Source organism: Megascapheus bottae, unplaced genomic scaffold (assembly GCF_031878675.1).
Source record: "Megascapheus bottae isolate mThoBot1 unplaced genomic scaffold, mThoBot2.hap1 HAP1_SCAFFOLD_43, whole genome shotgun sequence".
NCBI lineage: Eukaryota > Metazoa > Chordata > Mammalia > Rodentia > Geomyidae > Megascapheus > Megascapheus bottae.
In genome coordinates this window covers 501,671-573,759 of record NW_028327392.1, presented here as the reverse complement: position 1 = coordinate 573,759, position 72,089 = coordinate 501,671, and the positions used below count along the sequence as shown (strand labels likewise).

Sequence of the window (72,089 nt, the reverse complement as noted above, 5' to 3'; positions counted from 1 at the left end):
CACCTCTAATGTAAAATGTAAACATAAATGATTATATAAAATCATGTTATTCCAAAGTTTTATCAAAGCAAGATGATAAAGGATGAAAAGTATACTTGTTCATGCCACTACTTATTTTATAAAGATCAAACAATTAAACAAAGTAGAGAAATGTTTCATTTTTTGTAATTCGAGTTATAGTTATCACAATTTGAAGTCAAATTCAGATTGTACACATTAATTCTTTATCTCAAGAGCAAAATTTTTCATTTAATGAGAAATAAAAGTATAAATATACCTATCAAGCCTAGGAAAAGCAAGTACAAAATGTGTCACTTAAAGTCTGCTTCATTATCTTTAACCTAATTTGATTTCCTTTTTTTGTAGGGCTAAGAAGAACAAGGTGAAGCCTATAATCAGAATAAGCAAGAAGTCTGAGTCTCTTTTAGAAATACAAATAGTATCTGTCAGTGCCCTCACCCACCCAGCCACCAAGGGGTATCCCTCGATGCTCCCAAGAAACCCGACGGTGGAAGGGGAAGAGCACAGGACATTTTTAACCACAACACTTGCAAACCTGCAAGCCACCAGCCTTCAAAATCATAGAGAGTGCGTGCATCTATGTCATTCTCAATACTCAGGGCAGCCCTTTTACATCACCCACCTAACACCTAAAGATAAGTTACACAGAATGCATTCCCAATGATGAGGAGTTAGGAAATCATTCCTTCACTAGTCTGTATGAAATTGATATTAATTATCATCATTCAATTATAATAAACACTGCAGTGAAGTAAACTCTAGACGTCGTCGTAGATACTTACCAATAGTTGCTTAATTTCATCCCCCACCATCCTCTCCAAATGGGTACAAGAGAAGAATTTCATTATGCTGTGAAAGAGAAATGTAAATCAAATAAACACACACATGAAGAAAATTAAACTGTCCTTAGAAATTTTGTTTCAAGGAAGTATTCATCTCTTTTTCTTTGGAATTTTAAAAATATTTTATTTGAAAATTTTATGCAAATTGAATATTATCTTTTCACTTGGCAATCTTCTTATAATTATATAATATAAAGAAACATGATGATTACTTTCACCACAACCCATATAAAGTGTATCCCTAAGCACCTCAGAATTTATCCCAGTGTGCCATGTGAAGATGATCATCTTCTGTAGGTGACTCCCAGCACATCTGAGAACCCCTGTGCATAGCCAAGTGTCAAATAGGAATTATCAAGAATATTTGTAAAGCATTTAATGAGGTATGAAAATACTTTTATCCAAAAATAGAATCATAAAAACTTACACAACATGAATTGTTATGAAAAATAAGTTTTACCAAGTCTTTTAAGTTAAAGGAACTGGAGCCATGGCTTAGTGGTAGAACATCTGCCTGGGAAGTATGAGGCCTCAAGTTCGAACCTCAGATCACACACACACACACACACACACACACACTCACTCTCATACACTCACTCACACATACACACCCACACAAGTTAAATGTACAACTGAAGAACATCTAAACAAATTTGATTAAATTTCTATCCAGGGCCATAATTATACTTCTAAATCATTCATTTGAGAAACTATTAGAAATTCAAAGCCTAGTGATTACTTCATATACTATCTGAATTATTTCCTTCAAATCAATTGGAATTGGTCAATTTCTCCTCTTGGCTTAGCATTTTCCTCCTAAATATCTTCTGAGTAGGAGCAACGCTATCATTTTCCATTGTATCCTCTAAGAGTCTGCCACATGAGTTCTCCCCAGAGCCCCCAAGCCATGCATGCACTTGTCCTAGGAAACCCTAGAAGGTCCCGTCCCTGACCAGGCCACTCGAGTGACACAATACCTCGAAACTCATGTGCAAGAATCATGGAAAGACATGATGAAGCACCAGGACAACTACCATGACTAATTCCTCATAATATCTCTGATTACATTAATACCTGGTAATGCATAATCTGCAGTATAAAGGTGACACAGATTCACAATGATAATGTCTAGCAGCAATAATAATGTCTTTGGGGGTAGGAAGGGCAGGAAGATAAAAGAAACATGTACTTCCTATAGATGCTGCCAAAGTAATCAATGCCCAAAGTAAGAAACAAAACATATTAGATTTACATTCAAAAGCATGTGAAACTTTCTCAAGTAACTATAACTAAGATTGCTTGGAATAGAAGAGATTGTCTTTAAATAGTGGTAGCAATAATAATCGCTGCCATTGTTATGAATCCCTACCACTGAATTGTATTATAGTAAGAGATGTCACAGACATCATTTCTGATATCTGAAAACCTGGGTAAATAATTTATAGAAAATATAACCCCATAAGAATGTCTTTATATTCAAAGGTTTAAAATTTTTCCATCCCAGCCTAGCTAGCAGCTTTTAAGACATCAAAACTACTGAATATCTATCTCCTCTACCATCTTTGGTTATTCTTCTTTCTTCCAATTCCAAACATACAAATGAATTTAGGACATTCATACGAGATACATTGTCTCTGATCTCTGTAAATATTTTTAAAAGTTCAGCAATATACAGGAACTCTTAACTGCTAATAATATTTCAAGTTTTACAAACCAAACATTTAGGAAAGGCATTAAAGGCATCAGGTTTACTTTATACTCAAACAGGAGATATTACAGGTGAGGCGGGCGCCTTACCTGGTACCCGAGCGGGCTTGGGCGCTCGCGGATCTCGGGGTGCAGGTGGCGGCGGGTCCGGGTCACCATGATACATTTCATCTTGCTGTTCAGTCGACAAGGGAAATTACGGCTACAGAAGTGGTACACCACTCTCCCTGACAAAGAGAGGAAAAAAATAACCCGGGAAATTGTTCAGATTATTCTCTCTTGAGGTCATCGAACAAGCAGTTTCATTGACTGGAAGGAGCTCAAACTTGTTTATAAAAGGTCTGCGAGCTGGGTATCATCTTTAATTTTGAAAAGGCATATTTTATCCTTGATGAGTTTATAATAGGTGGAGAAATTCAGGAAACATCCAAGAAAATAGCTGTCAAAGCCATTGAAGAGTCTGACGTGTTACAGGAGGAGAGAGAGAGAGAAAGAGGAGAGAGAGGGAAGACAGTGTAGAGGATGCAATTCCTAGTGTCTCCACTAGCGACAGCAGCTGGTTGAGAAGAGAAGCTCAAATGACAATGGAAGAATCCATGAACAAACCTACAGTTTAACCGACTTGAAGACTCCGAGTGCTGCAAGTGCTGAATTTTAAATTCTCATTGTTTTGTATCCAGTGCAGAGCCATGCCACAAGTAACTTAAAGAAAGGGATTCTTACTTAACTAGCAAATGTTCACGTTGGCTAATATAGTATATTTGAAATGTCTATGTCTATAGTATACTGTACATGATGACTTAATCTGCCTCTGTGTTGGAGATAACTGCTGTATAACTTGGCAGACTGAATAGTGTGTAAAATTTTAAAACTCCATGAGATTATTTGTAAGAAATAATTGCAATATATATTTTTGGAATTTGATTTTCTGAGGGATGAAAAACCATACATACTGTAATAGCTCCTGCTTATGAATACATTGTAAGTATTCATCTCTTAAAGAAAAATAAATACACGTGGTAAAAGAGCACAATGTCTTAGATGTGGGAGGCCAACATGATTCTGAGCTTTACATCCTATTCAACCATGGACATAGTTATCAAGGGTGTGGTTTCAGTTAATGTTCCACACATCCACGTGCAAAGTGGAGGTTTGGGGCCAGTCCTGGTGCCACGAAGAGGTCGTGGAATGTTCAGAGGGGAAACCCAGTGGGAGGTTAGGTGACTAGGTCGGCGGAGGAGGATGGAGGGGACAGGCAGGAGGGTTGGGGAGGACGGGACAGGGCTCACCTCCCCTCCAGTCTATTCCCCATCCTAGCCCAGGAGGACCCGCGTTGATGGCACCAGAGGGAGGAAGGGGAGTCCAGGGCGGTGAGGACCCGCGCTGTCAGCCATTGAGTCACTGGACCTGCGGAGCCATTATTTCTGGGTCCTCAGCGGAAGGGGCGGGGAGATCCGGGAGGAGCAGAGTGGACTTCTGGGGTGGGTCCTCCAGGGTCCAGGCCAATCAATTCTCTACCTAACGACGGGGATTCCCTTCCCCATTCAGATCAAGGTCCAAACGTGGGTCATCTACCGGTGTACAATGTCTCTGAGCAGTGGAGGAAGAATGAGGACCCTCTGGGTTCTTCTCTGTGTCCATTCAGCTTCATGTGGATTCAGACTTTTCCATAACAGCTAATCCTGAAAGAACCTTCCAGAGCTGAGGGTGGCTCAGGAAACAAGGCCCAACTGACCCTGGGGAAGAAGTCCCACAACAATGAGGCCCTGCAAGCCTTTCTTCCATAGGCCTGGCTTCTCTCAGGTACTTGCTGTAGTGCTGGAATGCTGCCAATGAACAACAATGACCACATGCCTCTTGTGTGTGCACTGGTGCTCTGTGCATCAGGGCTGGTTCTGTGTCCTGCTCCCTCCTTTAGCTCTCTCTTAGACTCCTTGTCTCCCTGTACTTAAGTCTCCATTTCCATAAAAACTTCTTGGCCTACCCTCAACCTATGCACTCATCCATTGAACCCTTATCCTTCTGGGCTATGTGTTTAAAGAAGTCCTGAGTGATTGTGTTGGAGCAGGTCTTTCCACCCAGAGCCAGCAGCTGGTTGCCTGCCCTCACCCAGTGCTTCCATAGGGTCCCACATCTTATGACAGCACAATCTGGTCTCAGTGTGTCACCAGTGCCAAGTGGGCTTTTCAGGGACCTCTCCCCAACAGGAACTTACCAAATGCTGACATTCCTACTATCTCCCTGAGTTCACCAGTCAGGAGATTTGTATCACTCTATTGTGTGTGTTGCTCTGGATGGACTTGGAGGGCTTTTTGGTAAAAAGCATTACAGATATGGCACTTTAGTTCCTGGAACACCGTTCATCATTGGGGTCATCATTCCACCTCAAGTCTGTTTATTTCTGATGTTTTTTTCTGCCTGCTCCTCAGTTTCTCACTTCATCCTTACCTAATCTCCTGGACGATTCTCCCTCTTCTGGACTTCCCTGACCTCCCAGCACGGAGGCACCCTCCTCCTTTCTTGTCTCTGTTGGGTATGGAAGGCTCTCCTGTGCCCCTCATTGCCCATCCCACTTTGCCCCTTGACAAAGACAGGTGTCTTCAGAAAAAGAAATTTGTAAACATAATGAAATGACTCTGTTTTTTTCCTGAAATATTCCAATGTGGTAAAAGACCCTCCCAAGATCTTCTATTGGCATAAGCCATATATGTATTCTCACAACTGCAGAGCATCCACAAATTTACCTACAGATTCAAGTTCCTCACAAATGTCAACCATCTTACTATTTGCTTTTTCTTTTCTTTTATTATATTTATTTATTTATTTGTATTTTTTATTGTAATTAATAGAAGGGTTACATGGTATTTGCCAGATAAATGGTGCCTTATTTCCCACACATTGATACCCTTTCACATGTCGTGGTCCCCATTTCCCTTCCCCCCTCCCCCTCTCCCACCCCTCATCTTGTTTTCCCCCGTTCCCTATTTTATATTTATTTTTTATTGTAATTAATAAAAGGGTTACATGATGTTTGCCAGATAGAAGTTGGATTAATTCACATATATTGTTACCCTTTCACATGTCTTGGTCACCATGACCCTCCCCTCCACCGCCCACCCCCCGTCTTGGTTTTCCCCCCTTCCCTATCCAATTTCAAATAACCCAATACAAATAAATCCAATATATCAGATAACAAAGTGAGATACTGTAACAATATGAGATATCCAAGGGACAGCAAAGGAGATGAGAGATAACATAGTACATTAAGGAGAACAGTCATTCATTGTATGGCTTTTGTTTCAATATCCTGGAGGTCTTTTCAATTAGCTTCCTACTATATAGCCTTATTTCTTTTCTTAACAGGGCTTTTCCACTCAGGGCTGAATCCCAAGGTAACAGATACAATGAAGCACTACACAATCCACCAAATTTTGTTTGTATTTGCTACCATATATAAGAAGGAGACCAAAATGCTCTTGTCATCTGTATTTTGTGGAATAAGGAAGTGGTTTTTATATAAATTGCTAAGATACAGGGAGGGGTGATGGCATTTTTTTCATTACAGATCCAACTAATTCTGTCCATCCAGTTGTATTGCCATTTCTTCTGGGTGAAGGGATTGCAAAGGTGTCGCTCTTTGAAGGGAACATTACCGTCTCATCATTTTCATTATTCTTCTATCCTTACCAAAGTTCTGTGTGTGTGCGTGCATGCTTGTGTGTGTGTGTGTGTGTGTGTGTGTGTGTGTGTCTATGAGTGTACCAGTGAATGGATTCATGTGGATACCTGATATCTGTCTTAGAGTTCCATTTCTGTTTGTCACTTCTACCTAGAGTCACCTTCATCTGCCTTGCACAAGAAGTGATGCAGACATCACAGATACATGCCATCACAGGTAACCTTCTATACAGTTCCATTTATCACTCGGGTTCTAATGTATTTGCCAAACACATGAATATTTAAACATCTAAAACTATGGCATCAACAGAAAATGTGACAGATTTACAGTCAGAGTTTTTCCTTTGGGTTTCTCATCACTGTGTACCTGGGTTACACAATACAAAGAAAATCTCACTTCACCTGGAGAGTCAGCTGTCTGTTACAAAATAGTTGAGACAATCCACTGAAAAGAAGAAAAGGTTTACATTGCCTCATCCAAACATATCTCTTGGCTATATTGTTTTGAGCAATGTATATCAACTGGAACATGTGATAGAAGAGGAGGCCTGTGTAACTCAGTGGCTGGGGGTTGGGGAGAGAGAGAGAGAGACAGAGAGAGGGGGGAGAGAGGGAGAGAGGGCACACAGAGACTATCATCCCCACTATGCCATTTAAGGGCATGCTCACAGTGACCTAATTTCCTCCCTTCCTCCTAAAATACCCCAGTACTGAGGATTGGAAGAAGAACATGCCCAAGGTCCTGAGTTCAGTACCTGGAAGGTGAAGAAAGCAAAGGAAAAACTTAGTTGCAAGTGTGATTGTACAGGTCTGTTATACCAGCACTTGGGAGGCAGAGCTTACAAGATCTAGGACCTAGCTACATGTTTAGAATGTTTGATTTCATCTCATCTCTCAGATCATCTCTATAATGTATGAGATATGATTAGCTTCGTTTTATAGAGGAAACTTGAGGTTCGCAAATAATTAAATGTCTTCTCTGAGTCCCAGGGGAAGGATCATGGATCTGGCCTTTCAGGAAAATCAAACCTATGCTGTGAGCTCCAGGAGTTGTGGTCAGAGACAGATGAGCAGTGTACTTGGAGATCACATGGTGCTTTCTGAGAGGGCTAAGCAGGTGATCCCAGCATGGAGAAGGCAAGATGGCATCATGGGATACCAGTCATCTCCAGTGCTTCATCCCCAGAGAAAGCTGACCAGAATGTCTACAGGCCTCTCACAGAGGAGTCCACCCACACCAGACCTTTCCTTCTTCCCTCTTTTGTTTGCGTGAGTGAGTGAGTGTGTGTGTGTGTGTGTGTGTGTGTGTGTGAGAGAGAGAGAGAGAGAGAGAGAGAGAGAGAGAGAGAGAGAGAGAGAGAGAGAGAGAGAGAGAGAGAGAGTTCTGTGCTCACAGCAGGTACTCTCCCACTTAAGTTATGACTCCAGTCCAGCATTTTGCTGATGAATTGGAGATGGACCCTCAAACTTTCCTGTCTAAATTGACATTCAGGTTCCGTTCACACCATCATCAGTGGCTAGGGTTATGAATGATTCCTTTTAATAGGAGAGCAATATCATACCTCGGTGGGATTGGGGTTTGGGAAACTACAGAAATTAGTGCTCAAGCAGATGACCCGACAACCATTCAGTGCAATGATGAAGAACAGCACAGGACACCTCTAGGCCAGCTTGCCACACCGTCAATCTCAGCCACAGTAACCCAACCTAAGAGGAGAATTGGACTTTCTCACATGGTCCAAGTGAGCTCACAGGAAGGCAGAGAAAGCACAAAGTGAAATTGGAGGTGAGGAGGGCTGGTGAAAGTACATACCACTGTCAGGCCCTCACACTGGTATCAACAATCGCTGGAGGCTTACAAGGGAAATCCTAGCTACTGAGGAGGCTGATACCTCAGGATCATGGCTCAAGACAGCCCAGGCAGGAAAGTCTAAATGTAACCACCAACAACTCGGAAGTAGAGACACAACTCAAGTGAGAAGGGCCAACTCTGAGATAAGTAAGAGCCAGTAGCTGTGAGTTCAAGTCCCAGTACTGACAGCAAAAGAGAAAGGGAGGAGTCAGAGAGTAAGAGCGAGAAAAAAAGAAGAGGGAGAGAAGAGAGAGGGAGGGAGGGAAGTAGGGCAGAAGGAAGGAAGGAAGGAAGGAAGGAAGGAAGGAAGGAAGGAAGGAAGGAAGGAAGGGAGGGAGGGAGGGAGGGAGGAATGGAGGAAGCAACAGGAACTATTTTGTAAGTTTTAAAAAGTGGAAAAAATTAATATTTCAAAGTCAAAACTGGAGGGCAGGAGATTCATTCCATTTCCTCCTATGAGGAGCAGTTTGGGATTCGGAACGGTTCCTGAGAAATCAACAACATGTCTCTTCCAACAACGTAATGTTGGAGCTTCCCAAATGAGAGAGGTATGGTGCACCTGTTCAAATTTCCTACCTAATTAATGAAACACGTCACAGACAGTATGAATTCAGTATTGTTGAGAACTGGACACTCATGTTTACTGTGGCACTATTATAACAGTAAACATTTATGTGGCCACTCAAGTTTCTGTCAACAGATGAACGGAGGGAGGAAAAAATACACACACACACACACACACACACACACACACACAATGGAGTATTGTTCAGTCATCTATGAGAATAAAAGTGTGTTAGTTCCAAGAAAATGAGAGGAAGTGGACATCAGAAAAGCCAAGGAAAATATGTCAGACTTGTGACCACCACATGTTTTCTCTTACATTTGGAGTCTAGACCCATATGTACAAGTAATCAAACATCTAAATAAAAAAGGCCTAAGCAGAGGGAAGGATAGGAAGGTGTATAGGAACCAGGATGAGAATGTGAATAAGCACACATTTCTCTTGTGCGTGGGTGGAAATATCATAATAAAATCCATTATTTGGTGAGTTAGAATTGTGGCCTAGTGGGGGAGTGCTTGCCTAGCATGCACGAAGACCCAGGAGTAGAGCTAGAGAGTGGTAGAGCTCTAGCCTGGGTGCCTCCTTGGACACATTTTGCTCAAGGCTAGTGATCTGCCACTTGAGCCACAGGGGCACTTCACACATGGACATCTCTCCCTACTCCATCACTGAGCCAAGACATATAGAGTTCCCATTCTCTCTTGGATGCTGCCTAATTTACATTCCTTTTTTTTGCCAGTCCTGGGCTTGAACTCAGGGCCTGGGCACTATCCTTGGGCTTTCTCAAGGCCTACCCTTGAGCCACAATACCACTTCCAGCTTTTTCTGTGTATGTGGTGTTAAGGAATAGAACACATGAGTTTGTGCATGGGAGGCAAGCACTCTACCATTAGGCCATGCTCCAGGTCCCTTACATTCAGTTTTATTGAGCAATTCAAATGCATGCCCCTCTTGAAGTTGAATGTCAGCCAGGGGCTTTGGGCAGCCTCCACAGCCCCTCCCTCTTTTCCTTTGTAGCAGGAAGGATCCTTTGCCTTCTGACACATCCCATTTCATCTATTTCCTCATTTTATTGAAATCTGTTCTTCCCTATGCTAATCACACTCCTGTTTATCTATGGGTTTTCCAATGCATGAATTTTTTCACATCCAAAAGTCCGAATGTAAGCAAGCTGCTAGGAAATTTTCACTCAGAATCCAACGGTTGGTCTTGAAAATGAACAAGTATGGAATTTATCTCTAAGAGGCAGTCAGTGGTTGGTGGGGCCCACAGCTGGACATAGGCAAGATGAAAGGCAGGTGTTAGATTTCATCCTCATCCTACTCAGAGTAGTGAGTAACTAAAAATTTGTGGGAGAGCTGGGAATTGGGCCTAGTGGTAGAGTGCTTGCCTAGCATGAAGGAAGACCGGTGTTTGATTCCTCAGTACCACACACATAGAAAAAAGCTGGAAGAGGTGCTGAGGCTCAAGTGGTAGAGCTCTAGCCTTGAGAAAAGTCCAAGGTCAGGGCTCAAGTCCTAACCTCCAGGACTGCCAAAAAATAGAAAAAAAATATGGGAGCTTTAACTTATGGATAACTCAGCATGAGAGCATTCACCTTGCATCTACAGGCTCCACAATTGATCCTCAGCACCATACAAAAAGAAATAATTAAATAAAATTTATGAATTTTCTGGAGTTTTTATTACTATTTTTAGACTATAGTTGACTTTGAACAACTCAAAAAGACAGCCCACAAATACAGTAAGAATTATGATATTTTCTCTCCCCCATCTCCTCCCTCTCTCTCTATATCTCACTTGCTGGCTCAGTTGTGTGTATGTGCATGTATTTTACACTCTGGCTGTGTTGTCCAGACTGTTTGAAACAGCTAGGCTCAACTGATATTCCCATCTCAGGTTTCCAAGGTTTCTGGGACAACTAAAATGTACCACCATACCCCGCTCAGAACTAGACTATTAAAAATCACTCTCTCTTGTATAACTACAGGGGAATTTTATGAGAATAGGCAAATTCATTGTCACAATTTAAAACACGATCTGTAAAACCACCATTTTTTCTTCTTCTAAAGTGTTGCTCTTCTTTATAAGAAAGTTCTGGCTAAACTTTGTCTCTCTCTCTGAATCTTAAGTTTGAAGGAGAAGCAAATCTATCATCATATTGAAATTAATATAGGGAATACGTCACCAGCCATCAATTTCTCCTGAGGCTGAGATCTGAGGATCATGGTTCAAAGCCAACCCACATGAGAAAGTCCATAAGACCCTTATCTCCAATTAACCACTAGAAAACTGGAGTTGGAACTGTGGTTCAAAGTGATAGAGCACAAGCCTTGAGCAAAAGAGCTCAGGACAGTGCCCAGACCCTAAGTTCAAGTCCCACAACGAGATCCAAAACACAGACACAGACACAGACACAGACACACACAGGAAAACTTGCTTGTAGGGTAGGTTGAGGGAGGCTCTACCTGTAAGGTAGAGGTCTAAACTGTATACCACATGCAGCTGAAGGAGCATGGACTCTGCCCACAGGAAGGGCTCACTGACCTGTCCTTAATGATTCAAAGCCTCCCTGAATCCCCCCAATTGAATTCCTTGTATAGTTGTACCACATTTGGAAGGGACTGGGTGTCCTATAAGCTCAGTAATTGTCTTAATTGTGCTCTGTTCATCTGGAAAGGTGGGATGAGAAAGACAGATGCAACACTTCTGTTCTAATCATTGAAGCTACCCAGTGATATTTTATCCTTCAAAACAGATCTTCCTCTACCAGATCAGTGAATTCCTTGTATAGTTGTACCACATTTGGAAGGGACTGGGTGTCCTATAAGCTCAGTAATTGTCTTAATTGTGCTCTGTTCATCTGGAAAGGTGGGATGAGAAAGACAGATGCAACACTTCTGTTCTAATCATTGAAGCTACCCAGTGATATTTTATCCTTCAAAACAGATCTTCCTCTACCAGATCACTGAAGAGTCTTTCCACGTCATTAGATTGCTATTTTTGGTTGAGAAGAAATACTGTGGTGTGTGGATGTAGAAACTGCAGATGGGCTAACCAGGAAGCATGAAGCAGATGGGGCTAAGATCCAGCAGAGGCCCCTTGATCTCTACAAGCTGGGTTGTGATGCATTGTGACAGGAAATCAGGCCCAGGTGCTCTTACCCGTAGGTAATAGTGGTGGCATTACTTGAGGTGGCGGGGGCCGTCTGTCTGTGGATGGTTTGGGTGGCATATTTGGACAAGTAGCAAAGTGGGAGCTTGGATGATGAGAAGTAGATTGTTGATGAAATGAAGCTTTCATTTGGGAACCCAAAACCTTAATTTCTTTTTTTTCTTGTAATTAGTAAAAGGGTTACATGATATTTGCCAGATAGAAGGTGCATTAATTCACATACATTGATACCCTTTCACATGTCTTGGTACCCATTTCCCTCCCCCCCACACCCCCCACCCGTCTTGGTTTTCCCCCTTCCCTATCAAATTTCAAATATCCAAATACAAATAAATTCAATATATCAGATAACAAAGTGAGATACTATACCAATATGAGATAACCAAGGGACAGCAAAGGAGATTAGAGGCAACATACTACATTAAGGACAACAATCATTCATTATATGGCTTTTGCAAAACCTTAATTTCTTAAACCTTGAGCCACATACTCTGCTTGAACTGTATGCCTTTTCTGGTTGATTTTTACTGAAGCTTATGGTACTGAAAAGTGAACTTAGTCACATGGCCTACTGTGCTAGACACCTGAAAATCTACAGCTGACTTGAATTCTTTTTTCTATCATGTAGAAGACTTTTTCTTTTTTTTTTGCCAGGCCTGGGGCTTGAACTGAGATCTGAGGATTGCAGTTTGAAATTAGTCTCTGCAAGCAAGTAAATGAGACTTGTTTTTAGTTTTTGTGCTAGTCCAGGGGCTTGAACTCATGGCCTACTCTCTGTATCTGAGCTTCTTTTGCTCAAAGCTAACACTCTACCATTTGAACCACAGCACCACTTCTGGCTTCTTTTGAATATTGTATTGGAGGGAAGAGTGGCATAGACTTTTCTGCCCTAACTGGCTTTGAACTGTGAGCCTCAGATCTCAGCATCCTGAGTAGCTAGAATGACAGGCCATGAGCCAGTAGCACCTGGCAGTCCATGAAACGCTTATCTGCAATTAAATACCAAAAAGCCAGAAGTGGAGCCAGATATGGCTCAAGGTGTGGCTAGTTCTAAAGCATTAGCCTTGAGAAGAAAATTAAAAGTTCAAGAAAGCACCTAGACCTTGAGGTCAACCCAGGACCAAGACACACACAAACACACACACACACACACACACACACACACACACACACACACACACACACGTTGTTTCCTATACATTAAAATTGCAGTTCTTTAGATTCCTATGTTATAAGGCCCAGTGGCAGTCTCCCTGCCTTTTTCTTTTACTATAACAGCCTCCAGTGTCTATTTGATGTTTATGTGAAACCAGTGGCTATAAATTAGACAGCTTAGAACAACAGAACCAAAATAAAATAATCTCAAGTTATTAAAGATATTTATAACAAACTTTAAATACACATAAGACTGCTTAAACAATTTTCCATCTATCACTTTGGGTTTACTCTGAGAAACACCAGCTCCTGCTCAGTATTTAACTCAGGCAGATGGACTCTGAACAAAAGCTTATCCAATTTCCCTGAAACAGATGGAGTCATATCAGTTTTCCTTGACACAAAATGTGACAAGCTACTGCCTTCACTTCTCTGGGTTGTGCGGCAGGCCTGGGCACTGTCCTTGGGCTTTCTCAAGGCTACAGCTCTACCACTTGAGACACAGCACCACTTCCTGCTTTTCTGTATGTATGAGGTACTAAGGAATCGAACCCTGGTCTTCCTGCATGCCTAGGCAAGCACTCTACCAGTAGGCCAAACTCCTAGCCCTGCCTTCAGTTTTATCCATGGAGAAACAGATTCAGATGTAAGAACTGCACTAAAATAGGTCCTTCCAAGAATGGGAGGTAAATGAAGGAAATGAGAGAGAGAGAGAGAGAGAGAGAGAGAGAGAGAGAGAGAGAGAGAGAGAGAGAGAGAGAGAGAGAGAGAGAGAGAGAGAGAGAGGAGAGGGAGAGGGTGGGGGAGAGGGAGAGGGAGAGGGAGAGGGAGAGAGAGAGAGAGAGAGAGAGAGAGAGAGAGAGAGAGAGAGAGAGAGAGAGAGAGAGAGAGAGAGAGAGAGAGAGAGAAATGCTCTTCCTCCAGGGACCAGTGCTAGAAGGTTCTGGGACATATCTCAGAGTTGATCCATTAGAGGAGTAAGGAAGCTGGGATATTTTATGTAATAGCTCATATTCATTATTGTTTAAGGGCTGTCCTGGAGCTTTAGTGCCTAAGGGACTTCCAGATTGCCCCTTACATAGGCTGAGCATGCTAGTATAGGTAAAAAAATGTCCACAGGCAAAAAGTGACAGTAATTTGCAGAAAGAAGCCATCTGTGCATAGGGAAATGACAAATGATGAAGACATGTGGAGGGATGGCAACCGTGTTGGTTCACAAATAACTCAATTAGAGCATTCCTGTAAGAGGGTGCAAAAGCAGTGACTCTCCATGCAAGGGCCATGCATGGAGTGAAGCACTAGTTACTCAGTTAAAATCAGCTGGATTGAGGCATTATAATGACTGTATTGCTAGCTACCTGGGAGGTGGACTTTGGGAGAATGGTAGCTTGCAGCTATTCTGAGTATGTAGGTTTATGAGACCTCTTCTTTAATACATAGCTGACTGTGGAGACTTCTGCCTATCATCTTAGCACACGAGGCTAAGATGGAGAGGTTTGTGATTCTAGGACACTCTAGGCACAAAAATTCCCTAAACTTAACAGAAAGGTCAGGTAGGCCACTGGCCTGAGATTCTTATCCTAGTTAAAATGCAAAAACTAAAACAGGTAGTCATGGTCTGACCCAGATTTTAAAAAAATGACTAGTGAAACAAATGCCTGGGGAAGTGGCTCAGTAATAGAAAGCATGCCTGGTAGGCAATTAAACTTGAAGTTCAAAGTCTAGTACAGCCAACTTATTTATATATACATGTATGTGTGTGTACATATGTGGTGTACATATGTATTGAAAGACAATCTACCACTCAGTTGCACCTTGCTTTAAAAACTGGGCCAGGAGCATGGCCTTGTGGTAGAGTGCATGCCTAGCATGCACGAATCTCTGGGTTTGATTCCTCACTACCACATGCATAGAAAAGACAAAAGTGGTACTATGATTCAAGTGGTAGAGCGTTGGCCTTGAGGAAAGCCCAAGGACAGCACCCAGGCCCTGAATTTAAGCCCCAACACTCACACAAAGATAAATCAATAAATGACTTCACAAAGCACTATAGCCTTAAATCCTTTTTTACATTGTTTACTACGTATCTATGAACCACTTATGGCCAAGTTAATGATGAAAAGACTTCTTTTTCTCAGTGGAAATATTGCATTGGTTCTTCACATTCATTAAGCATCTTCCTGGTCATGTTCAATGAACAAACAATGAAAGAAGAATGTGGTATGCCTGATGATCACAGATTAAAAGACACAGTAAAGGGGCCAAGAGTTTGGCCTAGTGGTAGAGTGCTTGCCTAGCATGCACGAAGACCTCAGTACCACATACGTAGAAAAAAGCCAGAATTGGTGCTGAGGCTCATGTGGTAGAGCCCTAGCCTTGAGAAAGTCCAAGGACAATGATCAGGTCATGAGTTCAATCCCTGGACTGGCCAAAAAAAGAAAAAAAAAGACACAGCCTGGTGCTGGTGTCTCATGCCTGTAACACCAGCTAGTCCAGTCTGAGGATTCGGTTTACAGCCATCCCAGGCAGGAAAGTTCAGGGGACTCTGACCTCCAATCAAATACTCAGAAAAGGCCAAAAATGGCACTGTGGCTCAAGTGGTAGACTAGGAGCCTTGAGCAAAGGAAGCCCAGGGACGGTACCCAGACCTTGAATTCAAGACCCATGACTGATGAGAAAATAAGCAATAAATAAATAAATGACACAGTAAAAAAAACAAATACACGTGATTCTGTGTTTATTTTTCATTAAAACATCAAGCAGAAATGAAAGAGATTGCTAATCATTACCTAAAGCATTTTACAAGGTAGGATTTTTAATACATTCCTATAAGGTTAATGAAAGGAATTCTAAAATCTAATAAAAGTTGGTACTCTTGGAGTTTATTAACTAGATCATTCAACCTGGTATCATATAAAGTCTCTCTTTACTTTAACATAGGAGGTTATTAGCATTATATCATTTCTCTTGTCCACATCCTGATTTTTGTTAGTTCTATTTCTATTCAGTTAAGATATAACAATTTACATTCTTGTATTTGTCCTAATTTTCTTTTTTTTTTCAGGTAAAAGAAAGGACTTTTATTGGTGAGTTAGAACAGGAAAAGGTATGCAATAAATCACAAATGCCACTACAAGAGTCACGTGACTAAGAATTCAAATTCCTTAAAAGACAGTAAATAACTTAATCTAGACTCATGTCTTCCTCTTCATCTTTCTTGTCTTTTGCGTCGCCCTCCTTCTGCTCAGATTTGGCATTGTTCTGCACAGCTTTGGCAAATGCTTCCACATAGCCCTTGTTGGCGGCCTTCACGGCCTCCACGGGCAGGCCAAACCGGCCCATGAGGAGGCCAAGGCTGCACTGAACGTTCCCAGGGCCTGCTGGAACTGGGGCGAGGTCAGCGTGTTCTGGATCTCGTCCGCGGTCTGGGGCAGCGACTCACCCGAGGGTAAGTAGGGCAGGAGACGCTCCTGGACATCGGCGTTGGCCAGAATGGGGGCCATGATCTCTGGGGTCAGCACGCTGGCCAGGTCCACTTGCTGGCCGCCAGCTGGCCCGGCTGGCACGTTCATGGTAGCCAAAATGCTCTGCAGGTCGCTCAGCTGGATGGGCTGGGTTGGAAGGGCTGCCGTACCCGTTCCATTACTTGAACTGGGCGCGGGGCTCGGGCTGGTGGCCGAGGCGCCGGCTGGGGCAGAAGGGGCTGGGGGCCACGGGCAGAGGAGGTAGTGGAGGATGGGGTGACAGCTGCCGACTGGCTCCGGAGCTGGAGGAAGAACTGCTCGCTGGAGGCCCGCCGCTACCTACAAGACTGGCCAGGCCTGGCCCTCTGAGGGCCCTGAGCCCACCCAGTCCTCCAAGGCTAGCCGGTCGGATGCGCTGCAGGAGTTGGCGGTGACTCATGTTTCCAGCAGGCTCTGCAGGCCACCCTCACCACCCAGGGCCGAGAGCTCGTGGCCACCGCTCCCGCTGGCCCCCAGTGCCCCAGGATCGGGGGTTATTCAGATACTCATTGACTTTCCGGCAGTGCTCCTCGTCCTGGTCAGTCTTGGGCTCCTGCATCCAGAAGAAGAGCCTTTTGGACCCAGCTTTGAACTTGAGCACGTAGACCCTCCCACTGGGGCACTGGGCCACCGCTTGAACTCGCAGTCGTCAGGGAAGATGATCAGGTCGTCCTCCACGGTCCCCGGCGTCCTGTCCTTCCAGCAGAAGTGGAGGAGCGAGTTGTCTGTCTGCTGGATGGACAGGAGCCCTGTCCGCTTCTCCGAGGTCACCGTGGTCCCCTTCAGGGTCATCTTCCCTGCCCAGAACTCCACGAGGTACTTGCTGGAGGACCCACACCAGCCTGGCACCAGGCTCGGGAACAGGGTGCCCGACGTCGTCATCCTGGTTGCGCCTACGCTCGGCCGAGAGGTACAGTCCGGGCTCGCTCTTCCCCATCCTAACTTTCAGAATTACATGATTAAATCCACATGCTCATTCCAGAATGGCCTATTGATTGACATTCATCCCAACATGCAACTCAGCCCAGAAGTTTACTCTCAAGTTATTGTATATGTTGAGGGAGGCTAAAAGTAAATCCAATAATACACAATGAAATATAAAATTACCAGACTGCCATTGCATAAAACTTTGAGCAAAAGGGAATGAAGTTGAAAAGTGTTACAAGAAACCAAACCACTCTGACAAGTCCATTGTCTCATATGAGAGGGAAAAAAAATCCTTTGCTAGAGAATTATCTTCACCAATGATCTAAAGTTTACTCTTTTAATATGTACCTTGATGAGAGGGGAGTGGGAAACAGGGACAAAAACATAAGAAGGAGAAGAAATGCACCCACGACCTGACGAATGTAACTGTAACCCCTCTATACATTACCCCAACAATAAATGTTTTTAAAATGTACCTTGATGATTACAAATTCGATGCCCATTCTGAAGTTAAGAAAATAAACCAGGATAAGAGAATATGAAAAAAAAAAGTTACTAGGAAGGGGCCGGAGTTTGGCCTAGTGGTAGAGTGCTTGCCTAGCATGCAGGAAGACACAGGTTCAATTCCTTGCTACCACATACATAGAATAAAGCCAGAAGTGGTGCTGAGGCTCAAGTGGCTCTAGCCTTGAGAAAGTCCAAGAACAGTGCTTAGACCCAGAGCACTGGCCAAAAAAAAAAAATAAAAAAGTTACTAGGAAGCATACTCCAGTGTCACAGTGGACACACTAATCAGATCAGGGTGATAGGAAGAAGGGTAAAAGAAAGCATCCCCAATAAACTTAAAGCCAGACTCTGCAGTTCAAGTGTAACTTGAAAAAGGAGCCAGACTTCTTGGACAGAGAAACAAAAACTCCAGTAGAACCTGTTAACCAGTGAATATTGTTTACCTACGAGACAGATCACAGGCAAAAACCCAATAAGAATCTCACAAAACACTGGACCACAGCACTCCTCTCTTAACCACAATGACCCAACATTTGTTGCCCTGGCTACAGAACTCCACTGCCTAGTGAGGAGCAGACAAACGGGGTATTCACACAGAAACAAAGGGACCAAGGACAGAACACAGGAGTTTGCCAGGTCTACAGAGGCAGAGCAGAAGGTTTTTATACAGACTTTAAAAATGAAGCTATAACTGATAGAGGAGCTATGTATTAGAAGGCAGGAAAGACAATGTATCTGAAGGAAACCACAGGCACTCATATCAAGGTTAGTGAAAATAACACATGGAATGGTTTTGGTCACACTAGGCCAGCTGGCTACTTGCACCCACTACCTGACGAATGTAACTGTAACCCCTCTATACATTACCCCAACAATAAATTTTTTCATGTACCTTGATGATTAAAAATTAGATGCCCATTCTCAAATTAAGAAAATAAACCAGGATAAAATGATATGAAAAAAAAAGTTACTAGGAAGGGGCCGGAGTGTGGCCTAGTGGTAGAGTGCTTGCCTAGCATGCAGAAAGACACAGGTTCAATTCCTTTGCTTCTCAGAAATTAGTCCTTTTTTTTGTTGCCTGGCTGTGGAGGAAAAGGATCTCCTTGAATTGGTGTCTGGGTACAGAAGATTCTTCTGTACTAGAGATGTAGAATTGAGAGCAAGGAGGAGGAGGGGAAGGTAAGCTGTAGAGCCCATGTCTATTTCCCATAGTTTTATTTGCTCTCTTACCTTTCTAATAACCCTGGCTACGTTGTCTTCTTGGACCAAAAAAGATACCTGACCACCATCTACTTTCAGCTACATGCCTTTTCTCCTCATCTTTATTAAATAGAGAAAAAAATTCACCCTCACTTTTCATATGCTCCACTGTATTTTCACAAGGTAGTTAAGTGTTGCTGTCTCCCACCGCCACTCCCCAACTGCATAACCATGATTCAGGGTTTTCTTCCCTTCCAAACGTCTGCTTGTTTCTCTCTAGGAAGTCTACTGACTGTCTACTTTTGTGAAGGCAGTGCCCACATCCCTGTTTTCAGAGCTGATTTCCATAGGTCAGGTTATTTAGGGGCTGCAGGAGCTGAGGTGAGATCAGCACTGCCACCTGGTGGTGAGAGATAAGATTCCAGCCCCCCCCTTTTTTTTTGTGGGTCATGGGGCTTGATCTGGCCTGGGCACTGTCCCCGAGCTCTTCAGCTCAAAGCTACCACCCTACCCTTGAGCCAAGCCTCACTTCCATTTTTCTAGATGTTAATTGGAGATAAGTGTCTCAGGTTCTTTTGTGCCCAGTCTGGCTTTGAACCTTAATCCTTAGATCTCAGCCTCCTGAGTAGCTAGGATTACAGGCATGAGCCACTGCACCTACACCAGCCTTTTCTGAGGGTGAGGGAGAGGAGTGTGAGGAAAAAGTAGTCTTTTCTGTCAAACTGAAATGCTTTTGTATTGTATATTGATATTTTTTGGTATTATTTGCTTTTTTAAAATATGTTTTTATTGTAATTAATAGAAGGGTTACATGATATTTGCCAGATAAATGGTGCATTAATTCCCACACATTGAAACCCTTTCACATGTCATGGTCCCCATTTCCCTTCCCCCCTCTATTATTTGCTTTTTAAAGACTTATTTCTGTGCTGTGTATGACCAGCAGCCATGTGAGGAATGCAAATCTTGTGCCGAAGGAGTTGAAACAGTGAACTTGCAATTATCAGCTGTGCTGCTGTGACCCACTGGCCAAATTAGGGAGATAAATATTTATCGAAGGAATTCAAAGAATAAAACTGCAACTGCCAAGTGTGTTGCTTGTTAGAGAAATCTTTATCAATGGAATTAAGTCCCCTCCCCCCCACTTTTTTTTTGCCAGTCCTGGGCTTGAGCTCAGGGCCTGAACCTGTTTTTGGACTTTCTCAAGGCTAGAGTTCTACCACTTGAGCCACAGCACCACGTCTAGCTTTTTTCTATGTATGTGGTACCGAGGAATTGAACCCTGGTCTTTGTGCATGCCAGGCAAGCACTCTATCACTAGGCCAAACACTCGTGACCCTCCCCTTTTTTTTTCTGTGGGTCACGTGGCTTGAACTGTGCCTGGGAACTGTCCCTGAGTTCTTTTCAGCTCAAGGCTACCACCCCCCCCTGGGTCTAGGTGGGAGGTGTCCCTGAGCTCTTCAGCTCAAGGCTACCATCCTACCCTTGAACCAAGCACCACTTGTTTTCTAGAGGTTAGTTGGAAATAAGAGTCTCAGGTCCTTTTGTGCCTGGGGTGGCTTTGAACCTTGATTCTCAGATCTCAGCCTTCAGAGTAGCTAGGATTACAGGTGTCAGCCATGTGCCCCAGACCTCCCCCTTTTAAATGGGAGCTTTCTGCTGACTTCATCAACCTCTCTCACTGTGTCTGTCAGCCACTCTGTTCCCAGTTCTGCTTTCAGCCAGCTGTGATGAAAAAAAAATTGTAAACCTTTTAAAAACACAATCTAACGTTGGTAATCAGTTATGTTTAGAATGTGAGCCTAACTCCTTGCAAGGGACAGTTTGGACTGGGATAAAAACCTACTAAACTGCTCTGCCCAGTGTGCCTGCTTAGCTCTGGGTAGAGTGAGGCATTGCACCCTTTTGAGCAAAAGTAAATTGCTTGACAAAATTTGTATCTCTTGAGTGTCTATTCATTCCTGACACTGGAGATTTGTGCTTTTTTGTTGTTGTTTTTGCCAGTCCTGGGGCTTGAACTCCTGGATTTGGGCACTGTACTTGGACTTTCTCAAGGCTAGCACTCTACCATTTGAGACACAGCACCACCTTCTTGGCTTTGTATGTGGTACTAAGGAATCAAACTTTGTGCGTGCTAGGCAAGCACTCTAGCACTAGACCATGCTCCCCTCCTGCCCAGAGTTTCTAACAGGAGGGAGGAAAGGCCAGGAGCTGAGGCAATCTTGCACATCTGTTCACTTTTGAGCACTAAGTGGCAAGCATGAGAGGGCCAGGGCCCAGGCTCAGAAACAGTCTTTCCTGTCCAGTCTTGTTTCTATATTCAGGAAAATCCTTCCTAATGTTGGACCAAAGTCAACTCTAGTAATCAAAGAAATCCAGCTGCATTTAGATCTTTCAGGAAATACTAGCTTTTTAAAATAAAAATTAATATGTCAGTTAATTATCAAAAAAAAAAGTTACTAGGAAGTAAGTCGGAGTGTCACAGTGGACACACTAATCAGATCAGGGTGATAGGAAGAAGGGTAAAAGAAAGCGTCCCCAATAAACTTAAAACCAGACTCTGCAGTTCAAGTGTAACTTGAAAAAGGAGCCAGACTTCTTGGACAGAGAAACAAAAACTCCAGTAGAACCTGTTAACCAGTGAATATTGTTTACCTACGAGACAGATCACAGGCAAAAACCCAACAAGAATCTCACAAAACACTGGACCACAGCACTCCTCTCTTAACCACAATGACCCAACATTTGTTGCCCTGGCTACAGAACTCCACTGCCTAGTGAGGAGCAGACAAACAGGGTATTCACACAGAAACAAAGGGACCAAGGACAGAACACAGGAGTTTGCCAGGTCTACAGAGGCAGAGCAGAAGGTTTTTATACAGACTTTAAAAATGAAGCTATAACTGATAGAGGAGCTATGTATTAGAAGGCAGGAAAGACAATGTATCTGAAGGAAACCACAGGCACTCATATCAAGGTTAGTGAAAATAACACATGGAATGATTTTTGGTCACACTAGGCCAGCTGACTACTTGTTGATATCTTCTCTTGGGAAGAAACTATCAAAATCAGGAATCCAGAGCTAAGAATCATGAATCTGACTCTCCTAGTGTAAGAATTGTAGGCGGCGGGTCCTTCTTTCTCTCTGCCTTGGCCTGCAATACTGAACCTCAGCTACTGCTGAGGAAAGACTTCACAGAGTTACTGGAGCATTTACCCAGCATCCACCGCAGGCCAGGCCGCATGTGAGGCCTGCCCCAGCCACAGGTTGTGGTCATGAAGATGCTGCTGGAAAGTACAGGATGCTTTTGTTTTATTATTATCATCATCATCATCATCATCATCATCATCATCATTATTATCTTTAAGTAGTTGTACAAAGTAGTTGCCATTGAACAAAAACATTTATGAAAAGACTATAGCTGAAAAAATGTCACCCCTGGATAAAATCAAGCCAGTGATTCCAAAGTCACAAAGCTCAAGGTTGATTTTTTGTGTGTTCACACAGTCAACGAACTGTCAAATCTGGACTGAGGAATTGCTTATCAATAATTCATTTTTATAGAAGTTTGAGCCATTATTTTCAAAATTATGAGTCTTATCTGTCGCTTTCATCAACAACTTCCACAGATCTCAAGCCAGGAAATTCAATATCATTTCCTGGGTTGTCCTATTTAATTGTAGTTCACAGACAATATAAGACACATTTGGGTTTTGGTTTTAAATGGAAATGGAACTCTACTAACTACAGTAATCTGTGGATCAACAGAAGTCAATCAAATGGGAACTATTCAAATTCTACTTTGTGGTAAAGCTAAAGGCATTGACGCCAGAAATACCTCCTATTAGAAATTCCCCTATATGAAGTGTTTCTCCTCTACATATGATCTGAAGTATTATTATTATTACTCTTTTGCCACTCCTGGGACTTGAACTCAGGGGAGCCTGGATGCTATCCCTGAGTTTTAGGCACAAGGTTGGCATTCTATTATAGTGTTAAATTATGCACATATATACATATATATATATATATATTACAGCTGGGAGTTTGAGGTTTAGGCTCAAGGTTGGCATTCTATTATTTGAGCCATTTCCAGCTTTTTTGTGGGTTAGAGATAATAGTGTTATGGACTTTCATTCCCAGGCTGGATTTCAATGGTTATTCTCTGATCTCAGCCTTATGAGTAGCCAGGATTACAGGCATGAGCCACTGGCACCCAACTTGAATTCTTTCTTTGATTAAAATAAAAGAAAAAAAAATATATATTGCAGCTGGGAGTTTGACCTAGTGGTAGAGTGCTTGCCTAGCATGGACAAAGACTAATGTTTGATTCCTCACTATCACATACATAGAAAAAAGCCAGAAGTGGTGCTATGGCTCAAGTGGTAGAGCATTATCCTTGAGAAAACCCAAGAACAGTGCTCAGGCCCTGAGTTCAAGGCCCAGAACTGGCAAAAAATACATTACAGCCCTGAGTTCAAAGCCCAGAACTGGAAAAAATACATTACAACTATGTTGAAAGCAAAATATACACCTTATGAATGGGAATGGGAAGGAAAAACTGTAAGAGACAGGGTGACTCTGTCCAGGAAGAAATGTACACTTTACCTGGCTTATATAGCTGGATACCACCTTTACAATAACAATTTACTTTTTGACAAAGGTAAATATACCTTTATTTAAAAGGTATATTGTAATTAAAAGGTCACCTTCTTGGTTGATTTGACTATGCAACTGGGGATGAGAGGCAAGAATTTGAACAGCTTTTAAGAAGCATGAAAATTAGTAAACACACTTTTAAATCTCATGAAGCATAACCAGGTAATTCAATGCAGAATATTTGCAAGGATACAAAAATGCTGGCAGATAATGTGATCAATATGCCTATTCAGAAGGCTAGGCAATATGACTCAATCTTTTGGATCCATCTGGTGGTATACTTACATGAATCACATAATGTACCGGGCAGTTTATTTTCAAAATCCGTTGGCACAATTATGCCTTTTTAGAAAGTAGAGGGGGGAGGGTCAGTTCTAACCAGCTGATGAACAGAAAAAGACAATTTCAGCTGGGCACTGGTGTCTCAAGCCTAATCTAGCTATCCAGGAGGCTGAGATCTGAGTATCACCATTCAAAGCTAGCCTGGACAAGAAAGCCCTTGAGTCTCTTATCTCCAATTAACCACCAAAAATCCAGAAATAGAGCTGTGGCTCAAGTGGGAGAGGGCTAGCTTTGAGCAAAAAGCTTAGGGATAGCTCCCAAGATCCTAAATTTGAACTACACACACACGACAATTACATACTCGAATCCATATACACACATATATTGTATACATAGTAGATAATAGGTAGATATTGCAACTGTATTTTGAACATATTCTCTAACCATGTACAGAAAATCTAGGGCAACATGAAGGAAAATATGGTTTTTTAAAAAACTCACCTCTAATATAAAATGTAAACATAAATGATTATATAAAATCATGTTATTCCAAAGTTTTATCAAAGCAAGATGATAAAGGATGAAAAGTATACTTGTTCATGCCACTACTTATTTTATAAAGATCAAACAATTAAACAAAGTAGAGAAATGTTTCATTTTTTGTAATTCGAGTTATAGTTATCACAATTTGAAGTCAAATTCAGATTGTACACATTAATTCTTTATCTCAAGAGCAAAATTTTTCATTTAATGAGAAATAAAAGTATAAATATACCTATCAAGCCTAGGAAAAGCAAGTACAAAATGTGTCCCTTAAAGTCTGCTTCATTATCTTTAACCTAATTTGATTTCCTTTTTTTTGTAGGGCTAAGAAGAACAAGGTGAAGCCTATAATCAGAATAAGCAAGAAGTCTGAGTCTCTTTTAGAAATACAAATAGTATCTGTCAGTGCCCTCACCCAGCCAGCCACCCAGGGGTATCCCTCGATGCTCCCAAGAAACCCGACGGTGGAAGGGGAAGAGCACAGGACATTTTTAACCACAACACTTGCAAACCTGCAAGCCACCTGCCTTCCAAAGCATAGAGAGTGCGTGCATCTATGTCATTCTCAATACTCAGGGCAGCCCTTTTACATCACCCACTATCACCTAAAGATAAGTTACACAGAATGCATTCCCAATGATGAGGAGTTAGGAAATCATTCCTTCACTAGTCTGTATGAAATTGATATTAATAATCATCATTCAATTATAACTAAAGATAACAAAAATCTCGTAAGTAACATCCTCTGTGATTTGTATTCATTTCCAACTTTCTAGCCCAGTGATTAAACATGTTTCAAGTCACCACTTCATTTCCTGCTGTGTGCACCTGGTGTGGTGTCTCACTTATGCTCATGCCAATCTAACACAAAGCCAAATAAACAGGTTATAGAACATAACCACTAACCAAGGCAATATGAATCAGCACAAGGATTCAGTAAAAGAAATATGAACCCAGGAAAACATACATCTAGAAGTTTTTAATTTTTTTTGTAGGTCTTAGGACTTGAACTTGAGGCCTGGACACTGTTCCTGAGCTCTTTTGCTCAAGTCTACTACATTGAGCCCCAGTGCCACTTCTGGTTTTCTGGAAGATCATTGGAAATAAGAGTCTGACAGACTTTTCTGCCTGGGCTAACTTTGAACTGCAATCCTCAGATCTCAACCACCTGAGAAGCTAGTATCCTAGGCTACCAGTATCCCACTTCTGGAATGTCTTAACATGTGTGTTCCAATTACAAGGAGAAGATGTCATCCAGGACTTGAATTGCTAGCTTAACTGGTCTGTGCATACACAATGGTCCATCAGCTACTGGCTGTTTTCCATACTCACTGGGGCATGGCACTATCTGGCAGGGGTCTGTCAAAGCTCCAATAAAGAAACACTACAGGCATCACAGCCTCACAGACATCACTTCCTTATCTCTTTTCCGTGATTTCTATATGAAGGCAAACCCCTAAAATTCAGTTTTCAAATAGAGCACAGATGAGGTTTTCGAGTTCTGTGTCAACTGTCATGCTTTAGCCTAAAACCAGGAGCATTACCTAGGAGGTCTATATGGCTTAATTAGAAGCCATCATAGATAAGCTAAGGTTGTCTACAAACTAGTGTCCTGGAAGAAAAGTGAAATTATGGAATAGCAAACACAGGTGCTTGTTTCCACGTACATTCTGCTAGCCCATTATGCAACGTGTTTATAGGAAGCAAAGCCATTCCTGGGATCATTCTTTGCACTGCATTTTGAATGGCCTGTGTCCATGGATCCTGGTGGAAAGCAGCTTCTTGGACAATGCAACCACAGGAAGCTAAGCATAAACACCTGTATTTGCCTTCCCCACTTATCTAATAAATGAGTTTCACCATTCATATCACGCACAGGTTCAAGTATCCTTTACTCAAAATGAAAATCCCCTTAAAATTCAGTGCTCACAAATGTGCCATGTGATTGTGGTAAGACACTATTATTTTCAGGATTTATCAACTATTTTGTTGGCTTTTGTTTTTCACTTTCAGTGTTTAGCGGGTTAATTCTAGCTAAGAATTTCGTGCAGTTTTCTTCCCAAGCTTGTTTGAAGTGGTCATCTTCACACCCCAGCTTCTAGAGTTGTGGGGATTATAGGCAGAAGCCATGGCCCCTGACTGAGATTCAGGTCAGATAGGAATGTATTTTGTTTCTGATTTGAAAGAGCAAAAATATCGGTATTTCTGCTTTCTTGAAGTAATAGTTTTGACTCTTCACACACCACTTGCCAACTTTGTTTCCTCACATTTATCTCTCAGAGGTACACAGAGCATAAGTGTGTGCCCTTCCTTCTTTCCTCCACATCAGACACACAGAAACTTCATCCAGTGTCATGTCACAGAGCAATCTATCACTTTTCACTGCAAAAGTAGAAAAGATCTGAGGATCAAGTTTCTAAGCCAGCCCAGTTAAGAAAGTCCCTGAGACTCTCATCTTCAATTAACCAGCAAAAAAAAGTCAGAAGTGACACTGAGGCTAAGGAGTAGAGCACTAGCCTAGAGCAAAAAAGCTTAGGGAGCTGGGGTGGTGGCTCACGCCTATAATCCTAACTACTCAGGAGGTTGAGATGTAAGGATCATGGTTCAAAGCCAGTCCAGGCACTAAAAAGTCTGTGAGATGCTTATCTCCGATTAACCACCAGAAAACCCGAAGTGGCACTGTGGCTCAAGGAGTAAGGTGGTAGCCTTGAGCTGAAGAGCCCAGGGGCATCGCCCAAGGCCAGAGTTCAAGCCCCATAACCAACAACAACAAAAAAGCTCAGGGACAATGCCCAAACCCTCAAGCCAGCCACAGTTCTGGCACACGAACATACACACACACATACACACACACACACACACACACACACACACACACACACACATTTTTAAAACCACTTGTCAAGAGAAACATGTAAAATAATAATGACTAATAAAAATACATTTCAGACAGGAGAGTGCACTCAACCTAGAGAAAAAAAAGTCAGACTCAGATTTAGTCCTTTGGTTCTTGCTTCACTGTGGTTCAAAATGGGTAACTGATTAAAACTGGAATTTTAAAAATATTTTATTTGAAAATTTTATGCAAATTGAATATTATCTTTTCACTTGGCAATCTTCTTATAATTATATAATATAAAGAAACATGATAATTACTTTCACCACAGCCCATATAAAGTGTATCCCTAAGCCCCTCAACATTTACTCCAGTGTGCCACGTGAAGATGATCATCTTCTGTAGGTGACTCCCAGCACATCTGAGAACCCCTGTGCATAGCCAAGTGTCAAATAGGAATTATCAAGAATATTTGTAAAGCATTTAATGAGGTATGAAAATACTTTTATCCAAAAATAGAATCATAAAACTTACAGAACATGAATTGTTATGAAAAGTAAGTTTTACCAAGTCTTTTAAGTTAAAGGAACTGGAGCCATGGCTTAGTGGTAGAACATCTGCCTGGGAAGTATGAGGCCTCAAGTTCGAACCTCAGATCACACACACACACACACACTCACACACACACACACACACTCACTCTCATAGACTCACTCACACATACACACCCACACAAGTTAAATATACAACTGAAGAACATCTAAACAAATTTGATTAAATTTCTATCCAGGGCCATAATTATACTTCTAAATCATTCATTTGAGAAACTATTAGAAATTCAAAGCCTAGTGATTACTTCATATACTATCTGAATTATTTCCTTCAAATCAATTGGAATTGGTCAATTTCTCCTCTTGGCTTAGCATTTTCCTCCTAAATATCTTCTGAGTAGGAGCAACGCTATCATTTTCCATTGTATCCTCTAAGAGTCTGCCACATGAGTTCTCCCTAGAGCCCCCAAGCCACGCATGCACTTGTCCTAGGAAACCCTAGAAGGTCCCGTCCCTGACCAGGCCACTCGAGTGACACAATACCTCGAAACTCATGTGCAAGAATCATGGAAAGACATGATGAAGCACCAGGACAACTACCACGACTAATTCCTCATAATATCTCTGATTACATTAATACCTGGTAATGCATAATCTGCAGTATAAAGGTGACACAGATTCACAATGATAATGTCTAGCAGCAATAATAATGTCTTTTGGGGTAGGAAGGGCAGGAAGATAAAAGAAACATGTACTTCCTATAGATGCTGCCAAAGTAATCAATGCCCAAAGTAAGAAACAAAACATATTAGATTTACATTCAAAAGCATGTGAAACTTTCTCAAGTAACTATAACTAAGATTGCTTGGAATAGAAGAGATTGTCTTTAAATAGTGGTAGCAATAATAATCGCTGCCATTGTTATGAATCCCTACCACTGAATTTTATTATAGTAAGAGATGTCACAGACATCATTTCTGATGTCTGAAAACCTGGGTAAATAATTTATAGAAAATATAACCCCATAAGAATGTCTTTATATTCAAAGGTTTAAAATTTTTCCATCCCAGCCTAGCTAGCAGCTTTTAAGACATCAAAACTACTGAATATCTATCTCCTCTACCATCTTTGGTTATTCTTCTTTCTTCCAATTCCAAACATACAAATGAATTTAGGACATTCATACGAGATACATTGTCTCTGATCTCTGTAAATATTTTTAAAAGTTCAGCAGTATACAGGAACTCTTAACTGCTAATAATATTTCAAGTTTTACAAACCAAACATTTAGGAAAGGCATTAAAGGCATCAGGTTTACTTTATACTCAAACAGGAGATATTACAGGTGAGGCAGGCGCCTTACCTGGTACCCGAGCGGGCTTGGGCGCTCGCGGATCTCGGGGTGCAGGTGGCGGCGGGTCCGGGTCACCATGATACATTTCATCTTGCTGTTCAGTCGACAAGGGAAATTACGGCTACAGAAGTGGTACACCACTCTCCCTGACAAAGAGAGGAAAAAAATAACCCGGGAAATTGTTCAGATTATTCTCTCTCGAGGTCATCGAACAAGCAGTTTCATTGACTGGAAGGAGCTCAAACTTGTTTATAAAAGGTCTGCGAGCTGGGTATCATCTTTAATTTTGAAAAGGCATATTTTATCCTTGATGAGTTTATAATAGGTGGAGAAATTCAGGAAACATCCAAGAAAATAGCTGTCAAAGCCATTGAAGAGTCTGACGTGTTACAGGAGGAGAGAGAGAGAGAAAGAGGAGAGAGAGGGAAGACAGTGTAGAGGATGCAATTCCTAGTGTCTCCACTAAGGACAGCAGCTGGTTGAGAAGAGAAGCTCAAATGACAATGGAAGAATCCATGAACAAACCTACAGTTTAACCGACTTGAAGACTCCGAGTGCTGCAAGTGCTGAATTTTAAATTCTCATTGTTTTGTATCCAGTGCAGAGCCATGCCACAAGTAACTTAAAGAAAGGGATTCTTACTTAACTAGCAAATGTTCACGTTGGCTAATATAGTATATTTGAAATGTCTATGTCTATAGTATACTGTATATGATGACTTAATCTGCCTCTGTGTTGGAGATAACTGCTGTATAACTTGGCAGACTGAATAGTGTGTAAAATTTTAAAACTCCATGAGATTATTTGTAAGAAATAATTGCAATATATATTTTTGGAATTTGATTTTCTGAGGGATGAAAAACCATACATACTGTAATAGCTCCTGCTTATGAATACATTGTAAGTATTCATCTCTTAAAGAAAAATAAATACACGTGGTAAAAGAGCACAATGTCTTAGATGTGGGAGGCCAACATGATTCTGAGCTTTACATCCTATTCAACCATGGACATAGTTATCAAGGGTGTGGTTTCAGTTAATGTTCCACACATCCACGTGCAAAGTGGAGGTTCGGGGCCGGTCCTGGTGCCACGAAGAGGTCGTGGACTGTTCAGAGGGGAAACCCAGTGGGAGGTTAGGTGACTAGGTCGGCGGAGGAGGATGGAGGGGACAGGCAGGAGGGTTGGGGAGGACGGGACAGGGCTCACCTCCCCTCCAGTCTATTCCCCATCCTAGCCCAGGAGGACCCGCGTGGACGGCTCCAGAGGGAGGAAGGGGAGTCCAGGGCGGTGAGGACCCGCGCTGTCAGCCATTGAGTCACTGGACCTGCGGAGCCGTTATTTCTGGGTCCTCAGCGGAAGGGGCGGGGAGATCCGGGAGGAGCAGAGTGGACTTCCGGGGTGGGTCCTCCAGGGTCCAGGCCAATCAATTCTCTACCTAACGATGGGGATTCCCTTCCCCCTGCAGAACAAGGTCCAAACGTGGGTCATCTACCGGTGTACAATGTCTCTGAGCATGGAGGAAGAATGAGGACCCTCTGGGTTCTTCTCTGTGTCCATTCAGCTTCATGTGGATTCAGACTTTTCCATGACAGCTAATCCTGAAAGAACCTTCCAGAGCTGAGGGTGGCTCAGGAAACAAGGCCCAACTGACCCTGGGGGAGAAGTCCCACAACAATGAGGCCCTGCAAGCCTTTCTTCCATGGGCCTGGCTTCTCTCAGGTACTTGCTGTAGTGCTGGAATGCTGCCAATGAACAACAATGACCACATGCCTCTTGTATGTGCACTGGTGCTCTGTGCATCAGGGCTGGTTCTGTGTCCTTCTCCCTCCTTTAGCTCTCTCTTAGACTCCTTGTCTCCCTGTACTTAAGTCTCTATTTCCATAAAAAATTTCTTGGCCTACCCTCAACCTATGCACTCATCCATTGAACCCTTATCCTTCTGGGCTATGTGTTTAAAGAAGTCCTGAGTGATTGTGTTGGAGCAGGTCTTTCCACCCAGAGCCAGCAGCTGGTTGCCTGCCCTCACCCAGTGTTTCCATAGGGTCCCACATCTTATGACAGCACAATCTGGTCTCAGTGTGTCACCAGTCCCAAGTGGGCTTCTCAGGGACCTCTCCCCAACAGGAACTTACCAAATGCTGACGTTCCTACTATCTCCCTGAGTTCACCAGTCAGGAGATGTGTATCACTCTATGCTGCGTGTTGCTCTAGATGGACTTGGAGGGCTTTTTGGTAAAAAGCATTACAGATATGGCACTTTAGTTCCTGGAACACTGTGATCATTGGGGTCATAATTCCACCTCAAGTCTGTTTATTTCTGATGTTTTTTTCTGCCTGCTCCTCAGTTTCTCACTTCATCCTTACCTAATCTCCTGGACGATTCTCCCTCTTCTGGACTTCCCTGACCTCCCAGCATGGAGGCACCCTCCTCCTTTCTTGTCTCTGTTGGGTATGGAAGGCTCTCCTGTGCCCCTCATTGCCCATCCCACTTTGCCCCTTGACAAAGACAGGTGTCTTCAGAAAAAGAAATTTGTAAACATAATGAAATGACTCTGTTTTTTTCCTGAAATATTCGAATGTGGTATAAGACCCTCCCAAGATCTTCTATTGGCATAAGCCATATATGTATTCTCACAACTGCAGAGCATCCACAAATTTACCTACAGATTCAAGTTCCTCACAAATGTCAACCATCTTACTATTTGCTTTTTCTTTTCTTTTATTATATTTATTTATTTATTTGTATTTTTATTGTAATTAATAGAAGGGTTACATGGTATTTGCCAGATAAATGGTGCCTTATTTTCCACACATTGATACCCTTTCACATGTCGTGGTCCCCATTTCCCTTCCCCCCTCCCCCTCTCCCACCCCTCATCTTGTTTTCCCCCGTTCCCTATATTTATTTTTTATTGTAATTAATAAAAGGGTTACATGATGTTTGCCAGATAGAAGTTGGATTAATTCACATATATTGATACCCTTTCACATGTCTTGGTCACCATGACCCTCCCCTCCACCGCCCACCCCCCCGTCTTGGTTTTCCCCCCTTCCCTATCCAATTTCAAATAACCCAATACAAATAAATCCAATATATCAGATAACAAAGTGAGATACTGTAACAATATGAGATATCCAAGGGACAGCAAAGGAGATGAGAGATAACATAGTACATTAAGGACAACAGTCATTCATTGTATGGCTTTTGTTTCAATATCCTGGAGGTCTTTTCAATTAGCTTCCTACTATGTAGCCTTATTTCTTTTCTTAACAGGGCTTTTCCACTCAGGGCTGAATCCCAAGGTAACAGATACAATGAAGCACTACACAATCCACCAAATTTTGTTTGTATTTGCTACCATATATAAGAAGGAGACCAAGATGCTCTTGTCATCTGTATTTTGTGGAATAAGGAAGTGGTTTTTATATAAATTGCTAAGATACAGGGAGGGGTGATGGCATTTTTTTCATTACAGATCCAACTAATTCTGTCCATCCAGTTGTATTGCCATTTCTTCTGGGTGAAGGGATTGCAAAGGTGTTGCTCTTTGAAGGGAACATTACCTTCTCATCATTTTCATTATTCTTCTATCCTTACCAAAGTTCTGTGTGTGTGCGCGTGCGTGCGTGTGTGTGTGTGTGTGTGTGTGTGTGTGTGTGTGTGTGTGTGTCTATGAGTGTACCAGTGAATGGATTCATGTGGATACCTTATATCTGTCTTAGAGTTTCATTTCTGTTTGTCACTTCTACCTAGAGTCACCTTCATCTGCCTTGCGCAAGAAGTGATGCAGACATCACAGATACAGGCCCATGTAGTACTTCTTGCTGTGCTGGTTCTGCCACTTGAATAGGACAATGGGTCTTGAATCTTTATGCTCAAGCCTGCTAATCCAACACATTGGCCATGAATCAAATTTCCTACTTCTTGCTGATTAATTGAAGATGAGACTCTCATAGGCTTTCATGTCTAGGTTGACTCAGAAACATGTTCTTCAGAGGTCAGTTTCCTGAGCAGTTAGGATTGTGTGAGCCATTGGCATCTGGCAAAGGACAATGTGTGTGATTCCTGTGGCATGTCCTGTCTCAGGACATGGATGTGAGTAGCTTCTCTATCTCCTTTTTGTCACAACACATACGAACGAAATTTATTCTCTGTCAAGACAGAATATGCAGAGACCACATCTCTACTTGAGGCAGTATAAAGGCTGACAGCAGCTCTCAGTGTTCACAAGCCTAGGAAGGACACAGGGTATTATTCAGTGGATGACATCCTCACCCTCACAAGCAGGTGCTAAGTGGAATCCCTGCAAAGTGGATTGACTGGGGGACTGAAGCAAAGCACTAACACTAGTAGTGTAAAACACATTTGAGATGATTGATTGTGCCAGGCCAGAAGCCAGTAAGTATGTCCTCAACACCAGGACATTTGCTGGACAGAGGACCGTGGGAAGGTATGTGGAGGGGACTGTGTCTAGTTTTCCTCCTGACCTGCAAGAGGTCCCAGGGAGCAGCCAGTGGACATTTGGAGGGGTCAGGTGTGAGGCTCAGGCTTTGGGGGGCATGGTTGGTGACATCACCTAAAGAGATGACAGGACAAAAAAGGGGGGGCCAGGCAACAATGGGGGCACTTCTTAGCAGCTCATATATTGCGCTGCAGCTGAGCCAGCTCATTTCTGTGCAAACTTTGGAAGCACCAGTATGTTTTCTTGCTGCTGTCCCATATTCCACAGACAGAATCAAATTGGAGAGTTTGATCTCATTGAGAGACAATGGGTCATGCCTTGGCCTGGTGGCCTGCTCAGAAACCCACCCTGCATCCCACAGGTGTATGGAGGAATCATGTGCGCAGGAAGGACAGGAGTCCACACACCTACTACTGTGTGGCATGAGTGTCTGCATTTTGGGTGGGATGTGGGTACATGAGTGTGTGTGAGGGAGGGAAAGGGGTTGTGCCCCAAGCTGTTGTATGGCCAGGAGCCTTTTCCCATTGCTTCTCCTTCTTCACCCCAGTATGGGGAGATTTTAGCCCCAAGCCTTGCTGATCCCTGCAAGGCAGGATACCTGCGGGGAGGCAAAGTGGAGCAACTGGTAGAGCACCTGGTGCCTGCCCTGCTCTTCCGGGATGCCTCCTTCAGCCCAATAGTCCTGGGAACCTTCCACACCTTCACTACCACACAGCACATACGGACCCTGCTGGTCAGCAGGTAAGCAGCTGGACCCAATGGCTAGGCTCTGGCCCAAGTTGGTGCCCCGACATGAATCTGCTTGAATCCTGGGAAGTAGCATGCTAGGGACAACATCCACACTGCCTGAGGCTGGAGCAGAGGCACGGGCTGTGAAAATGCCTGTCCTGGTCCATGCCTTCAACAGCTGGGTGTGCAGAATTGTGAGTGGGGCCTGGAGAAGCTCCCCTCTCATCAACACCCCTTTCTCTCCATTGTGGCCTCACTGTCTGAGACCTTAAGCAAAACCTTTTCCAAATTCTCAAGGTGATTGACATTCTTTCTAGGGTCCTGAACTTATCTGAATCGCACTAGGAAGCACTAGAGGGACACAGAGAACCCATGCCCATTCAGATATGTAGGAGGCAGGTAAAGGCCTTTTCACCTTCTGTCCAGAGGTATATCAGGCTCCACTCGTGTAAAGAACAGGGTGATTCTTGTCATCCCAAGCTCCATCCTGTGCTCAGAAGCCACCAAGAACTGCACACATCACACTCAGGGACAGTGCATGTGACTTCCTCATGTTATTCCCCAGGTACCGCTCATTTCAAGAACTTGAGGGGGAGAAGGCAGGAGCAAAAGGACAACTACAACAGCGAGTGTGGTGGGGGAAGAGGAGGGACTCTGTTTTCACAGCGGGGGCATTATAAAGTACTGCAAAACAATTGGCAATTTTCAGTTATCAAAATTGTGGATTTTGCATTTGTATCCTTTTCTCAATCAAGAAAAAAATTCTTTTTGAATGTTATATAACATACATATAAAACAAGATAGAAAAATACATTATAAACTTGTAACAATGGCTGTAAATACATTACATGTTTCTCATAGGCAATAGGTTGGTTATGGTACATACATAGCATGAAACTATTAAGATAATAAAAAATAGACAAAAAATACATGTCAGCTGTACGGTAACATACAAGCGACACTCCCATCTACCCACACTAAAAAAATTACATAATACTGTCAGAAACAGTCTTAAAAACTGCATACTTTAATAAGAAAAAAATTCAATAAAGAATGATAATACTGAGAACGAAGGCATTCAGAGATTTCAAAAGTCATGCTTTTTTTCAGTTGATCCAAAATTTTGTCAACTAAGTTTTCAAAAGGTTGTTCAGAGCCAACATCACTCATAAATGTCACACATTTATTGTTTCATACATTTACTTTCTTCCCCATAAAAGACCTTTGATAAACATCTAAAATGTCCAGGTACAACACAGTTGAGATGAAACTGAATCAAATACTGGTTTATTTTGTTACTATCACCTCAAGTGTTTGAGTGTCGCAAATTTATTTAACCAACCAAACAAAATAAAAACCAAAATGGCACAGCATATGTTGTAAATAAATCAAAACCAAAACTAGCTGAGTTCGAAGCAATGTCTATCGCATAGTAAATAAACTGAAAACGGTTCCAAGTGAGACAAGATGATAGAGGTCACCTTGAAGGTGCCCACTAGGCTTCCTGCTGACCTTGACTGTGGAGCTGAGAAGGTATAGAAGAGGGCCGAGCTGATGAGCTAAGGGTCCACCGTCACTTGAGATTTGCCACATCTGGTACTGAGCGGTTCATGGTTATTTACTCAAGTGTTTAGATGAAGGCTTTGCACACAAATCACTTCAACTACAAAATGGTTTGAACTTCACAAGAAACTATAAGCTCAAACTGAAATTCAGTTCCATATTTCTATGCACAATGATGCTAGTTTTTCACATTCTTTGAAAGTTTAAAAAACAAGGAAGGGCAAAAATGTGTGTGTAGGGGTGACTACTAAAGCCAGCAAAGTGATGGACAAGTTATCTGGTAGGAGATAAAGACTGATTAAATGTGGATCACTTAGAAACATTTTCAGAATGAAAATTGCAAAGGATCATTTCTGTGACGAAGTCTGCTAGGTAGACTATTATCTCCAATTAATAAGAGGAAAAAAAAGAATCCCAGATATCCCCTCTTCTCTGAAGAAAATAAAGCTCTAATTTTGCCTGTAAAATGATGTGCAGATCTCACATAATTTTTCTCTTAGAATCCTCTGGGCTAATAGTACAGACTATAATAACCCAAAGTACTCAATTATGATTTTTAAAAGAATGACATTTTAAAACTTACTAGTCAAACCTAAGGAAAGGTATGAATTTTTTTCACAGTATCAGATTTGGCAAATTTGCATCCAGGTAACGTGGCACAAACCGTAGAATTCAAAGCATCAACTCTCACCTTCCCTCCTATCTTCGTTCACATACTGGGCGACTGAGTAGCATGCATTCACTTTTACTCTGAGGGAGGAGCTGATCTTACAAGACACTTGACTAAATGACCAGGAAGGAAAATAAGGCACTTTCTTTTCTTTAGACTTATTCCAATACTTAAAAAATAAAAAAGAAAGACAAAAAGGCTCTTTTGGTCTTTTGTTTCTTGACAACCACCAGAAAAAATTAGTTCATGAAATAAAGGGTTTCTTTGTTCTTTTTTCTTTTTTTAATAACACTTGAAAGTATAAAATGCTACATTTCCAAAAATACATATATATATTTTTCTGCACCAGCACCCTTGTATAGTAAAAGTCTCTACTTTTGTTCATTTGTTTCAATGCACTACACTTTACCTACAATTTCATTACATGTATACAGCAAATAGGCAAGCATGGCTTTTACATCCTTAATGATTTTTTTTCTATACAGGGAAGTTTAAAAAAAATATTTGAACAGTTTGCCCAGTAATGTGACACATAATGCATGTACCTTCTTCTCAAATATTTTTTAAGGAGGTGTAAAATAATGGTTCAATAATTTTAACTCAATCATCTTTTTAAAAATAGTGTTGCAGTTCTGTTGTTTGTATTACTTTTCAAAACTCGATAAGTTTTTGTCCCATGGCACAATTTCTTCTAATACTTCAAATTTAGGCAGGCAATATAAAAAAAAGGCTGCAACTCTGCCCCCTTGCAGGGCATGGTAGTGATTCAACAGCACCTCAAGTTTTGACTACTGTGTGAAACCACTTCACCAATGACAACCCTGAGCAAAGGTTCATGCATGATGCACCACCACACAGAACATTCAGAGAGCATTGACTTGGACACAAGAAGACAAAGCGGGGAGGGCTCAGCGGGCTTGGTGCCAAGCATCTTCTCCGGAGGGCTCGTGGTGGGGCGGGGCGGGGTGGGGCGTCTGCCGTGGCCTGGGCACCCGGGGACCAGAGATGGGCACCCAGGGACCGGGGTCGTCCCCCGTCCTCCGCAGCCCCGCCTTCCCCCCCCACAACGCTCCCCATGAAAACCCAGCTGCGCGTCCCCCCGTGGAGGGCGGCGCCCATGTTGGCTCCGGGGAGCATGGGGGTCGGGGACAGCCGAGCAGGCATGGAGCCAGGCATGGAGCCCGGCCCGGACGCGGTGCCTGCAGCTGGCATCCCTGGAGCCATGCCCTGCAAGAGCACCAAGTGGCTGCAGGAGGAGCTGGAGGCGTGCAGCGGGGCCTCGCTATTGCCCTTTGGTTAATCTCTTATTGTTACATTATCCCACTTTGGTACCTGGTGAATTATAAAGATGTTTACTCGTTTCTTTGAAATAGGAGGGGAAAAATGAGGTGAGGAGGTGTGGGAGGGAAATGGGGACAAAAACATAAGAAAGGATATCAGTGTGTGAGAAGTAAAGCACCTTCCATCTGGCGAATATCACTGTAACCCCTCTATACAATGAAATAAAAATAAATATAAAATAAAAAATACGTTTTCCTAAAGAACAAAGCATAACAATCTACATCATATAAGGTATGGTGGGACAACACAGAAGTAAGTCAGTCTATATCAATCGAACACCAAGTCTCCATCATTTGTAATAATCAGTAGAAACCTTGGGCTCTCCTAGCAGAGATTTACCATAGAATAAAATCTAGAGACATTAGACCAAATAGTATGACACTAAAGGTAAGGACCTCCAGGATAAGCCATAAAATGAGTGACTGTTATCCTTAATGTACTATGTTATCTCTCATCTCTTTTGCCATCCCTTGGTTATCTCATATTGTTACAATATTTCACCTTGTTATGTGATATATTTTATATGTGCTTAATTGGTTATTTGAAATTGGATAGGGAAGGAGGGAAGTCAAGAGAAGCGGGGGGAGAGTGGGAGGGAAATGGGGACCATGTCATAAGGAAGGGTATCCATGTTTGTGAAGTTATGTACCTTCTATCTGGTGAATATAATGTAACCCTTCTATTAATCACAATAAAAAATAAAAAAATAGCCTGTATCTGTCGATTAAGTCCATTTGGTTCATAGTGCCATTCAATTCTGATGTTTCTTGGTTCATGTTTTGAGTCCAGGAGTGGTCTGGGTATCATGCCTGTTGGAGACTGAGGCATCACCACACCCAACTAACACTAGGTTGGACTCCATCTGCACTAGCAAATGAAGTGCTGTTTGCTTCATTAGTTTAGATGCACCAACATGAGAGCTACATGTGTAAAAATTGTTAACACTTCTTAAGAGATCATTTTCTTTATTAATCTGAAATGATGTTCCCATGTTTCTTTCAGTTTGTCTCTTGTAATTTTCATATCCCTTGTTGTGTACGTTCAGTGCTTGAAATATAGAGTATCTAGTCTTTGTTTTTTCTGATCTTGTCTGATTGGGATCCTGAAGGCCTCCTGTAGGCATCTCAATGGAAAACTCACTTCACCTGGAGAGTCAGATACCTGTCCCCAAACAATTGAGAACACCCACTGAAAAGGAAAAACGGTTTATATTGCCTCATGGTTCAGGTCAATGTACCTGTTGGCTATATTGCTTTGTGCACAGTATATCAAGATAACACCATGTAGTTGAAGAGGAGGCCTATGGTATATTTTATATACTTTATTTGTTTAATTGAAATAGAGAAGGAATGGGGAAACACAAATGATTGAGTAGAGGTTGCGGGAAGAAAAATGAGAAAACAACATAGGAAGGGGAATCAGTGTTCAAGAAGTTATGTACCAATGTGTGAAGAATGTAACTGTAATCCCCCATCCATCTCCCTGACATTAGAACACAATTAAAAGGGGAGGCCTAAGTACCTCACAGGTCTGGAAGAGATACGGAGAGAGGGAGACAGAGAGAGAGAGAGAGGGAGAAAGAGAGAGAGAGAGAGAGAGAGAGAGAGAGAGAGAGAGAGAGAGAGAGAGAGAGAGAGAGAGGGGGGAGGGGGAGAGAGAGAGAGCGAGAGCGAGAGCGAGACAGACAGACAGAGACAGAGAGAGAGACAGAGAGAGAGAGACAGACAGACAGACAAAGAGAGAGAGACAGAGAGAGAGACAGAGAGAGAGACAGAGAGAGAGGCAGAGAGAGAGAGAGAGACAGAGAAAGACAGAAACAGAGACACAAGACCCCCTCATCCCAATATCCCATTTAAGGACACACTCACAGTGACCTAATTTCTTCCCTCACTCCTCAATTACCCCAGCACTGAGGACCAGTGGAAGAACATAGACCTGAGTTCAAACATCCAAGAAAGCACTGGAAAAACTTGATGCCATGTGTTCATGGGCTATATCAGGTCCGTCATGGACGTAGAGAGGAAAAGTATTCCAGACCTGACCAGGCTCATGACAAGCAGCAGAGAGGAGAATCCTAGGGAATGGAATGGCATCATCACTGCTTGCATTTTCCTCGGCAGGCCACGCGAAGGTCTATGACATAGAGTCCACGAAAGGACCTTCAGATATTGGCCTGTCAGGAAGGTCATGACAACAACAGTGGGTCCAGCAGTTGAAAGGAAAAGGAGATGTGATACACAACAGTGAAAATTCATGATAGAAACCTGGCGCCAATGAGGAACCACTGTACTAATAGCTTCTCAGGGGCTAAGATGTGGAGACTGAGGTTCCAAGCCGTCTCCAGAAGAAAAGTTCCTGACACTCAAAGGTCAAAAGTAGAAGAGTGGCTGAAGTGATAGAGTACCAGCCTGGAGCCAAGAAGCTCAAGGACAGTACCCAGAACCAGAATGTAAGCCTCACAACTGGCACCAGGAAAGAACACAAACATTAACAATTTTATATCTGTCTTCCAAGCTCCATTGGAGGCATAAATAGGAGGATCCCAGTCCAGAGGTCAGTGTGGATGAGGGGACATGAAGGGACAGGTGTCAAGGAATATCATAGGGCCTACAAATGACATCACCTTTCCAAGCTGAAATACAGTGTCCCCTAACCCACTGCTGATAGCCACACACTTGGACGAAATCAAATTTTCCTAACTCCATCAGACAGACAGGATTCAGCCAGGCCTCCATCTCAGGGCCCTGTGAGGACGGTCTTGTGGTTGTAGACTGAGAGACTCTGTCAGTGGCCAGAACATACTGGGCTGAGCCTCAGTGCTTTTCTGTTTGCAGCTTGGGACGTGGTGGAGTTTAGCCCTGAGGCCTGTCCACCGGGCATCCCATAGAATCTTACATGACTCCTCTCCTTACCATTGCCCTGTTCTATCTCTTTGAAGTCACCAGCTTAGGACATTGGAAATTGTGGTTAAAGGGATACAGGACTGGGCACCAGGAGGCACAGAGCCCATCTGTATCTCCTCTAAGGTGGTGTGGCTGCTGCACCCAGGGCTACCTGGGGAGAGTAGTATTGAACAGTGGCTGAAACTCTGAATGGATGAGGTCATGCTCAGGACTAGCAAGTGGTGAGAAAAGGGGTCATCTGGGGAGGGTGTGTCAGAAGGAAGGGCTCAACTGAAGGGCCCTGCACAGATGACCTCACTTCCTTCACAGTGGAACTTAGAACCTTGGTATCCCGGCAGCCACAGTCAACACAAGCCCCCAACTGCTCACTTGTGTGGCTAACAGACATTCAGGAGATGTTTGCCAGATTTTTCTCAAATGGGAGAGGCTCGGGCCTCATGGAAGAGCACAGAGGGTGCCTGGCCCACGTCTGTCCAAACAAGGCCAGGCCTGGCCGTGGACACTTCTGGAGATGCTGTTACTGGACCCAACAGGTGACATGGGGAGGTTCAGGGCAGTGAGAGTCTGGGTAGCTGAACATATGTAAATTTCCTGGTCATTAACGGCTCTCCTCTCCCTATGTGTGTGTGTGTGTGTCTGTGCTTGTGTGTATGTGTGGTTAATAATTCTTTAAGTAATTCACCTGACCCTATGTTCGCATATTCCACGTGCCTTTTTCTTTTAGCATAGAGCTGTTAAGTATGCTTTGTCAATAGTCATGTGCATGCGTACTAAATGAATGACAAACAAAAATTAGAGATGTGTACTCATATTCGTTGACTCTCTGGCTAATCCACACTCGTGTAAACATGTGATGACACACTACTCAGGATGAAACATAAGGAATATGCTTGGTCTCAAAAGGGAAGGCCAGGGGAAAGTCATCCTAAGGGAACACAAACATTGCCAGGGGCTAAGTTCTTTTTGCTAGAGTCCCTCAGCTTTCCTGTCTCAGGTTAGTACTATACCGCATGAGACACACGTTTCTATGGTGCCATGTGGATACTTGGACCTTTAACTCTCACAGAATTTCCTCCATAGGCTGCCTTTGAATCTCCTTCACATCTCAGACTCCATAGTAGCTAGAGTGCAGGCATAAGCCGCTGTCACTGAGCCTCTTTCTTTCATGTTAGAAAAGAAATGAATCAAAGCAGAACAGGATGGTTGATTTTTGGATTGTTTGCTTGCTTGCTGGTTTTTCAGTTATGCATTGCACTCAAGACCTTATTTGTAAGATAGACAAGCCATGAGCCTGTAAAACTTAATCACAGTTCATTTTTCAATAAGTGGACTCCTCGTTAGTGCATTGTTGAGTATGGAGGATACTCAATGGGATAGGAGTACCTTGCTCCAATCCTCCTTATGAATGGTGGTCATCCCATAGGCATGAGGTTCAAGAGACCCGTGGTCACCCACCCACACAGGACTGCAGCCTCTCAGAAAATGTCACTGGAATTGCAGAGAACATACACTGGACTTACAACACATGGTATTCCATTTAAATGCACAGGGCCGGGAATGTGGCCTAGGGGTAGAATGCTTGCCAGGCATGCACAAATCCCTAGGTTCAACTCCACAGTACAACAGAAACAGGAAAACCTGCAAAGAGGTGCTGAGAAACAAGAGGTAGAGCCTTGGCCAGAATCTCTAGGAAACACTAAACCCCAAATAACTACTCCAAAAAAGCAGGCAGTGACTCTGTGGCTCAAATGCTAGAGCTCTAGCCATAGGAAAAAGTAAAGTTTAAGGACAGCTCCCAAGCATGTATTTAAAGATATCCAGACTGGTAAAAGAAAAGCAAAATTAGATTTGGCAATTCAGTCTAGGCTTCTGACAATTACTTACATATAGCCATAGAAGAGAGAGATGCACAAATATATAAGTATATATAAGTGTGTGTGTGTGTGTGTGTGTGTGTGTGTGTGTGTGAGTGTGTGTGTTCTCAAGAAACTCAAGGGTATGATGTAACATAGTGGAGATAGAAAGCAGCTGCTCTATGTAGTCAAGAGTTCCAGCATCCCTAGATCTAATGACTCTCCTCAGTGTGTAGGTCTTCCACTGTTAAAGAAGCTTCATTCTTGGACAGATGTTCCATGTCTGATGATGTCCTGTAATGCTGACTTCTATGCAGTCCAATAATTGCTAGAAAAGTGATTTCACTGCAGAAAATGGACAAACATATTTCTGAATTCAAATAATGCCAATGGGGCTAATAGGCCTCAAAGGAGTATGTCACCAGATGACCATGAAACTCACATTCAAGAAGCTGCACACAGAACATTCTCCAACAATGATCCACTGTTAGGATACACAAATAGCCTAAAAGAATACCAAACATGCACATCATTCCTCATATCTGGCTGAATGTGGGGTTTCTATGAGGTTACACCATAAAATAAGACTTCTGATTCAAATCAGTAGAAAGAGATAATGAAGGACACTGCATATTAATGAAGGGAATGATCTAAGGGGAAAACACTCAAGAAGAGGTAAATATTGATGCACAAACCAATGAATCAACTATTATACTTTAAAACAGTGTCCTGAGGCTACCCAAAGACGATGGATCCGTTCAACAATAGATGTTAACAATCTACTCTCAGCAAAGTAAATGTTAACCCAACTAAATCATCTGTGAAGACCAGGCTGAAACATCTGACAAAACAATTACCCCATATACTAATCTGTTTGCCATATATATATAAATATAAATAGACAGGTATATATAGGTACTCAGAAACATATCTCTATGAACGACACTGTATAGAAAAACATTTTTTTCTTGTGGGGTTTTGCTGATTCTGTTTTCTTATTTCTTTCTGTACACTTGTTTTGATGTCTATCTTGGGTAGGAACATAGAACTCAGGACAAAAGTGTGAAAATGTTCATCACTGATGTTCAATAGACATTGTACTGAAAGAAATCTAGACAAGTCACATGTAGAAGCAGAAGAAGGAAACTGATAGTTTGCGGAAGGAATGACACTGGACCAAAGGAAAAGAACTCAATACATATCCTATGTAACTGTAACCATTCTACGCATCTGTGAAAATAATGTAACTTCTTTACATAGGGATAAAAATCACAGTGAGAGCCTGGTTGGTGCTGGTGGGAGGCTGAGATCAGAGGATCACGGTGCCTGTGCAGAAAAGTCCCCATGAAATGTTCCTCACACATAGCCACTGGGGCTTAAAGCTGTAGTACTCTAGCTTTAGGCAAAAAGAGCTCTAGAACAAGATCCAGGTCCTGAGTACAAATTCCTAAAGACAGGAAGGGCAAGGTTGGAGACCTTGACAATACCCAGGTGCTCATGGGATCCAAGCTATGTGACCGCAGCTGGGAGAGCCTGCGGGCTGCATGGGGTCCTCTGCAAGCTGGAGGAAGGAGGGGTCCAGTCCTCCACCTCACTCCTGAGGGCAGATGTCCATTCAGCCTCTCAGGCCCCTGCCAAACTCTCTAGGAATAAGTGGGAGAATGTGGGGGGAGCGATGAAGACACCAGGAAGACAGCAGAAGCACACGTGTGTCCAGGAGCAGGTTAGAAAAGAGGTCCCTGTGGCTGGAGAGACATGACACAACACACTTCCCAGACCAAGAAATGGCCGCACAGGTCCATACTGAAATACAGTGTTCCCCAAACCCACTGCTGACTGCCACAAAATGAGGAAGTCACACTTCCCTTGAGACCACACTCAGCCAAGCTCTACCCAGGTGTCAATCCTCCGGGCCCAGTAAGGAAGGGGTTGTGCCCTGTCTAGACAACAACTGTGTATCAGGGACAGAGCACCTTGGCCTGAGCCTCCGTGATTTTCTACTTGCAGCATGGCAACTGGTGAGACTTGACCCTGAAGCCTGACCACTGGGGAATCCATAGCATCTCTCAGGAATCTTCATCTTAAGGTTTCCCTTTCGTGTCTTAGAAGACAAGTGAGGAGCAGAGTGGGACTTGAGAGAAAAGGGGTTTAAGGTTGGGTCCCGTGAGGCTAAGAACCCAATTGTGTCTCCTCCATGGTGGTGTCTACTCCACACAGATCTACCCTGGGACCATAGAATTGAGGTGCTGGGGTAACACTGGACAGCTATGTCCTGCTCGGAGCCAGCACAAGGATAGAGAAGGGGACCTTTGGAGAGGGTGTGTCAGAAGGAAGGGGTCAATTGAAGGGACCTCCACAAATGACCTCATTGCCTTCACAATGGAACTTAGAACCTTGGTATCCCAGCACCCACAGTCAACACAAACCCCCCACAACTCACTTGTGTGGCTAGCAGACGTTCAGGAGATGTTTGCCAGTTTTTCCTCAAATGGGAGAGTCTCAGGCCCCATGGAAGAGCGCAGAGGGTGCCTGGCACACGTGTGTGCAAACAAGGCCAGTCCTGGCAGTGAAAACTTCTGGGTCATTGGATCCCACAGGTGACATGGAGGCCCAGGCCAGTAAGTGGCTGGAAAGCCCACCACATCTAAGTCTCCAGTCATTACCAGCTCATTTGTATGTGTGTGTGTGTGTGTGTGTGTGTGTCTGTGTGTGTGTGTGTGTGTGTGTGTATGTATGTGAGAGATGGGGGGGCGAGGCAGACAGAAAGACAGACACAGACACAGAGAGAGGCATACAGACAGACAGAAAGACATGGAGCCAGAAGAACTGACAGAGAGTTACAAGAGAGTAAGACAGAGAGACCGAGAGAGTCAGGGAGAGAGATAGAGACAAAGACAGCAAGACATGCATAGAGAGAATAGGAACTTATTTTAATGTAATTCCCTGGACTGTATGTCAGAGTCCTCTTTGGTTCCCTAGTTTCAGCTTAAACTATTCCCCTGGTCCCACTCCAGGATGAAGCTCCAAGCCAGGACGAGGGCTGCAGGGCAGGCACCCTGGAGCAGCTGGTGGAACACTTGGTGCCTGCCCAGCTCACCGGGGAACACTTCTTCATCCCCACCTTCCTCTCCACTTACCGAAAATTCACCAGCACCGAACAGGTCCTGGACCTGCTCTTCCAAACGTGAGTACCAACTGCAAGGGCAGTGGACTCTTTTTCTCCACGGGACCCTGGGAATGACCTGCACAACTCTCAGGGCTACTCTGATCCTGTGGAGTGGGGGTGGGCAGAGAAACATCTTAGGTTATGCCAGGGCCATAGGAAATGCCTTGTGTGCTCCCTAGTAGTGTAGGCTCAGACCTGTGAGCTTCTTCCTCAGGACACAGCTTTCTGCCTCCAAGCTCTGAGCCCTCAGACAAAGCAGACTTTCCCTGTTTGGAGAATGGTTCCTCAACTACATGTAGACAATGCAGGGATAGCTGAAGGCAGAGTGAGAGACCCTCGGCCAACAGGATTCTCAAGGGAGAAAAGGCTTGTCCCTTTCCATTGCACATAGGTTGACGCCCCTCCGGGTCTGGACATGTTTGTAGGGAGAAAGCACAAATAAGCCGCACTGTTGCAAGCCGGATAAAACACAGGAAGAGACAACCAGTAACTGTGCAATTCCTCCACAGGTTCAGTAGAGGTGAGGCCTTCAAGGACTCCTCTACACAGGATGAAATCCTGCCTTTCTCCAGCCAGGATGGCATGCCACAGGACAAACTCAGAAAGTGAGTGGACTTTGCTCTCAAAGGAGGGCATCTGTGTGCACAGTGGAGCCAGGTTTGAGTGTAGCATGGTGGGCAAGCTCAGGATCCCAGAGATCTTGACGTCCTCACCACAGGGTTGAAGTGTGGCATATGTATGCAGGAGGAGGCTGACCCATGACCGGGAATGCTGTTGGGAGAGCTGAGCCCTGTGCCAACCCATCCTCTCCACAGCCCCTGATGCCCAGCCTTGCCTGTCCTCACCATGGCCTCGCAAACAGGATTAGAGCATTGATGTCATGTTTTAGGACTTCTGCTGACCCTAGGAAGGCTGGAGGAGTAGAAGGCCTGGCTGGGTCACCAAGAGAACAGTGAGGTGGGGAGATAGACCACGTGTGGCTCTTGGAACGGAGGCAGCAGAGTCACCAGTGGATGTGCACCAGCAGCCAGTTCATGCCAGGCATACAACAGACCCCATGGAGACTCCATGCAGTGGGGAGGGACTAGAGAGCTGCAGGAGTATGGGGAGCTCCCTGGAGAGGGGAGAGTTGCTCATCCCATGATTGGGTGCTGGCTCCCTGGAATTCCCTTCAATCCTTCCTTGGTTCCTGAGCACTGTCACTACCTCCACCACCAAAGAAGCTTGGCTTGGGGAGATACTGATGTCCATATTTCAAATGAGTGCTGAGAGTGTCTGGGGTAGCCGCTGGCCAGGTTTCTGACTCTGCTGCCCCCAATCTGCCCCTAGTGCCCTCTCTTCTATCCTGGACATGTGGCTGGACGAGTACTGGGAGGACTTCTGCCAGCCTGCACACGTTGCCTGCCTCAAGCAGTTGCTGGCTCACCTGAAGAGGCACATGACTGGAACACACGTGGAGAGCCGTGCACAACGGCTCCTGGATCAGATGGAGGCCCAAGAGCCCAGCCAGACACAGCCTGATGGTGTGGAAACTGGGTGGGAAGACAGAGGAAAGAGGCGGGATGAATGTGGGCCTTCAGAGGGTGGAGAAGGCTCTAATATAGGCCTTGTGTCAGGAAGAAGAAACACGCTGGAACATAGAGACTGTGCAGAGAAGTTGAAAATGAGGATGGGTAGAGGGATCCAGGTTGGGAAGTCAAAGGGAAGAGGGTCTTTATTCTCTTTTCAAAGACTCAGGACAAATCCTCCATGGAGAGGGCCTTGTCTTCTCCTGCAGGTCTAGCATTAGCCCAGTGTTTGTCTAAGAGGGCAGCATTGAGCTCCAAGCTCTGGTGTGCAGCCTAATTGCAGGAACATTACCAGGGTTAGACCAACACCCAAAGTCAGTCTTGACTCTACTGTACCACGAGATGGGAGCAGCAGCATCAGGTGTGGGTGGCAGCCATGTCTTCCCGGGACTCTGAGGCTATGTCACCTGCACTACCAGCCTCCTTTACTCTGCTGACTGGGAGCCAGTTTGAAACTTGGCCTCATGGTAGATTCCCAAGGGACCCTGGAATCCATATCCTGGGAACCACCAACCTGGCCCCTGGTCCACAGCTTGGGTGGGATCCCTTAATTTATGGAGAATCGAAATAGGACCCGGCATGCTTTCCTCACAGGATCTTCCTGTCCTTCTTCAGGGAGCACAGGGGAGGGACTGAACAAGGAGAAGAATGAGGTCTTAGATTTCCCTCCCCTGTTGGTGGCTGAGCAGCTCACCAGGATGGACTCGGTGAGGCCCTGGGCAGCACGGGGTGGACCGGGCTTCCTTCTCTGCATGGCTGCCTTCTCATCCTTCTCCTTCCCCTAGAGTCCAAGCTTTCATCCAGCCTGAGCTTCACCTTGGCTCAAGCTTCCTAGCAACACTCTTTAAATGCAGACACTAAAGTGAATATGACACCTCTGTGTCCCAAGAGCTATGCGTGGAGAGGTGCAGCCAGAATCGCAGCTCCTCGGCACTTGGCAGGGACCACATGAGCTCAAGCAATTATGAGGATTCTGGTGTGTGTGCCAGAGCCTAGTGCAGAAAACAGAAAGTGCTATAGAAGCAGCATCAGTGGATATGAACCAAAGGACAGGCATGGGGGGACTTGGGGAGGGCAGAAATTCGGCCTAGGCCAAGGAGAAAGAGTCACATTGCACAGCAGACCCTGACATGAGGTAGGGACACTCAGGTGCCCTCCAGGGTTGCGAAGTGGCATGACATCCCTACAAACCCATGCCCAAGCCTCAGAGACCCCTACACAGCCAGAGTTCTCAGCCCAACTACGGGACCCAATCTGGGGCTGGGCACTGTGCTGTGGGCCAGGCAATGAGACACTCCTTCCTTTGGCAGGAGCTGTACCTGAAGGTGGTGCCCCACCACTGCCTGCATTCTGCCATTTTCCAGAAGGACAGACACGACATGGAGAACTTGGCCCCCACCATCCGGGCCACCTTCACACAGTTTGACCAGGTGTTCTCCTGCGTGCTCACCACCTGCGTAGAGGACCACAGCATGCAGCCGTGCTCCAGGGCTAGGGTGCTAGAGCATTGGATCTCGGTGGCCATGGTAAGACACAACTGCTGCCTAGAGACTCTCCCTTCAGGGTCTTATATTCTGAGGTGTTCCAATGTGCTCAGAGCCCTGTGTGGACTTCAGGGCCTCCTGCCCAAGGCCATCTTGTCTGGACTCCCACATACCACACATGCAATGGTGCTCACTCCTTCCTCACACTCAGGACTCAGGGGCAACTTCACCCAGGCCTGGTCAGCCCTCTCTCCCCTCTGAAGCCCTGTAAGCAGCTCCCCAGAATCCTTGTACTGACCCTGGCTTAGCCCAGCCAGCAAGGCATCAGGTGGCAGCAGTAGCATGCAAGGCTCCCACCCCCTTCCCATGCAGGAATGCAGAGTCCTCAGGAACTTCTCCTCCCTCCATGCCATCCTCTCTGCTCTGCACAGCAGAGCCATCCAGCGCCTGGACAGCACATGGCAAGAGGTCTCCAGGTGGGTCCTTCTCTCCACAGTGCTGTGCACACACAGGGACTAGCCAGCTTCACCACCAGCCCCAGAGCCAAGCCTGTATGACCTGGGCTGCTAGCCAGGAAAACAGGGACAGTGCCTGCATTATGCCTGTTCAGGCACCGGCAAATGTTCAGTGCAATGTCTCACTGAAGCTGGACAGAGACCCAGAGGAGCTGTCCAGGATTTCTGTGGTAATTCTACATTTCTGTCCAAAGGAAATCCAAGCACAGTTGTCTAATACAACTGGGCTGGACTCCACTGGGACATGAAGAAGAAATTGCTTCCAGCTCCTGGGTCCTTGGGAACTTCATACAATCATTTGAAACCTCCTGTTCAGGCAACTTGCAGGCCTGGCTCTAAAACAAAACCAAGCCTGTCTCCCTTCTCTCTCACTTTCCCATTTGTCACTTCTCTCTGTCCCTCCTACAGAGACAGCATGCAGATTTATGAGAAACTCTCAGAGATCGTTTCTCCTTCATGCTCTTACTTCCGGACCAAAGTGCTACTCTTTCAGGTAGAGAGAAAGGGGTCAGAAAGAACAGGGCTAAGAAGGCAAAAGTGGGATCCAGTTCCAAAAAGAAATGCTTTCCCGTTTTTTTTTTTTCTCTCCATTCTGGATCTTGAACTCAGGGGATGGCTGTTGTCCACAGTTTTTAATACTCAGTGGGCTTCATTTTCAGTCCCAAGCCCACTCCATGTTTGGACTTGATTGTAATTCACAGACTCAGTGGCTGTGGAGTGAACTGGGATCCCCCGATCTCAGGCTCTTGAGTACCTGGTATGTAAGTCAGCTGCACTGCTCAGGAGTGAGTTGCTCTGCCATGGGATATTTCAGAGCTGTCCTTAGAGCCAAACAGACATAGGAAACACTTGGTTTGGATCTTAACATTCAGAGCCAGGATGTCTACCTGAAGGAACTGGGTCTCTCTGTTCTCCCTAGAGCAGGTGCTGCTCACCGCCATACAAACACAGAGAAGGACTAGACAGGGGAACTGAAGGTGGCTGGGGGTTTTCTTGACAAGGGAGGCCAGGCACTGCTCACTCAGCCCTGAAATCTCAGCTGGACATGACTGCAAGCCCTAACCTTGAGACTCAACCATGAAACCCCCCAAGTGAACTAGTCGCTCCGATAGAGACACCCACACAAATCAAGAAAGGAAAAGATGTATCTACCTCTACATTCCAACATACTGAGCTCCTTCACACACGATTCCAGAAGCCTCAGTGGGAAGGGCTGCAGACTGGACTCCTCAATGCCTTGACCCGCTTGTCCACTACAGTATATCTGGGGAACTCCCCACCCAGATGCATAGAGAAAGATTTCTGCCAGGACACAGACACATAGGGAAGAGCTTTGTGGGAAAGAAACATTCTCATGATTCAGAGCCCCTCCCCTAGGTGAGGAAATCCAGAATTTTTTTTTTAGGAAGTTAGCTGAAAGTCCATAATCCTCTCCCTCCTGGACTATTCTACCCTCCGGCCCATGACAATTATGGGAGCACTCACTGACTGCACCCTGCTCACAGAGTTAGAGTGTCTCTTCTATGATTGCCTACAGTGAAGTGGACAGGCCACCATCCCTTCCTATTCCTCGGTCCCCTCCTGTCACCTATGAAGACTGAGGAATTTGGATGATTGATGAGACAATGAGGAGAAAGAAATTTCCAGGAGTCTAGAGAAGGCATTGGCACAGAGACTCAGGGCAGCACCAACATTGGGAGAAACCAGTGGATCCCATAGCGCTCAGAGGAACGTCATTTATTTGCAGAGTTTGCAGATGAGGAAGCAGGCAGAGAGAGGCCAGTTCAGAGCATGGCATCCCTCAGATCTGCTGAGGCAGAGAATTAACCAGAACAAAGCAGCAGGTGGCACTAGCTTTAGCACCATCCATGCTCAGGTCAGGGACAAAGGTTGAGTGGACACATGTCTCAGGAGTTCTGCTCTCCATTGTGACAGGAGCCTGGTGACTTTGCCCCCAAGGAGAAGAAGGCCAAGAGAGGCCAGAGGCAGGCTGAGGACATGGTGAGTGACTGTGTCCTGAACGCACCAAGAGTGCCTGTAAGAGAAGAGAAGAGAGGTCTGCTTGCTCATCTTATCTCTTGTTCCCCTGCCTGAAATAACTCCATACACATGGGATTTGATTCTTATAATCCCTTGTCCTGAGTGGCTGCCAGAGACAAAGGAGGAGGAGAAGCCAGAGCATGGCAAAGCCTGTGTGGCAGGTGGCCTTCAGAGGCTCCTTAACTTGGGGAGGTGTCAATGCCACCCTTATACTGTTTATTATCCCAAGTGCAGAGAAGGGGCTCTAACAGGTTGGCCAGAACAGGTGACTCTGATAAGAAAGGCCCTGTGAGGATGGAGGCTGTCTGGGGAGGCCTGCAATGGGGTCCTAGGCCATGGCACATCAACCCATCCAATTCCACAGGTTCACATCAAGGGCACCGTGCCCTACCTGAAAACTTTCCTGGGAGACTTCCGAATGATTGACACAGCCTTTAGGGACTTCCTGGATGTGAGTAGTCTGGGCATCACTGAGCTGCTGGGGTTGGGACAGAAAGTCTCCTGCTGTGTGCTGAATTCTGGCACAGTGTAGAGTTTCTTAAGATAACACTGCATCCATCTTAAGAAGGGATATCCAGAGCTGCTGGGATAGGGAGCTAGGGCACATAGCACAACTGGGACTCAAGTTCCTCTGGGCACAGTGGGCAGTTGGGATCAGTGGAAAACAAAGGACAGGCCAAGCAAGCACCAGTGAGTCCAGCTCAGCTGAGCCCTCAGTCACCCCATGTCCTCAAAAGGTTTGGAGAAGATGATCCCAGAACCTCTTTGGAGATGTGTCCAGGTCCCACCTAGGACTTGGTTCACAGGCACATGTAGATGCCCTCTGTCCCATGGAAGAGGACCAGCCCCTGACAGGGAGGACTGAAGGGAGGAAGGGTGGGGTTCTCCTCACATTGTTCTCTGCCTTCTAGGAGGGAGTCATCCATTATGAGAAATTGAGAAAGGTGAGTTTCAGGTGCCCTCCTGGCTGGATGGGGACCAGCAGCAGAGTCAGCTTCAGTCACCATAACCGGTAGGGAAATTTGGTTTAGAGTGCAGATCTTTCCTGACGACAGGGTGGGGATGTGAAGTGGGAGAGGAGAGCTTCCTGTGAATGAGTGTGGACACAGTTGTGAGAGCCACAGCACCCTGATGCACTGAGGCTTCCCAGAGCAAAGCCTGGTGAATGCTCTTCCCCTGGGCATCACAACACAGCCCTCCACTCACCTCATGCTCTCCTTGGCCAGGAATATGCAATCATGGAGCAACTGAAGCAGCTACAGGCAAGCTGCAGCTATGAACACATCACCCCAGAGGAGAAGTTTCTAGGCTGGTTCAGAGACCTGGAGTGGCTCAGCGAGGAGGCCAGGTGAGCTGGGAGACACTAGCACAGGGAGAGTCGCCTGTCACTGGAATGTGGTGCCAGCCTGAGTGTCACATGTCTGGACTTGAGGACTTACACTCCCTAGGGGCAGTGACCAGGTGGGTGGCAGGCTCAGAATTGAAGCAGAATCTGGGAGGTCCCAAGCTTCAATTTGGTCAGCTCACCTCACACCCCTTGCCTAGCTATGACCTGTCATGTGCACTGGAGCCTCCGGGACAGAATGACACTGCAAGCCCTCCGACCAAGAAGCGCTTCAGCATCTGGAAGGCCTGGAAGAAGTAAGGACCTGGCCACTGATGGGCAAGAACCAGGGAAGATGATGGGATGGGTGTGGGAATGAGACAGGCTGTGGATGAGACATTTCCATTGAGAAGCCAGGTCTGGCACTCAGTTCTCTGGGGTGTCTGCCCCTCTGCTTACACTGAGTTCTGTCTCTGTGATTCATCCTTCACATAAGGGAATGGGAAAATGTTAACTAACCCAGATCATGGAGTGGAGATTCAGGTCCCCAGTGTTTGAGGTCTAGGGTCTTGTGTGTGTCCTGAGAGAAGTTCCTTCAGTAAGCTGACCCCTCTCTAAAGCCACCAGACCCAGAGTGCTGCAATTAGTACCAGTGGCAGCTCCCAGTTGAAGTGGATGGACCAGGACAAGAGTGGCCCTGAGATGAGCAGCACAAACACCACTGCAGTGCAGTCAGACAGCAATGTGCAGTCAGCTCCCTCCTCCAGCTCCTACCCAGAGCTCATCAGGAGCATCTCACAAACATCCTCAGGAGACCCGAAAAAGGTGACTTCCTGTCTTGCCCATAGTCCTCTTTCCACTGCCTGAGAGGAAAGCCCTAGACCTGGTTTGGAAACCTGGATTTCTCCTGAAGTTGCTGTCATCCACAGGTCCAGGGATCCTCCTCCCGGTCCACTGGGGTGACCAGCTTGGCCTCTGCCAGCCAATCCTCACCCACAGACACCAGCACAATGGACACCAATTCAGCCAACACTTACAGCGGCACCTCAGGGCAGAGTAGTGGCAGCTCATCCGCGCCTCCCCATCTCAGGCTGGGAGACTCGTGTGTCATCAGGGTGGTGCTGCCTGTGGAAAACAGACGTCTATGCAGAAGCATTGAGGTGAGTTGGGCGGCTGCATTTCCTTCTGCTCTTCTGACCTAAAAAAGAGGGAGGGAAAATTATGCCCAGTCTCCAGGCAAGAATAGATCCTCAGGCAGGGTCAGTGAGGAGTCCCGAGAGGAAGAATGCAGACACAGATTGGGGAAATCCTAGGCTCTGGAGGGCATAGTTTAGATACTTCACTTTCCCCAGGAAACAACCTAAAGGCTGGTGTTTGATCACAAGATCAGTAGTGAATGAACACGATTGCCAGTTGAGACTGTTTACTGTCTCAGAGACAATCCTCGCACATTACTTAGTAGGCTCTTCTGACAATCACATCTGGGTTGGAGGACAGCGAGACATAGGGATCCTATGTTCTGGGAAGATGAGGAATGTCTAAGGCAGGGTGCTGCAGATGATGGAGCTAAAAGATCTGCTCACAAGTAAACTCCTCACAGGAGAGAGAGATGTCTGCTCTTCTAGCTACTCAATTGGGCAGATGACATTTAGAGCCCCTCCTTCCTCATGCTGGGTCTGGTGTCTGCATCTGGTTCAGTCCTCTCACCAACAGGAAGGAGAATGGGTGTCATGAGCAGTCATCTGGGGAGGCAACGACTTCCTCTCTCCTGGACTCTCAGTGTTAGTGGAGTTTATGAAGGCTCCACAGGGTGTCGTTCATCACTGCATCCTCCAACTCACCCCAGACCTGGCTAAGAGCAGGCACTGGGCACTTGGCTGGCTCCTCCCTTGCCTGGGGTTTCTGGAGTTTATTGTGTATTCCACTAAATCTCAGGGGCCCAAAATTTGAAAGCAGATCCAGGAAGAGCTGGTAAACTCTACTAAGAATACTAAATAACCAACTTCAATGCATGGACTCCTCTTAAGGAAGGAAGGGTTAAAACACACCCATGACACCCCGTGGCATTTCTCATGTTTAACACTAACATGGTTCCACAGAAGCCCTGGATACTGACTTCAGGGAGGGACCCCTGGGACCCAGTCCTCAAGGCCTGTTTCCTGATTCAACCCAGGTGACCAACCAGGAGAAGACCCGAGATGTCATCGTGAAAGCTATGAAGAAATTCCAGGTGCGTGGATACAAGCCAGAAGACTTAGAGCTGGTGCAGATCATCACACAGGATCAAAGTGAGTCCTAAAACAATAGCTAGGACAGGCAAATAAGTAAGTTGGCAGGGGCCCAGGAGTTTGGACCGGTGGTAGAGAGCCGTCTAGAATGCAAGAACACCAGAGTTCGATTCCTTGGAAATATATGCATAGGCAAAAAAAAAAAAAAGAAAAAAAGCCAGAAGTGGTGCTGTTAGAACTCTAGCCTTCCGAAAGCCCCAAGGCAGTACTCAGGCCCTGACTTCAGCCCCTAGGTCTAGCAAAAAAAGAAGAAGTTTGGCAGGAGAGAGTGTCCTCACCCACCAACCCCTCCATCAGGGTATGGCAGCATAAGGGCAGCCTTAGACACCAGGCCCAAGCCAGCCCTGGTTGCTGCACAGCTATTGCCCTCATGGACATGCTTGTTCTTGCCCTGTCTGAGGAGGAAGTAGCCAGTGCAGAGACCATCCGTGAGGACTGGAGACAATACAGCTCATAGGACAGAATGGCTGGCTTGCTCACCAGAACGGACTTTGTCATTCTCCAATGTAAACACATGGCTTCAGAAAATACCTGACACTTGAGTGTCACTCAGTTGTAACGTGTGTGCCGAGAATTCCTGAAACCCTTGCATTGTTCCCACACCATTAAAACTATGCCTCCAAACATTACTCACCCTATATCATGGACTAATGCAAGCCCTGAAAGAGCTATTGAGAACTCATGGGCAACTTCCCAATATTCTCTACCTATGTGTTTTTCTTCCAAATGAGTTAGAAGCCAGGTGCCTAGGACTCAGCCTACAAACCCAGTTCATTAGGAGGCTCACCTGAGGCTCTAGGTTGGAGGTCAGCCTGGGTTAGAAGTCTCTGATTCTCTTTCTTCTATCAACCACAGTAAAAGCAGGAAAAATCATATGGCGCCAGTGGCACAACACTTATCTTGAACAAACAGGTCAGGGGGAGAACCGAGTCACTGAGTTAGATAAGTGAGCCAAAAGTTGACTTACTCATAAAAGATATAAGTTGAAAAGGTAGACAAAAGTTTAGGTAGATGAGACAGATAGAGAGACAGGGATAGGGACAGAGACTGAAGTAGCCAAAGAGACAGGGACAGGCTGGGAATTTGGCTTAGTGGTGGAGTCCTTGTCTAGCATGCACTAAGACCCGGGTTTGATTCCTCAGTACCACATATACATAGAAAAAAGCCAGAAATGGTGCTGAGGCTCAAGTGATAGAGCTCTAGCCTTGAGAAAGCCCAAGGACAGTGGTCAGGCCCTGAGTTCAAGGGCCAGGACCGGCAAGAAAAAAAGAGACACAGACAGACTCACAGATGGTAAGAGGAGTCAGACTCATGCAAGACTCATGGAACTCAAATGATAATGAGCCACAGTGGTGTTGCTGTCTTGTCTTTGCAATGAGGTGCAGAATCTGTCCAGTTCTTTGTGAGGTTGACCAGCATTGATGACAGATTACAAGTTCCATGCAGGATGTGTTCTGAATTCCTTCCTACCTTGTGACCATTCCCACTATGCTGGCAGCATGGGGTTTTCCCTCTCACAGCATAGGGTTTTCCTCTCACAAAGAGTGCAGGATACAGGAGACTGGGAAGAAATTAAAGGCCAAAGGCAGGACTTGCAGTCTACTTGGGGCACATGGTCTTAGAGGACCCTGGAATTCACTGCAAGAAGCCTAAGTTGGGCCTTGATTTTTGTGGTACTGAGGGTCCATGTTTGTAGACAATCTTAGGAGAGCTGGTTTGCACATTGCAAAGCCTGTTGTGTCTGTGCTGCTGATAAGGCAGCACTGAGGTCACAACGGGATTAGCTTGTGCCTCCTTCACCCTGACCTGGCAGGACCTGAAGTCCAAAGTTGTCCTCTGAGAAAGGAGTTTTCAGCAATTCTTTCAAATGCAGGAATCAGAGATTGGAGGCATTCGGGGTCCTAACCCACAGTTGATCTCTAAGTGCATGGGAATGGTAGTGGTCTCAGCCCCAGTTTGGACAGCTAAAGAGCTTTGTGTCCCTCTTCCACCAGAGCTGAGGATTCCTGATGATGCCAACGTTTTCTATGCCTTGAAGACTATGGACGTCTACCATGTGGTGCTGCGGAAGTACACCTTCCCCCGGAGGACACCTGCCAAGCAGAGATCCAGCTTCAGCCTCTTCCACAGGAAGAGGTGGGGAAGCCAGGCTTAAGGAGAGCTCCACGTGCGCATGCCTCCCTGGGTCCTGCTGACCATCATGTCTTGAGTGGCCCTGGCCACCCTGCACCTTCTTTTACTCCAGCCCAGGATACCCACACTCCACCTACAGAACCACCCTGCTGTGCCCAGGCTACTTGCATTAGCCAAACTCCCCTCCCCTCCTTGGACTCCCTGAGTGCCTCGGGCACCCTGTGCCATCACAGGACAACTGTACCCACCACACTATCACCTGACATTTTGGACTCTACTACAGGTCACCACCACTTGTGCACTTGGCTCTTCCACTCCCAAAATCGTAGTTCTGTTCTTCAAAGATTCACCAAAGGACAATTCCCCACCCTCAGCCTTTCTAATCTTTGTTAGGCTACACCAAAATCCAAGCCTCTGCCATGAGGCTTGATTGAGACTCACCAAGGGATGGAAACCACACACTGCAGAGCTGTGGTGTTGAGGAAAATGCCTCAGAACTCATTCTTACATACACATGCAGACTCATTGGCCCATTATTCGCGTCAAGGTCATGCAAACACCATTTCACAGAGCAGTACCACAGACATTGGAGACCACTGAAGATTGGAATTTCAAGAAGCATGGGCCCTTGCTCTGTATATGATTTATTTACAATGAATATTTGTGTACATGCCAGAAAGTAAAATACTAATGGGACTGGAGGGGTTTTTTAGAAAGATAAGTTAGATTTGAATGTTCACATTTAATTAAAGTTCTTGTTCTTCTCTGCTCTGGTTCTTGTGCTTTTCTTCTTTTATCTCTATGTTACAGAGACAGTCTTCCATTTGACAGGATGGAAGATATTTATAACAAAACTTAAATACACATCAGACTGCTTCACCAATTTACCATCTATTACTTTGGGGTTTGTTTGAAAAACACCAGATCCTGCTCAGTATTTAACTCAGGCAGATGGACTCTGAACAAAGGCTTATCCAATTTCCATGAAACAGATGCAAATCATCAGTCATATCGGTTTTCCTTGATACAAAATGTGACAAGCTACTGCCTTCATTTCTCTTGTCAGGGGGGGCAGGCCTGGGCACTGTCCTTGGGCTTTCTCAAGGCTAGAGCTCTACCACTTGAGTCACAGCACCACTTCCACCTTCTTTCTATGTATGTGGTACTGAGGAATCGAACCCTGTTCTTCGTGCATGCTTAGGCAAGCACTCTACCACTAGACCAAACTCCTATCCCTGCTTCAGTTTTATCCATGGAGAAATAGATTCAGATGTAAGAACTGGACTAAAAGTAGGTCCTTCCAAGAATCACTAAGGGGAAGGAAATGAAGGAAATGAGAGAAAGAGAGAGAGAGATAGAGAGAGAGACAGACAGACAGACAGACAGACAGAGACAGACAGACAGACAGAGACAGAGAGACAGAGAATTATTCTGGGACATATCTCAGAGTTGACCCATTAGAGGAGTAAGGAAACTGGGATATTTTATGTAATAGCTCATATTCATTATTGTTTAAGGGCTGTCCTGGAGCATTAATGCCTAAGGGACTTCCAGATTGCCCCTTATGTAGGCTGAGCATGCTAATATAGGTAAAAAAATGTCCACAGGCAAAGAGTGACAGTAATTTGCAGAAAGAAGCCACCTGTGCATAGGGAAATGACAAATGATGAAGACATATGGAGGGATGGCAACCGTGTTGGTTCACAAATAACTCAATTAGAGCATTCCTGTAAGAGGGTGCAAAAGCAGTGACTCTCCATGCAAGGGTCATGTGTGGAGTGAGGCACTAGTTACTCAGTTAAGTTAAAATCAGCTGAATTGAGGCATTATAATGACTGTATTGCTAGCTACCTGGGAGGTGGACTTTGGGAGAATGGTAGCTTGCAGCTATTCTGAGTATGTAGGTTTATGAGACCTCTTCTTTAATACATAGCTTACTATGGAGACTTCTGCCTATCATCTTAGCACACAAGGCTAAGATGGAGAGTTTTGTGATTCCAGGACACTCTAGGCACATGGTAAGCAGGTTAGGCCCATGGTCCCTTTGCTCTCTGGAATACTTGTTCAACTCTGCTAGCCTGGAGTTAGCTGGAGATGATATGTATAATGAGTGCTTATGGCTGAACTCCAATAACAATGTATTTGCAACAATAATAATAAAACAAGGTTGTGGGTAGATTTGGTCTATAAGCCATTGTTTTTTACTGTTGACCTAGATAGGAGTTTTCTAAGTAGAAGTCCACTCAACACTTCTTTCTTTTCCTTAGTTAAAAACAATTCTTACTTTTATCTGGGTCACTGTATAACTAGATATAGCTAAACTCTGATCAATGAAGTGGGAATATTTAGTGACAAATTCTGGAAAAAGATTTAAGAGAGAACAGGCAGGATAGATAAGGCCTTTGCCATCTTCCTATCTGGCTGCCCGTAATTCTGATCTGATGGTCGTGATGACGAGGGTGATCACCAATAGGAACGGTAAATAAGAACCCAAAGGAGGTGCCGGGAGTTTGGCCTAGTGGTTAAAGTGCTTGCCTAGCATGCATGAAGACCCGGGTTCGATTCCTCAGTACCACATACATAGAAAGAAGCCAGAAGTGGTGCTGAGGCTCAAGTGGTAGAGCTCTAGCCTTGAGAAAGTCCAAGGACAGTGTTCAGGCCCTGAGCTCAAGCCCAGGACTGGCAAAAAAAAAAGAACACAAAGGGAGGCCACCCCTCTCGTGGCCCTTTCATTCCCTGAAATATGCTCCTCATCTACCCTGAGACAAGCTGGCCAACAGATATCCTAACTGGAGCCTAAAGGAAGCAAAAAAAAGAAAGGGAAGGCAAGCAATTTCCTTCCAAGGACTTGTCACAGAGGTTGTGAACGTTTCGATGACATTCTGTTGGAGGAAACATAGTCACCTGGTCACATCTAGCTTCAGGAGAGGCTGAAATATTGGCACGGGCTGGGAAGCCATGTGCCCACCTAGTTCTAATGCTAGAATGAAGAATTAATGATGCTTTAAAAAAAAGAATTAGGGATGTTTAAATTTTATTTCCACACAAGGGACACACACACACACACACACACACACACATCAGGTCAAATCTGATATGCAATGAAAACAGCTCTGTCTACTACCATTTTACAACATAGCTGTGCAAACAATTTTAAAGATCCATGCTTGCTCCACGAAAGAGTATCTTAGTCAAAATACATACGTGTCCATTCTAAAAGGTCCCTGCCCCCGCTATGGAGCTCTTCTGTCATTAGAGAAAAACAGAGTCTATGGATAGTAATAAACTGGATGTTTAGAAATGGAGAAAATAGAAAACCTACTCTTAAGTGTAGCTGTGACCTAATTTTGAGCTCCAACTAATATGAATATAAATTGATCAAATGTCAAAAGAAATATGAGAACCCTTGGGTGCCTGAAAGTTTGGTTTAAAAATATCCTCTCATCTGTCTTTATTACTCCCTTTGACCAACATATCAATGACACCTTAGTAGAGGATATAGGATAAACAGAGCCAAACATGCATGAACTGGGAAAAATGAAGACATGAGAAAAGCCACTTAGAGCATTTAATAGACAATACAAAGTAAGGCAGGCACCAGTGGCTCACACATGTAATCCTTGCTAAGCAGGAAGCTGTGATATGAGGACTGCAGTTCGAAGCCAGCCAAGGATAAGGAAAGCCTATGAGACTCTGTTTCATGCCTTCGGCCCCCAACACCATTTTTTCTATTCACTTGGCATCCCTCTGACTTCGTGGAAATGGCTTACTCTTGTTTGTGCTCATTCATGCCCTGTCTCGTCTTTATAATTTGACTGGCTGCCCTTTCCCCAGAGGGCATCCAGAAACTGGCTGGCCTTTGGCATCTGTTCAGCTGAAATTCAGCTGAGAACTTTTCAGATGCAGCATTACCACTATCCTCTCTAGAAAGCTGTCATTTGGTGCTGGCAACACCTCAGGTCAGCTGTCCCGTGGCCTGCTTCTCAGCCGTCCCACTTTACTGGAGAACCACAAATAGTAAAATGAAGCCAGGAATCACTTCATCCCTTGCAGAACAGGTATTGGTCACCAGTGGCCTCTGATCAGGATCTCAGATGCTCCAAGCATTGAATTACAAGGACCCAGTGTAGTCTAACCCTTAACGAGAGGGCAGTGAGAGGACACTGTGCTGCAAACCAGCAGAAGGCAGAGCCAGGTGCAGAAATCCCGGGAGCTTCAGTACTTACTTACAGGTACTTGTTTACCTTACTGCAATGCAATGAATCATCTAGATGAGGTAGGTGGCCTACTGCTCAGTTGTCCTCTAGCTTCATTAGCCTTTACAACCCCATTCTCCTGTTCCATGGGAGATGCCAAATCAATGTTTTTAACTGAAACTCTAAATGTCCAGTATATATAAACACACTGAAGTCAAGAATGTGGTGGAACTAAATTTGTATTTCTGCTGAGAAATGTTATCCACCTTCCTTTACCTCTGATAGCCCTGTTTTCTGGTGACCTCTCAACCTCAAACCAGGGTATAATTCCCTGCAGCCTCTGAAAGCTTCCTGTTCCATAACTCATTCTCACCTGGAGAAGAGGGCTGAGGAGCTCATTTCTAATGTGGTTATTAACAAGTCTTAATCCAGGCACACTGGTGGCTCATGCCTGGAATTCTACCTCCTCAGGAGTCTGAGATCTGAGAAGCAGGATTCAAAGTCAGTCTGGACAGAAAAGTTCATGAGAATCTTAGCTCCAATTAAAAACCCAGGAGAACCATGACATGAGAAAGGGTATCAATATTTGTGAAGTAATGTACCTTCTATCTGGAGAATATAATGTAACCCTTGTATTAATTACAATAAAAATATATGGAAAAAAAACAGGAGAAGAGGACTGCCTTAGTTGTTAGGACACTAGCCTTTGGGTGAAAAAAAAAACTAAGGAAAACTGTTCTGACCCTGAGTAAGCCCCAAGATTGCCACATACACACACCCCAAAATAGTAATAATTCCTTATATATCATCATTAAAATGATGCTTCCAACAACTGCAAGTCATCCAGTGATGGACATTCTCATGAGACAAGAAGGGACCCACCACCACTTAGTTTACCACACTGCTAAGGGTCATCAAGAAACACATTTGTACCCCCTCTCTGAAGGCCTGAGACTGGATAGACCATTAGCATTCACCAGTGACTAATGTGAGGAGCACACACACATACACACAGATTTAATTCTGGCCTCTTTAATAATGGTGGAAGAGCTGCTCTGCCAGCTCTTTAACTACAGGGATTTTCCAGGAAGAACCAGATAATAGAGCTCACCCACAGAGCTCACAAAGCTATCCTGGCTGCACAGCTTTGCAACTGAAAATGCTACAATCTCATCCCCAGGGTCTCCAATTTCCTGCTCCTCCCACGCTAGTCTTCCACCCACCACCACTCACATACCATACCATCTCACACTCCACAGGTTCCCGTCTCAGTCAATAGGCTTGAACTATCAAAGGGAATTCAAGATGGGCAGGTACAGGAAATGTGAGTCATGTTGGAGTAGCTACCCTTTTGTTAACATGGCTACCTGTATCAAGTCAGTGGCAGAGCATCCAGAATACCCTTGATTTGGTCTGCAGAGGCCAGCAATATTATTGCAGAAGGATCAACCCTCAACTACATGGAAATCTTTATGAAATGTTTCTAAGAAAAAGGTAAGCTGAATGACAGGGATGTTCTGATGCACCTCTCTTTCATGGGACTATGTATTGTAGGTCATTAGGGGAAAGTGTTTACTTCATTCATTCATTCATAGAGTGTGAGCAAGGAATGACATCATCCCAGTTGTAAGGAAATGGAAAAACTTGGAAAAAAATCATATTAAGTGAAATAAGCTCCATGGTTTCCCTCAGTTGTAACAATTAGATAGGCCAAAGACTTAAAGAGAGTCTTCTCTGAAGAAGAAACCAAAATGGCCTAGAGACACAGGAAGAAATGCTCGACATCTCTGATCATAAAAGAAATGCAAATCAAAACATCTCTGAGATTCCACCTCACTCCAGTTAGAATGGCCAGGATCAAGAAAACTAATAACAACAGATGCTAGAGGGGATATGGCCAGGAGGGATCACTACTACACTGTTGGTGGGAGTGGAAAGCACTATGGCAGTTCCTCAAAAGACTAAACATCGAGCTCCCCTATAACCCAGCAATCCCACTACTTGGCATTTACCCAACCATCCAGAAACAAGGGCATACTAAATCCAACAGCACAATGATGTTCATTGCAGCAGTATTTACCATACCAAAGCTATGGAACCAACCCAGATATCCCTCAGTTGATGAGTGGCTCAACAAGATGTGGTATTTATACACAATGGAATCCTATGCTGCTGTCAGAAAGAACGACATCACCCCATTGGTAAGAAAATGGAAAGACTTAGAAAAAATTCTATTAAGTGAAGTAAGCCAGACACCAAGGAACATAGGCCCAATAGTCTCCCTCATTTGTCATAATCAGTAGAAACCTTGGGCTCTCCTAGCAGAGATTTAAAATAGAACAAAATCTAGAGAAATTAGGCCAAATCTATATTGGAGAAAAGGATTGTATAACATTGGCATTACTCCTGATGAAACATAACGCGACTGGCACATGACATTGTGCCTGGGCCCAGGACCACAATGCATATATGACACAACAGGGCAAATAAGCCACACTCTGCAGTCTCTGGAGACATGGGTGCCAGTGTGAGGTGTGTGTCACTGATTCTCACAGTGTACCCCTCTGTAGGGAATGTTGGTTGTGGGGGAGACTGGGCCTGTGTAGGGACATAGGAAGTATCTGTCATTTTCTTTTAATTTTACTGTGAACTTAAAACTACTCCAAAGTATTCAATTCTGAGCTGGGCACCAATGGCTCCTGCCTCTCATCCTAAACTACTCAGGAGCCTGAGATCTGAGGATTCAAGGTCAAAGCCAGCCCACGCAGGAAAGTCCATAAAACTCTTATCTCCTGTTAACAAGCAAAAACCCAGAAGTGAAGCTGTGGAACAAATGGTAGCAGGCCAACCTGTGGGACCAAGTGAGTGGCCCTGGCTGGGTCAGGCAAGTAGGAGGTGGCTGGGTAGCCTTGCATTGGGTGGGTGAGGTGCGCCGCCTACTGGATGGTAATGGAATAAGGTACTATGGAACTAACACTGGAGAAATAAACACCTTTATGCATCTCAGCTTATCTGTATCATTATTGTGCTCCCTACAAAGCCTTAGGCAAAAATGCTAGTGGACATGCCAAGACCCTGAGTTCAAGCTCCACTACCAGCGTATGCATACATGTGCACGCACACACACACACACACACACACACACACACACACACACACACACAGACACGTGAGATATCCCTCTGTACATGACCTTAATAACAATAAAAAAAATGTTTAAAAGCCAAATGAAAGCTCTAGCCCTGAGTTTAAGCCCTAGTACCAGAATGAAGTAGTGAGATAATCAAGCTCTTTGAATAAACTCAAACCATCTTTGTGGCCTGACAGTAGGCCCAAACTTCTTAAGCAACACAAAAGTAACAACCATTAAAAAAAGAAGGAATGGGGGTGGGTGGAGTGAAATGGGGACCAAGACATGAGAAAGGGTATCCATGTCTGTGAAGTAATGCACCTTCTATCTGGTGAATATAATGTAACCCTTCTATTAATTGTAAAAAAATATGAAAAAAGTAAGAAAAAGACAACAATCATTCATTATATGGCTTTTGTTTCAATATCCTGGAGGTCCTTTCAATTAGCTTCACACTATATGGCCTTATGTATCAAGATTTTGCTCTATTGCAGATCTCTGCTAGGAGAGCCCAAGGTTTCTACTGATTATGACCATTGAGCCTAAGTTCCTTTGAGTCTAGCTTACTTCACTTAATATGATTTTTTCTAAGTCTTTCAATCTGCGTTTCTGAAACTCTAACACCAGTCATTTCCTTCCTTCTGAAACATATCCCTTGAAGGAAGATGTATATCTTCCTTGTGCTGATATACACTTTCATAAAATTTAAGTAATGACAACTTATTTTTCACAGAATTTCCTAACAATCAATGTCAAATGTCAAATGTAAGGCTGGATTTATTGGTCTAAAAGCATTCTGCTCTAGAAAACTAAAAATGGACAAAAGTAAAAAAAAATTACTCCCGTGATGCCAAAATGCTGTGTTGCTATATTGACCAGTTTTCTGAAAAACAGGGTATTTGACAACACAACAGTATTTATTTTATTTTTCACTTGCATTTAAAGTAAGTAAACCTAGTGTCTACTCTCAAAATAGTCAAAGAATTATCATCCTAAAAGAACCCAGAAGTTTATTGCAAATATATTTCTGAAATTCTCTAATTATTATACATTTGGAAGTGAGTACATAGCATATTCAAGGCAATTATACACACTAAATGGTATATAAAAATTAAGATTAAATAAACCTAACCCTACCTGTTGTTACTGTATGCATTTATTTGAAATAGGGAAGAAAGGGGGAAAAACAAGATGACTTGGAGGGGGTTGGGGAGCAAAAGAGGGAGAAAAGCATGAGAAGAGGTATCAAAATTCAAAAAGTAATATACCCACTACCTGCCGGGCGTAACTGTAACCCCTCAATACATTACCCCACCCCAACCATTTTTTTTTAAGTCTATCCCTAAGGCAAAGTAAAGCCCCACCAAAGTTCTAAATCCAATCACCGAACACTTAGTTCTTAATCCAAGTATCTTATATACATTACACACATTCTTTAAAGAAAACTTCCACCTAAAATAAAGCCCAGATACAGAAAAGCACACATAAGAGGTATTTGGCTTAATGCATTACACAAATGCCAACTCCACTTCACCACAACTAGGTTAAAAAACAAACGGTGGAAAAACAAAAACACCCTGCCACTTCAGAAACAAGATAGCAATCACAGCCTTCTCCTTCCTAACCTATCTTTTCATGAAATAAGTTTCCTGCAGATTTGTTTTCTTAGTGTAGTCTTGCCACCCAAGTTTGCATTCCAAGACAGCAAATATTTAACTTATAAAGGCATAATTTCATTGAAATTGTATCTCTTAACAGACAGATGTATATTCCTAGACAGCAAATCTTAACAATGCTTTTCAAAATGCTTTACTAGGCTTCTTTCTTAATTGAACTAATAAGGGATGTCCACGGAACTGATTGACTAGATTAAGACCTAAATATATTTGTGTGGGTTTTTTTTTTTTTTGCTAGGGCTTGAATTCAGGGCAAGGTCTCACTTGGCTTTTTCACTCAAGATTAGTGTTCTACCTTTTGAACCATGCCTCCACTTCTTGCTTTTACTGGTTAACTGGAGATAAGAGTCTGCTCAGAATTTCCTGCCTTGGCTGGCTTTGAACTCTGATCCTCAGGTCTCATCCTTCTGACTAGCTAGGACCAAAGGCTTACACCACCAGTGCCCAACGTAAGAGCTAATTATATTTTTAAGGAAAAAAATTACTCATATAAAAAGTATGTATAACTTAAGATCCACGAAAATGAACCATGAATAAACAAGTTGGATTGGTAATAAGTATCTTATTCAGTCACTGCTTTTCTTTTAGTATATTTATTCTTTTACTACTACGTATAATAAGATACAAATTCATTTATATAAACAATGATTTTTTTTTCAGTTTCAGGATTCCTGAACTAGACATTTTCCCCCAACAATGTATTAATATTATATATACTCTAACCATAAGACAAATTCCACCTATCCCAGGAAGAAAGACAAAAGCTGTAATTCCACTTTCGGTCAAACAGAAAGGAGTCCATTTTGTGGTTTATGAAGGCAGCAAAACTAACTGGAAAATTAAAGCTATTATAACATTACGGTAGTTATAACTAAGTACATATTTTACGAGCCCTTTCATCTTTTATCCTTGAAACATGTATATGAACAGTCTTGTGTTTAAGATTGCGACCAAAAGCAATTGGTGGGGGTTTTATTTTTTTTTTCTAAATTTAGGACCCTCTGTGTCCTCAACAAACATATCAATTTTTCACTGAGGTTCAGCTAGTGTCTAAAAATTCTGATAAAACTAAATGTTGATATGGCAGGGTTCACACATAATTTTTTTAAAACAATTGGCCTTGGTGAAATGTAACTTTGTCTCAAAGTATAATGTACGAATATATGTGAAGAACAGAAGAACCCTGTCTTCTAATTCAAGACATTCCTTTATTACCTATTCCATTCAAAATGATTCCTGTCTGCTGTGTGCCAAGGCACTGTGTTGGTTGATATCCTAGATTTAATACATATTTTCTCGCAAATGCAGTCACATGCACACATTTAGCAGTATTTTCCTAAGTGTGTAATTTAACTCTTAGGAAGTGAATGGTATAAACACTTTGAGCACAACCATGCACACATATACGACCACGGCATACATTCTTGAAATTACCTATGACAACCTCCCCCCATCAGCAGACAAACTAAATGGCATGAATGTGCTAGCTTCAGTGCTACTAGAAGACTTTTCACTGAGCAACTTACAAGGTGACCAGCCTGCACGTCATTCCATGACTGGTTCCATGAATTTTGCAGAAAATAACCCAGGCTGAACTGCGCCGCGTCCCACTCCACTCACAAAACAAAAACTAAAGCGATCCCTCCAAACCAGACACGATTTTCCAGGAGCTCCTTAAAACAACTCTGCCCAATAAAGCAAAAGCTGGAAGCAATTACCAAGAAGAAAACACACACCCACACCCACACACACACACACTTTTAAAACAAAATTTCCTTGAGCCCATGTGGACCGAAACCTAAGGCAACGCAAGGGGAGGCGGCAGAGCGGCCAGGTGCCGCACGAGTGGCCGCAGAAGGGTGGATCTCCCCACCCCCAGGCAAAACAAAGGAAAACTTCACACAGGTTGCGGTTTTCTATCAAACCCGGGGCCGCCGGGAGCTCCCCCCCACCCCCGCTCGTCCCCGCGCCCAGGTCCTCCCAGCCCGGCTCAGCGGCCCCCTGAGCTCAGCGGCCCGGGTGGGGCGGGGACCATGGCCACAGCGAGCAGGTAGCGCAGGCAGAAGACACACGCCCGCCCGCCGGGCCGGGGGAGGGGAGAAGTTTCTCCCCAACTTCCCGACTCCGGGCCGGTGGAGAGCGGCGATCGCGGAGTCGCCTTCCTGGAGCAGGGCGCCCGGGCCCAGCGCCGCCGGGAGCGGGGTCGGCAGTCTCCCCCCGCGGGGCCGCGCTGGGGTCCTTACCTGCCCTCCAGCCGCGCTTCCACGGGTTGCTTTGGTTGCCTCGGCTCTGGACCGGACGGAGAGGGGGCGGCGGGCGGAGCAGACGCCCGCCGAGGCCCTCCTGCTCTCCCTCCTCCACCTGGACCACCTTCTAGGCGTGGGGGCCCGAGGCGTGGGGCGCGGGGCTGCAGGCTGAGGCGAGGACTGCGGAGCCGGCCCGGGATGCCTGACTTCAGGAGGAGGGAATTCCAGGGCTCCCCCACCCCGCGACTCCCAAACTATGCCCCTTACCCGGGCCACGCCCCTTGCGCCCTCCGCGGGGGCGGGGCGGGGGCGGGGCGGGGCGGGGTGGGGGCTGTGGCTACTTGTGCCTGGTGCCTGCTTAAGGGGACTCCTGGCAAAAAAAACTGGAGTTTTTACATTATCAGCATGGTCTGCTATTCATCAGGAAGAAATTGACGATTGCAATATTCAGAGAAGTAACATAATGTCTATTAACATTTACTTAAGTGTTACAAAGCATTTGGTGAACAAAGGTCTTCAAAGTATTGAAAGGGCATAGCACAGGTTAAACATGTTCATAGATACAGAAAATGCTCTTAGATTCTTTCACTATATCAATTGCTGTAAAACAAATAACATTCTGCAAGCAGTAATACATGAATGGATTAAAGGCTATTTTCCTAACTTATAAAGATTAAGATATAACATATCATATAATTTTAATAACCAAAGGAAATTCACTGACACAATGTAGCTTCCAAATTAATTCTTTGTTTATTTTTTGTTAGCTTCTCTGCAAACCTTTCTCAATTGTTTCCATTTAGGATTTTCTGTATTCTTTTTGTGTGCAGTTCTGGGGATTGAACCCAAGGCCTTGCAGTTTAGGTAATTATTTGTATTCCTTTCTTCCCTTACCATCTATATTCTGATGTTACTAGTAGGTCTTACAGTGCTATCTACTCATCCATCTTCACGTCTTTTACATATTACAACTTCATCAAAACTTCCCAGAATTTAGTAAATCCCAATCTAATTTAGTTGTGTCTCATGTGCCATGTCTATACCACCTTTGTCATGATTTGCATTTGCCTAACATGTCGTCTAGTTTCAGACAACGGCTAAAAATGTAGCAGGATGCCTTCAACCAAGTGCTCCTGTAGTCATGGTTTCTACTAGGTTTCCCTGGAATATTAAAATGCCTCTTTGGAACAATGGGAATTATGTAGCATGTTGGATGGTATTCAGTCCTAGGAGTACACAGAGCATTTACCATCCCTTCTCTTTTCCTTGCTACAAAAGGCTTCCTGTACTGTTATCCAGATAATAGTACAGTTTGATCTGTCAAATCTCATCCTATTTCTGTTTCATAGAGTATCACTGTTTATACTTGGGACAATTAAATATACAAATAGAATTATTAACTCAAGTACTCCGTGCTTGAGAATATTCTGTTTGAGAGAACGGCTCACAGAGGTGAATACAGAGTATTTATACAATTTTTGTTTGAATATTTATATTTTACAAATTAAGTCACTACTGCAGGCTATCCTTGAGAGAAATACTGGTATACAGATACAAATATCACCCTTAAGCAGTTCAGGCCCTGATACTGGTACCTTCATCACACACAGACACCCAATCCAACTTTCCCTAACTACCACATACATCATGTAAATGTTAATTGCCTATAAAGCTGAACAATGCCACATTAGAAAATTTAATTAGATATAGTTTAAGTGCTGTTTACCTGCTGCTTGATTAAAATATAATCGAGCGCATTTTTCCAATAATTTTTATTAGTTTATTTTCATACCTATCTACATATGTTAAAGTACAGTCAGTCTAAATTATTACAGCAAAAGTAGTCTATAGGTGGAAAGGCTGAGATACAAATAATGGTTCTGGACAAAAATACATTGGCTGTATAGAGTTACTCAAAAAAATCCAAAACTAAACAAAACAACAGAATCAACCTGAACTCAAGTTAGAACAGTAATCTCCCAACGAGTGCTGTCAAGCTGAAGAATAAACACAAGTGTTTGCTCACCATACCAATTTTCTAAGAGCTGTCTCTACCTTTCCACCCTGTGCTAACTCCTAGAAATATGGCAGAATGTCCCAAAGCTTCCTGTAGGTTCAGACAAAAAAAAAACTGCTCTTTGAATATTGACAAACTGATCATTGTTTTCTTAATTATTAAAAAGGACATACCATTAATGCTATGGATATGTTCATTAATTATAGCAATACTTGGTTATGGACTTTATGATATAATCCAAACATGGTGCAAATAGAAGTTTTCTTCAACAACTTTAGATTCACAGAAAATTTACGGAGATAGTGGGGTGTGCTATGGTGTGTCTTCTGCTTCTACTTCTTCTGTTAAAATCTTCCATTTTCACTATCCCAGAAACAATGGTTTAAAACTATGAGCCAAACTACACACTTGATGTAGGCTCCAGAGTTTTCCATTAATACTATTATTCTGAAATTAAATCATTTTAGGATACCACATTACATTTATTTCTGATGTCTTTCTTAGTACTTGGGTACTAGACACAGTTTGGACCCATATTCATCAGTTATTCTGTAGGCTTTCTTTTTTATTATTGTAATTGATAGAGGGTTACAGTTATATTTGTCAGATAGAAGGCACATTACTTCACACACATTGATACCCCTTCTCATGTTTTTGTCCCCATTTTCCTCCCTCCACTCCCTCCCCTCATCTTGTTTTTCCCTATCCCTTTCCTATTCTTTCAAATAAATGAACATATGTACAATATACCAGATAACAAGATAAGATACTTTTACAATATGAGAATAACCAAGGGATAACAAAAGAGATGAGAAATAATGTACATTAAGAAAAACATTCACTCATTATAGAGCTCTTGTTTCCATATGCTGGAGGTCCTTTCATTTAGCCTCATCCTATATAGTTTTATGTATCTAGGTTTTGAGCTATTATAATCCTCTGCTAGGAGAGTCCAAGTTATGTACTAATTATTACAAATAAGGAAAACCATTGAGCCTATATTCCTTTGGGTCTGGCTTACTTCACTTAATATGATTTTTTCCAAGTCTTTCCATTTCCTTACAAATGGGGCAATGTCATTCTTTCTGACAGTAGCATAGAGTTCCATTGTGTATAAATAGCACATCTTCTTGATTCATTCATCTACTGAGGGGCATCTGGGTTGGTTTCATATCTTTGCTATGGGAAATAGTGCTGCAATGAACATTGTGCTGGTGAGTTTAGTATGTCCTTGTATTTGGACGATTGGGTAAATGCTAAGTAGTGGAATTGCTGGGTCATAGGGGAGCTCTATGTTTAGTCTTTTGAGGAACCATGTAGGCTATCTTTCAATGTGGGTTTCTCACATGAGGTTTTCTCATGATGAGATTGAGATTACATGTTTGCAAAAACATTCCAGAAGTGGCCCTCCCTACCCAGAGCAATA

General features: G+C 44.0%; 1 protein-coding gene, 1 long non-coding RNA gene and 2 pseudogenes across 2 annotated transcripts in view; 2 read left to right on the top strand and 2 right to left on the bottom strand.

The window, feature by feature from the left end:
- LOC150039943 (uncharacterized) overlaps positions 1-3,109 on the bottom strand; it is a 17,830-nt gene extending 14,721 nt beyond the window's left edge. The window contains exons 1-2 of the long non-coding RNA XR_016534163.1: positions 2,661-3,109; positions 804-870 (exon numbers count right to left, since the gene is read on the bottom strand). This is a non-coding gene — a long non-coding RNA (uncharacterized LOC150039943). The remainder of the gene's footprint in view (positions 1-803; positions 871-2,660) is intronic.
- A 12,625-nt stretch (positions 3,110-15,734) lies between these two features.
- LOC150039942 (proteasomal ubiquitin receptor ADRM1 pseudogene) lies at positions 15,735-17,378 on the bottom strand (annotated as a pseudogene).
- An 11,993-nt stretch (positions 17,379-29,371) lies between these two features.
- Positions 29,372-29,892, top strand: LOC150039941 (AP-1 complex subunit sigma-3-like; annotated as a pseudogene).
- A 469-nt stretch (positions 29,893-30,361) lies between these two features.
- LOC150039940 (ral guanine nucleotide dissociation stimulator-like) lies at positions 30,362-57,420 on the top strand. The gene is made up of 15 exons (XM_090327469.1): positions 30,362-30,490; positions 34,369-34,562; positions 35,116-35,179; positions 37,673-38,078; positions 41,337-41,560; positions 45,895-46,064; positions 46,556-46,651; positions 47,376-47,569; positions 48,230-48,321; positions 52,880-53,001; positions 53,199-53,294; positions 53,598-53,802; positions 53,907-54,137; positions 55,151-55,265; positions 57,260-57,420. The coding sequence occupies exons 1-15, from the start codon at positions 30,362-30,364 to the stop codon at positions 57,418-57,420; spliced, it is 2,499 nt and encodes an 832-aa protein (XP_090183595.1).
- The last annotated feature ends 14,669 nt before the right edge of the window (positions 57,421-72,089 follow it).

Excerpts from the sequence above, each read along its gene's own strand:
- LOC150039940 (XM_090327469.1), top strand. The coding sequence starts at position 30,362 with ATGGACATAGTTATCAAGGGTGTGGTTTCAGTTAATGTTCCACACATC. Across the intron at positions 30,491-34,368 it reads GAGGGGAAACCCAGTGGGAG|TATGGGGAGATTTTAGCCCC; the intron begins GTTAGGTGACTA and ends TCTTCACCCCAG. Across the intron at positions 46,652-47,375 it reads CCACAGGACAAACTCAGAAA|TGCCCTCTCTTCTATCCTGG; the intron begins GTGAGTGGACTT and ends ATCTGCCCCTAG.